General features: G+C 28.0%; 2 protein-coding genes across 2 annotated transcripts; both read right to left on the bottom strand.

Moving 5' to 3' along the window:
- Positions 1 to 18,089: 18,089 nt before the first annotated feature.
- LOC142328589 (mite allergen Lep d 7-like) lies at positions 18,090 to 26,137 on the bottom strand. The gene is made up of 2 exons (XM_075372363.1): positions 25,941 to 26,137; positions 18,090 to 19,121 (listed from the first exon to the last, which is right to left on the bottom strand). The coding sequence occupies exons 1-2, from the start codon at positions 26,046 to 26,048 to the stop codon at positions 18,501 to 18,503; spliced, it is 729 nt and encodes a 242-aa protein (XP_075228478.1). The 5' UTR covers positions 26,049 to 26,137; the 3' UTR covers positions 18,090 to 18,500.
- Positions 26,138 to 45,000: 18,863 nt separating this feature from the next.
- LOC142328591 (uncharacterized) lies at positions 45,001 to 57,441 on the bottom strand. Its single transcript, XM_075372364.1, has 2 exons — positions 56,476 to 57,441; positions 45,001 to 45,342 (listed from the first exon to the last, which is right to left on the bottom strand). The coding sequence occupies exon 1, from the start codon at positions 57,163 to 57,165 to the stop codon at positions 56,479 to 56,481; it is 687 nt and encodes a 228-aa protein (XP_075228479.1). The 5' UTR covers positions 57,166 to 57,441; the 3' UTR covers positions 45,001 to 45,342; positions 56,476 to 56,478.
- Positions 57,442 to 72,089: the final 14,648 nt, after the last annotated feature.

Genomic DNA, 72,089 nt, shown 5'->3' with positions numbered 1-72,089 from the left:
CAACCACAAGAACTTATTTAATTCTTATGGAACAGCATAAAAAAATGTTACAACAGTCTTGGTTTCAAATTAAACTCTTAAGTTTACATGAAAAGAATTTTATTTGATGAATCTTTCATTCTCTTTTTTTGAACCTGATAAAAACTAGGTTTATGGCTAGAATCTATAGATGTGTTCTAAGATTTTAATTTATGTATCCTGTGTGTGTGCGCATGTGTGTGTATATATATATATATGTGTGTGTGTGTGTGCATATATGTGTTTTTATATTCATTTGTGTGTGTATGTGTGTTTTAAAAAATGTGTCCTGTTCTCATCTTTTTGCAATTTCTTTTCTTATGTTGGATTATCTGTAATCAAAGAAGTCTAAAAATAAAAGGAAAATAAAATACAAGCGAGTATCCCTTTAAATTTTAGAGCACTATATTTCAAAAGGATATTCAAGTGCATTCATTCGACGCGATGTTCCAAGGCCTCTGAGGAGCTTTGTTTCATGTTTTATGAGATGATGCTGGTAAAGGGAATAGCAAGAGAACAGAAGAGGGGAAGAGTATCTTGCACGATCATTAGGAATATCCATTTACTAACTATGTAGGGGGTGTTTTAGAATGAGAGGAGGGGAAGAATATAGTTCTACATCTCTTTCACTTTACATCACTCGTCTAAATTTATCTCTATCTTTTTTCTGTTCATTCTGTATTGTGAAGTATCACAATTTAGTACACGACGCCATCATCAGTTCTATTTATTCACAACTGTTTCCTTTTGGGAGTTTTTTTAAGAATTTACAAATCAGCTCTGTCTATATTTATTACAGTTTCATCTTAAAAACAAAATCAATCTAAATTATCAAATTTAATATAAATAAAATATATAGAACTCACTTTTATATGATTTGATAAAACTAGAAATGTAACAAAAGTTAACCAATTACAGTTTTTCACTACATTGTTAATTTTAATTAACAGTATATAATATTAACACATTAAATTTTATTAGTATTAACATATTACCTCATAAATGAAAACATAAATATTGAATATATTTGCAGCAGAATAATAAGCATTAGATAAGGGATTGACTTAAGAATATAGTGTATGACTAAATGTCTGCCCCGAAGTAAATAAAAATACTGCAGCATTTTAAAGATATCTGTTTTTTCTGTGGGATTAAATTATAGGGTTATGCTGTAGCCTTTAGTACAGAATATTTTACTACTCTAGAAGACGGTAAAGAAGTTTATTTTTTATTATTAAAATAAAAGATATGATTCTTATTCAAACTTCATGGGATTACATTAGGGGATTTGTTGGAGCTTTCTACACAGTATATTGTTGTACTCCTTACTCTCTTTTAAAACAAACAGCAGGTTTATTTTTAATCTAACAGAAAATATCTTCTACAATAAAACTTACCGAAAATGCATGCAAGTATAACTATCTATGTCTAATCACTTATTCTGCTCTCACACATGGTGAGGCTCTTATTAATAAAACACTTCCATTCTTTTTTCTCCCTGGGGCAATTCATTCCCAGCAATTGCTTCTTCTTCATCTACTTCTCTCCACTCTATTTCTTCTTTCACTGCCTACTGCAATGACTATTTATTGCTTGACTGACTACATTACTTGCTCATCTATATTTTACTTCTCTAAGTTTCAGTAACATAATTATAATTTGATTAATTATCTATCCATTTTTTACTCTCTTCTTCAGTATAATTCCATGCATTTCATTCAGTTTTTTTTCTTTTGCACCACTCTTAATATGTACTTATGCATTCCAATAAACAATGTCTTGCATCAAAAGACATTACAAGAAGTATACATCGATTGCAACATTTTAATTTTAGCAGATTCTTTATATTAAATGAGAAGAAAAAATTATGAATTTATAATAATTTCATTTTTATTGGCTAACTGTATTACTGATTTTGTCTCACATTTACTTTGATTTCTTTCCCAAGATATATCTAACTTTTTACCTCTTCACATTTCTTACTCGCCTAATTTTAATCTAAATTAACTGCATAATTATATTTTATAAAGTTTAGCTAGATTTATTTCAAAATTCTTGATATATCTGTATTTAGTTCATATTATTTAGTAATTCTCAATCTTTTTAACTCCATGATCCCAAAAGAGTAAAAAAAATATATAATGAATATTTTGCGATCCCCAACCAAAACCCAATGAAATCTAGTTAAAACTATTTAGCTGCGTTGATAGTGATGGGTATGTACATGCAGACATGAAGTGTACAAACATGAGCAATTTACAACTTACAACTTGATGTGTACATGCTCCTTGTAATGTGGTCTGCTTGCATAATATTTACTGTGAATGCCATCTTCAAACTTGCATCTGATACATTTGAACACATCATGTTCTCAGCAGTATAAAAGAGGCGTAAGGGATAATATGATTTTCTGTCATTTTTTGTCTGTTTTGCTTCAGTAAAAAACCGATTTTAAAAAGGTTTTTTAATTTATTGTCTGTATTTACATTAACTTTTTCATAATTAAATTCTCAATGAGTTTTGTTACTAAATATTCTGCATTTATTAGTCATTTAACAAAGCTATTGTACTACAAACCTAAAATAAAAATTGTTTTTTGTCACCGAATTTTGTGTTTTACATTGGCTGTCAGAAAATTACTTGAATTACACTTCTGGGACCTATTTTATCCTATTGTTTAGCTTAAATTACATAAGAAACTACCAACTTTAGTCCTTAATTTATTTCCCAAAAATTAGAGTAGGGCTTCTTTCTCTTAGAATAGCTGAATGCCGGGCGAAATCTTGCATTACCCGTAACTCAAAAACAAAGCATTTCTAGACCTAGGTTAATATTATGATACTACAATTAAGTGTAGTCGTAATGTTACGTGTTAATAAAAACCTTTTTTCCTTATTTTCACTGGTAGAACATGTCCTGAAATTTTCTCTGTTATTTCATGGGATACCTCTCTCACTCTCTCTCTCTCACACACACACACTCTCTCTCTTTCTCTCTCACTTTCTCTCTCTCTCTCTCTCCCTCTGTGTGTTCATGCACACACACACACACACACACATATATAGACACACATACACTATACATATGATGCAATATATTGATTTGTAATTAGAAAAATTACATTTTGTTATATTGTTAACTATTAAAATAATATAATATATTATTATATTAAAACTTTTAACAACTATTTTTTTTTTAAGCTATTAGATTATTGTATATATTATGTTATAATGGTGATTCTAAATCTTTTTTGTACAGCACCAACACATTTTTTTTTTTTTACTTAAAAAAAAATAACCATTTGGTTCCTAATAAAGTTCTTAAGAGAACTGTGATATAGTTCATTTACCAGTGGTATTTCAGGTAGCATTGTTAATGGTAATTTTCTGAAGAGATCCCCTTTTAGTATATGGTCAAGAAATACATTCATCTGTATTTCTTTTTTTTTGTGAAAACTAAGACCATATGTAAATTTAATACTATCCTTCCAAATAACATCTAAATTTTTAATTGTATATATAAAATGTACAATTTATAATAAATATCTTTTCTATCCATGTACATTTTTTACGGGGTAAATAGCAAGATTATTGTTTTATGAGATGATTAATTCACCACACTAGCTTACAGCATTTGTGAATGGATTATGTAAAATATTCGTAGCATATGAAAAATACCAAACCTGACTGAGATTTGAACCCAGAATTTTCCAGATGTAAGACAAAACTGTTACTATTCCACCATAGAGATTGACAAATTCATTGATTTTATGACAAGTATGTGATGAGTTTTCTTTGATTCACATTGGCCACCAATAAAGTTATTTTAACTTAATTTATATAAACCTAAATTACTGTCTTTTTATAGTTAGAATTTCTTTATTTGTTTTTGTTTTTTTGAAAAAGATAGTCTTACCTGATAATTTTGAATATTTTTTACCTGTTTATTGAAGAGTGTTCATGTTAGATATACTTTGTTATTAGTTCTTTTTTTATTTTATGCTGTATTTTATATAAATTTCTGTATATAATCTTTGTAAGGGTGGCCCACCCTTACAAAAATTATTAACCTAGTCTCTCTATTTAAATTTTGTAACAATTGAGTTATTTATTTTAACAATCATTTGAGAAGAGTGTACTAGAGAAAATGTAACGTGCAAAAAGCTGCTGATTTTACTGTAAGGGTTGTAAGGTGTTAATAAGTGTGTCAGTTCCGGTGAGTTTTCTGTAAAATTTGGAAGTATAATTGTTGTTAACTTTGAATGTGGTGAGGTTTAGGAAGTTGAGTGCTTTGTTGTGTTCAGTGTTCACAAGTTGGAATGTAGTTTGTTGACAAGTTTAAAGAAAGTATACTGTTACCTTGTGTTGCCTTTATACAGAATTGTGATATCATACACGTATAGTAATGTCAATATAACACATATTTGCTTGTTATACATAATCTGTTTGTTTAATAAACATAACATCTATTCTTCTATTCTATCTATTCTTCTACATTTACTAATTATTTTTTTATCAATCACCTGACTGTTTTCATGCAGTTCTCCATTTCTTTCTAATCTGCCCTAATTTTTTCATCCACACTGTCCTACACCTTATACTCTTAAATGAATAATTTGTTTTAGTAATCTGTTTTTATTTTACGCTCAACACCATGTTACGCTCAACACATCTTTCCACAACCAATTAAATAATACTTGGCTTAATCATAAGCCATTTAAAATAAACATTTAAAACTGAACAAGTAAAATTATAAAGTAAAAAAATATTTGAAATTCCTATTAATTTAGGAAAAAACAAAATAGAGAAGTGAAAAAAAAACCAAGCAAATAACAATAAAAAAAACCTGTAAATTATGAAATTATGTTATACATTTTTTTTTAATACACTTGCGTAGCTGTTACATCAGTTGTTCAAATTTATACTAATCATATGAAATGGAACAGGAACAGAACCACACTTCATGATTCTAAACAAAGGCCTAAGATTCTTTATTGGAGCTACCTAGGATTTGTATAACAATTTAAATATGTAAATAACACATGTAAAATCCTTTCTTGAGGTTAAACTCAATATTGTAAATTCTTTTTTTTTAAAACAAATAAAGTAAATTTAGATTAAACCCAAACCATAGGAGAGTTACAGTAATTTATTTTTGTACAATTAAAGCATAATTTTTTAAGGATAATCTCTTTAAATGGTTAATTTTTTAATGGTTCGTGAGCTAAGTAAAACACTTTCCTGTTGAATTTTTTCAAGCTTTAAAATATTAATATGATTCTTAATTAATGAGGTATTTTAGAAAATATTCTAGGATTTTGATTGTCAATATTATGAATATAAATTTTCATCTATTACTGACTAGATTTTTCTAATAGTATTTTAAAAGAAATTAGAAGTCCAGTTTTTCCATAGGATTGTGGTCATTATATTTGTTCTGTAATCAATGAACAAGAAACAGAATCTCCAGTTAATCCCTGAGGAGAGCTGCCTCCCATCAAGTCACAAGCATGCAATGATGTTTCAGTTCACACCATCCTTTGCAAAGACCATGCAGGATCTGGCCTAGACCCACAGAATTGAATGTGGAGGATAAAGGAATCAAGGATAAGGAAAAGAGTGGATGGTGAGAAAGTGTGACTTCATTATAAAAGCCCATCTTTACCCAATAAGCTCCTTATCTTAATTTCGACATTTAATATACTACAACATAGGAAATAAAATCTGTGAATATATTCACAAGCAGAGCTAACCTTTCCAAAACACATAAATAAAACAATACAGAAAATATTACAGTGATCTATGATTTTTTGGCATTGCAAATGTGCACTACTATAAAAAATTATTTTTCCTCCAGATTCTATCAATGCCACATAATAGAAGGATCAAGTTTATTTAATCCTTAATCACTAACCTAGAGTGCATTTTCAACAAAAAATATTTTCCTCAAAATTCATTCAAAAAAAGAAACTCATTCAAAACTTGACACTAAAATTAAAATGAGTTTGAAAGAAACTGTAACAGAGCATGAATTAAATGAAAGTTTGGTAATTTATTTAAAGATACTAATCACATTATAGAAAAAATTTGGTTTGTAAATATCATCAGATACACATTTGAAGAATAATCCATCAATACTTTTTTTTTGTCTTCAATGATTTGACTGGTTTGATGCAGCTATGCAAGATTCCCTATCTAGTGCCAGTCGTTTCAATTCGGTATACCCCCTACATCCTACATCCCTAACAATTTGTTTTTAATATTCCAAACATTGCCTGCCTGCACAATTTCTCCCTTCTAACTGTCCCTCCAATGTTAAAGTGACTATTCCAGGATGCCTTAATATGTGGCCTATAAGTTTGTCTCTTCTTTTAACTGTATTTTACCAAATGCTTCTTTCTTCATTAATTTGCCATAACACCTCCATTTGTCATTTTATTCACCCATCTGATTTTTAACATTCTCCTATAGCACCACATTTCAAAAGCTTCTAATCTTTTCTTCTCAGGTACTCTGATCGTCCAAATTTCACTTCGATATAAAGCTACACTCCAAATAAATACTTTCAAAAATCTTTTCCTGATGTTTAAATTAATTTTTGATGAAAAAAATTATATTTCTGACTGAAGCTTCGTTTTGCCTGTGCTATTCGACTTTTTACATTGCTCCCTCTTCATCCATCTTTAGTAATTCTACTTCCTAAATAACAAAATTCTTTTACCTCCGTAATCTTTTCTCTTATTATTTTTACATTCAATGGTCCATCTTCATTATTTCTACTATATTTCATTACTTTCATTTTGTTCTTGTTTATTTTCATGCAGTAGTTCTTGCGTAGGACTTCATCCATGCCATTCATGATTTCTTCTAAATCTTTTTTACTCTTAGCTAGAATTATTATATCATCATAAAATTGTAGCATCTTTATCTTTTCACTTTGTGCTGCTACTCTGGATCTAAATTGTTCTTTAACATCATTAACTGCTAGTTCTATGTAAAGATTAAAAAGTAATGGGGATAGGCAACATCCTTGTCGGACTACCTTCTTTATTACGGCAATTATTACTCAATTATTACTGTTGATGTTTGGTTCCTGTAAATGTTAGCAATTGTTCTTCTATTTTTGTATTTGAACCCTAATTTTTTTAAAATGCTGAACATTTTATTCCAGTTTACGTTATTGAATGCCTTTTGTAGGCCTATATATGCCAATTATGTTAGTTTGCTTTTCTTTAATCTTCCTTCTACTATTAATCTGAGCACTAAAATTGCTTCCTTTGTCCCTATACTTTTCTTGAAACCAAATTGGTTTTCTCCTAACACTTCTTCCACTCTCTTCTCAATTCTTCTGTACAGAATTCTAGTTAAGATTTTTGATGCATGACCATTTAAGCTAACTGCTCTGTATTCTTCACATTCGTCTATTCCTGCTTTCTTTGGTATCATGAATATAACACTCTTTTAGAAGTCTGACAGAACTTCCCCTTTTTCATAAATATTACACATCAGTTTGTATAATCTATCGTTTCCTCACCACCACTGCACAATAACGTTGCAGGTGACCTGTCTATTCCAGGAGCCTTTCTGCCTTTCCAATCTTTTAATGCTCTCTTAAATTCAGATCTCAGTATTGTTTTTTCCCTTTCATCCTCCTCGACTTCCTCTGTAATACCATTTTCTAATTCATTTCCTCCATATAACTCTTCAAAATATTCTACCCACCTATCAACCTTTTCTTTCATATTAAAAATCGGTGTACTATATTTGTTTAACACATTATTAAATTATAATTTATATACCACAAAATTTTCCTTAACTTTCCTGTGTGATCCATCAATTTCACCAATGTTCATTTGCTTTTCCACTTTTGAACACTTTTCTTTAAGCCACTCTTCTTTTGCTAGTTTGCACTTCCTGTTTATAGTATCTCTTAATTGTTGATAGTTTGTTTTACTTTCTTCATCACTAACATTTTTATATTTTCTATGTTCATCCATCAGCTGCAATATATACTCTGACTTCCAAGGTTTTCTACCAGTTCTCTTTGTTTTGACTAAGTTCACTCTGGCTGATTTAAGAATTTCCATTTTAACATTCTCCCACTCTTCTTCTATATTTTTTACTTTATATTTTTTACTCAGACCTTTTGCGATGTCCTCCTCAAAAATCTTCTTTACCTCCTCCTCTTCCACAAGCTTCTCTAAATTCCACCAATTCATCTGATACCTTTTCTTCAGGTTTTTAAACCCCAATCTACATTTCATTATCACTAAATTATATTTTGTGCAAAACTCTATAAGTCGGTCCCCTCTTTCATTCCTTTTGCCCAGCCCATATTCATCCACAATATTTCCTTCCTTTCTTTTTCCAATACTTGCATTCCAATCTCCAACCATTGTTAAATTTTCATCCCCTTTTATGTGTTTAATTGTTTCGTCAATTTCTTTGTGTACACACTCTACCTCATCATCATCATCATGGGCACTTGTAGGCACTTGTTAACAATCATTGTCAGCTTAGGTTTTGATTTAATCCTTATTACAATGATTCTGTCGCTAAGAAATTTTGAAATACTCTACTCTCTTCCCTATCTTATTATTCATTACAAAACCTACTCCTACCTGCCCTTTATTTGAAGCTGTGTTAATTATTCTAAAATTACCTGACCAAAAGTTATTTTCCTCTTCCCATTGAACCTTGCTAATTCAAATGGCCATTTAAGTTCTCCTGACCCCTACGCCCTTAACTACTACTGAAACAGCTGCTGCTCTCTTTCAGGAATAATTCCTTAGTCTGACTCTCAACAGATACCTCTCCAATATGTTTGCACCTTTTGCCTAGCTGCTCTGTATCAGTGAGCACTCAAGCTCCCTCACCATCCGCAAGGTCTCATGATTCATACAGGGAGCTATCAATACTAAAACTTCCAAAAAACACATACCGAGTATCAATGCACACTTAACCATCTATTTACACACCATGTTATTATGTTGTATTTACTTAATAATATTATTTTACACTAACCATGTAGCCTATATATGTGCATTTCAACTATTATATAAATATTTACCAATTCCAACAATTACTTTTGAATTACAATTACTGTCTGTTGTGTAACAATATCCTTCTGAATTATTAACTATTTAACTGGAACTCAAGTTTTTTGTTAATAATTCTTTCTTACAAATCACATCAATAATCTTGAAAATGATTACAGTAAATAAATTTCACATCTTCACTTCAAAAGTATTGTCTATGATAGCTTAAATTAAAGTTCAAATCCTTTTTTTTATGGTAAATGATATACTAATATTTGAAATCCATCAAATGTTTTTGTGTTTACAACAATATTTTTAGCTACTTACACATATCTTTTATAAGCACTAGGATTATTGTTAGTTTTGATGGATTTGATAGGTTGTTATTTAAGATAAAAGTAGGATCTTGATCTTTCATCCAGAATTACCAGGTTTGAATACTGGTTTGGCATGGCATTTTTTATATATTACAAAATTCAATTTCCATATTCTAGTGTACAGTTCAAGCTTCTCTTTAGGACTTCTGTAGTTAATTAATTCATAAAGCAAAATGTACATTCTTTAACATCATAAAATCACATTCAACAAATAATGTAAAATTTCCAACTTACCAAAAAAGTGATCACATCTTTTTTAGGCCTATGGAATTTACATACTTGTAAACAAAAAAAATAGATTAACAACAACCTACTGAATGGATAGGGCAGTTAGATGGATTACATGTTTTTATAGATATTATCTAGGTTACTCCTTCTTTGGAGTTTTATGTTGTATCTGTTTTCATGTGATTTAGAAACCCCTCTAATTTGTGATTGACTAATATATTTGATGTTGTTTTGTCAAATTAACTACAACTGCAATTTCACATTGTTGGAGGTTACTGAATATAAGGCTCTTATATTCTGTTCTCAGTCATGATAAAATTTCCCTCTCTGTCTTTCTTTGATTGTGTGTGTTTTTTGTTTTTTAAGTTATATAAAGTTTGATTATCTACATGTGTAATGCTTGCATGTGCTCTTTATACCCATGGTTGAATTTGCTTTTGTTCTGCTAGTGAAATATTTGATTCAGTCACACCTTCATCCATATCCTTCTGGGCTTATCCGTTTTATGTTTTTTTAAACCATCATATGAAACATCATTAATGAAATATCTGCATCTTGGCTACAAACAAATTTTTTGATAATACATACTCGTTCATTAGGACAGAGTCATTTTTATTTATGATTAACTCACCTCAACTCACTCAATGGATGAGTATGGAAATGTGGTATGAAATAAAAATTGCTAAATCTAATTGGAAATTGAAATAGAGTTCTTAAATTATATTTTTAATAAGTAAAACAATGTTAACATCACTGAACTAAGAATATAACTTACATCTTTTCTATTTAAAAAAAATTGTCAGTATCTCCTTTTCTAAATTATAATCCAACAACAGTAAAATACTAACCACTTAAGAAATAATACTTGTTCATTTTTTTAATTCTCTTGATATGGTACTTTTATACATTACTAATTCCATAAAAAAAAGCACCAAAGATGTATCATACAATTAATATCTCAATGGGTGAAATTAGTCATTAAAAATGTAAAATATTTTTCGTAAGAAATCATTTTAATAAATAAGAATACAAATTTACTGCAATAACAATAAAAGTAATAAAGAACACTATAAAATCAATAATTTAATTAAAATTTCACTGTTATATATGGAACTTTTTTATGTTTATAAACAAAAATTCTATGAAAATGCTGAGCACAACCACAAGGTCATGTGTGTACGCACATATAAATGTACACCCGTAATTAAAACATTTTAATCTCATTTCAGGATTGAATAATGCTGATCAATAAGATGTTTGCTTATGTAACTTTAATTTATTCCTCTTTTGTTTTACTGCCCTGTTTCCATTATACTAATACATCTATTACATTACTGTGAAAATTGATTAATTTTAGTGGAAAATCAGGTTACTCATTCACTTGTTTAAATATTGATGTTTATGTCTATATAGGCACATATGTAAAACAAATTCCAATGAAATTCACCATTTTTGCTGATTTTACAACTTTAGATATTTTTAATGGCATCAGTTTTGACTGTACATTCACTTATCATGTAAAATTTATAAATATCTTAAATTAAGTTTTTTATTATATAAATATATTTTGTTTTTTATTTTTTTGCCTTCACTCATTTGATTGGTATGATGCAGCTCTCCAAGATTCCCTATCTAGTGCCAGTTGTTTCATGTCGGTATATCCCCTACATCCTACATCCCTAATATATATATACATCAGTCAGTAGTGCGCTTATATAAAACGTGTACCTGTCTCTTACACAAGCAAAACACATACATTTACACAAGTTGTTAAATGTATAAGCACTTTATCTTTGTTGCTATTATATTATTTAATATTATATTATATTTGCTATATTATATAGTTGTTATTATATTACATACATGCAATCACTAGATTCATTTATGTTTTATTAACTGACTTCAGAAAAGGAGGAGGTTTTCAATTCGATTAAATTTTTTTTTTATGTGTTACGCACTAGTAACGACGGTAGAAAACCGATTTTTATAATGTTTTTTTAATCGAAAGAGTATATTTTCGGAATGGTCCCATATAAATTTTAACCAAACTAAATTTCGACGATAGTCTTAGGAAAAATACCAAAAAAACTGAAGTGCTCGACACCCTTAGCCGCTGACTACTGGTGCCAGTACCATGTTGCTCGTTTCCCTGCATGACTAGAATATTAAAAACAGTCTATATTATCATTGTTTAATCTTCGTGAAAATATTCATGGCATTTCTTTTTGTACTTTTCTTCCTTAAACAGTCATTTCTTATTACTTCTTTGTATGAAGTAAAGGAAGTATGTGATCGCGGAAAAATTCGGTTTAAGATTTCAACGGAAATATGCACTTTCACCATCCCTGAATCCACTTTGACTAGTTTCAGCGTGACATCTGTACTTACGTACATATGTAACTCGCATAACTCAAAAACTATTAGCCGTAGGATGTTGAAATTTTGGATTTAGAACTGATCTAATATGTAGTTATGCACCGTCGTTTTGATTGCAATCGATAGAAGCGAAAGTGTCCAAGAAAATCCCAAAATGCATAAAAATTTGGATTTTGGATTTTCTCATAACTGCAGTAATAACCCCTTATTAACAGCTTTTCAACGATATATCATAAGTGGTACTTATTTTCATTGGTTCCAGTTACAGGCAAATAAAATTATACTTAATGAAATATTTGGATCTTAGGAGAATACACATCGATTCGAATCAGATCTCTTCTTTTTTTTTTAACATATTGATTTATTTTCTTAACCACACATTGTACAAAAAAATTTACGATTAATAGTAATTCAATAACAAAAAAAAAGGAAAAAATATGAGATGTTATTGAAATAAAATTTTATGTACTTTTCATTTAAAAAAAAAAAAATCGTATATGTAATTTAATAGGCGTAGAAGTCATGTGGTTTCCACATCAGATCATTTTTCTTGGCTACATTCCTCTATATTCCATATCATGGAGTTCGTTAGAACTTTGTCGAAAAGAGGCGACGAAGTCAACCAACAATATTTACAGTTCTACACATGACCTAACCTAACAGTGAAATGAAAGTGTAGAAAAAATAAGCTTATAAACATTATATTTCAGTACAATTAGATTAGTAATAAAGAATACTTTAAAGATTCCTAAAATTTTGTTAGAACACGTTTTTTTTTTTTTTATTTGATGAACTACAGGACTCGAATATATCATTTTAATCATTTTTTTAATGTTTACGAATTGCACCACTAGATAGCAGTACTTGATAGTACTAAGTAACGTACAAAAACTTTATAATGTACTTAAAATAATAAAATTTAAAAGAAAATTTACTAGTTTGTTTTAATAATAAATGCTGTTGTGTAAATGAAAGTACTGAAGATGAAACAATTTTTTTTAATTCCCATCACTTCTTTAAAAAAAATAAAAGTATTAGTTTAAAAGAGATTATACTAGTTTTATTAAAAAAGGAATAAATAGAAATAAATTCGATTGGTAAAATAATTCGATTTTACCGAAACGATAAAAATAATTCAGTGCAATAAAACATAAAATAGTGATAAAATAATGCAATATTACATCACGGATTTTCGATTCGTAAACGTCATTATACCAGTTTTATTAAAAAGGGGAAATATTTTATGAATTGAATGATATGATTATCAACAAAAAAGATTGGCCGTCGTAAAATTCAATTTGTTTTAAGGCAATAAATTTTATAATAAATCCGTAAGATAACAATCAATAATTAAAAAAAAATAAAAGAATAATTTAACAAAACGCAGTGATATCGAAAAAATTACAATGGAATTGTAACCCGTACGGTGAGAGTCTCAGATATAATTTCTTCCGCTCAAAAATCAAAATTTCTGTAATATAAATAAAACTGTTTTTAAAAAAACGATACTGATATAAAAAACGGTCACACCCTACATTTCTATTTTCAAAATGTGTTATTAATTTAGAATTTTGGTTAAAAAAAATACATGTTAAATATAAGTAATAGACAATAGATATACAATAATAGATAATAAACAATGTTTAAATGTTCCATATAATAAGAAAAAAATAAATAACATTTTAACAGATACATTTACAAAAAAAAATACAATTTTTATGATTATTCGTTGTTTAATAAATGAAATCGAGCCGGTAAGAGTTTTTAACAATTTTGTTTATTTTTTGCTTATTATATGGAACGCTTAAACATTGTTTATTATCTATTATATTTCTAATGTCTAATACATACATTAAAATATACTTTTTTAAAGAAATTAAATATTAAACCTACATTTAATATTTATATAAAATGGTAAAAAAGTGTATTATACCTAACTGCAAAATTATGATATAAATATTTATATTTACATTATGCAATAATAAGTTCCAATTTTGCAATTTTAAATAAATTGTCTACAACAAGCTCCCAACCGACAACAATGTGTATGAAGCGAGTCATTTATTATAATTTTGAAATAAATAATATACTTTAGTTATTATAAACACTTTTATAACCGGGTACACTCTTAATCCTTGTCCAAATGCCTACTTCCAATAATGAAACCTATAAATTGGATAGATTACGCAACCTCATCTTTCTGTCACAGCTTTCTCATCACGTGGTCTATATAATATTTCATTTGAGTCCAGATCAGATATAGCGATACCCTGTAGAATTTTAATTCGACTAAGAACAACATAAATCTACCCCTTGGTAAAATTTTTCTTGCCGAGGTCTATCTCTGCCCTGTCAAGAGTTGTACACTGCAGTTTGTGAATAATTACAGCCCAGCTTAATATTAGAATTCTGTGCTCGACATCAACGTAGTCCTTTGTCGCTTGGAATGTTGCACAAACTGGTGAAATGGCTATGCAACTATCAATATCTTTCATTCTAAGACCAATAGTCTTGTCATCAAATTTTATGAGTAAACCATCCGGTAACTCTCCTTCCTCACATATGAAGCTGAGGCGGTGAGAACATTGCTCTTGCGTTTCATTTGACAAACGTTTGTCTATTAGAATGATACTATCAGCAACTCTCTAGACTTTTATTCCGTAAGAATCGACTGTTGTGATTATTGTTGTGTCTTATTTGTGAGAGCCTACAATCTCGTTGTTGAGAAGTCTCTGCGAAAATATTCATGGCATTTTATTCTCTATCTTTCCTTAAACGATGATTTTTATAATAATAATAATTAATAATATATTCATATTAATTATTATTGAAAATTAAATCCTTTCTTCATAGGAACAAACAAACATAAACAAGTTTGCCCGTTCACGTACATGTACATGCGCATACACAAAAATAAGTTTTCTGTTTTGCTAAGGCAAGATTCTCCAATATAAATATTTGAGAGAAATTATGTAACTGCTGTACTAATATTAATGAAGAAAAATTACTGTCCTACTAGATATATTTTAAGAGCTATCCAGGAAATCGATAAAAATCCTGTTAATAGTTATTCATTTATTTTATCTGAGCAAGATATGGATAATTTACCAACCATAATCATCATCAGTAGTGAACATATATTTGCCCATTTAATTGTAACTATGTAGAATATAGTTTACTTTTATAGTTTCAATATATTTAATGTAATTAACAGTGAAAAAATTTACAAAAGAATTTGAGACTATGCAACATCAGTAATTTGAGATTATATAACTACTGTAACATCTTCAGGTAGCTGTTGTTCATTCTGATTCTGATTTACAGGTTATGAAAGTTTCCATAAGTAATCTTCTTCAGAGAAATATTCCATGTTTAAAAATAAATAAGAAATACAATATTTATATTTTATCTGGCCTTAATAAACTCAAACTTATAGTTCGTTGTATGTTTTTATCAATTACAATATATCAACTAACAATTTTAGCATAGACTAAAAACTGTGATTTCAAAAAAAATGATTTTAATTTTTTAAATCAACTCAATATCCTAACAATAATAATAAATCAAGAATTAATAATAAATAAATATGCTACCCTAAAACATTTCAGTTGATCCATAACTATCAAGTTGTAATGATAATATTTTACCTTCTTATCCTGGCCCAATTAATTTTAAATAATATTAAGATCTCTTATAACAAAAATAATACCAGGATAAGTTACAACAATGTTCTGGTAAATAACATGAAATTGGTTTGAAATATTTACTTTATTTAAAGTTTTATTTATATTTTTACTTAGCAGTATTTATATTAGGACATATATTTAAATCTATATCATTTGAAGATCAGACTTAAAAAATTATTGTAATGTAATAGATAAAAGGCATTAAAAGAGACTCATTTGTCATTAAAGATTACATTATTTATTAAAAGAAAATAATCTGATTTTATAACTTTTTTCCTAATATATATAATTAACTTATTTCACAAATTCTATATAAAGCTTACTTATATATTATTAATTGTAAAATTAATTGTTTATTAAAACATATAAAAATATAAATAAAATAAACCAATATCTTTAGAATTATTTATTAAAAGTACGGAAAAAAATGTCTTAATTACTTTCCTTCAAAAATAAAAGTTTATGAGTTTGTAATTAATTTTTTCTCTTATCATATATTTTTGGTTCAGTTACCATATTTACTTACTATTTATTGGGAAATTGGGAATATGGAAATTGCAAAATAGATTAAACCACCAAAAATACTGAAAATAAATTTAAGTAAAACACTAAATAGTATTTCGTTTTAAGTCTTTTCTGCTTCTTGTTGATCAGTAAAAAAAAAAGTTTAAGTTTTCTCTAAATACATTTATTCATAATTATCACTGTAATTTTTATCCAATAAGAAATGAACTTACCTAATCTTTCTATTATTAAATAAGTTCTTTTCCGAACAACGTAGTAATGTATTTTTTCAAAATAAAATTTGATTTCTCCAAGCTTTTCTTTGTTTTATTCAACTTATCTTAACTATTTGTTCAGAATTAAATTTTCTACAAGATTTGTTTAATATCTTTATCCAATTTACACCCATTTAACATAGTTATTATACCTCAAACATAAAAAAATATGTTTTTTACAGGGTAAAAAATGTATAGTCAGGTATTTAATTTTGTTCAATTTTTCAGTTAAAAAACATATTAAATCACTAAATTCGCTCCTTTATTAGAGTTCTAAAAATACCTCATTTCACCGGTGTAGCTAAAATCCAAGCAAAATATTTCACTAGCCGTAACTTGTAAACGAAGCATTTTAGAATATATGTTTATATGAACTTTTTCCATTATTTTCACGAGTAGATTAGATTACGAACGTCCCAGGAGAATTTCTTGTACACTCTTTGTAATTATTATATTCTAAACATCTATTTTAAATAAATTATATTTTTACTATCAGTTGGTTGCTTTTTATAACTATTATTAATTAATACATTAATTATAATTATTATTCAAAATTAAACCTTCTTCATAGCAACACACAAAATTAGTTTTTTTTGGTTTATTACGGGAAAATTCACCAATAACAATTATGTAACTACTGTAATAATTATAAATGAAGGAAAATTACGCTTTTATTACATATTTTTAAACTACCCAGGAAAACTATAAAAATAATGTTAACAGTTACTCATTTATTTTTTCTGCTCAAAATATGGATAATTTACCAACCACAATAATCATCAGCAGTGAACTTATACTGTCTCATTTAATTGTAACTGTGTAGAACCTAGCTTACTGTTACAATTTCAATACATTCATTGTAATTAACAATAAAAATTTTTACAAAAGAATTTGAGACTATGCAATAGCAATAATTTGAGATTAACAATAATTACTATCATCTTCAGGTAGATAACTGTTGTTAATTCTGATTCCCATTTACAGGTTATGACAATTTTCTCAAATAATCTTCAGAAACAAGGCAATATTCCATGTTTAAAAATAAATAGAATATATAATATTTATACATGATCTGGCCATAATAAACTGGAAACAACTCTTTGTTGTACATTTTTATTAATTACAATACATCATAGATTTCAGCATAGACTAAAAAATTGTGATTTTAAAAATATTTTCAGTTCAAAAAAAAATTATATTAATTTTTAAAATCAGTTTAATTTTCAGTCAATTAAATTTTAGTTTTAAAAAAATTAGGGATTAGCATATGTTACTCATATAACATATGTAAAATGCTACTCATAAGAGATTTCAGTTGTCGCAAACCATCAGATTGTAAAGATTATATTTTATCTTCTTATCCTGGCCCAATTAATTTTAAATAATATTAAGATCTCTTTCTACAATAATAATAAATAAAAAAATATTAAACTAACAAGATAAGATATAACAATCTTCTAGTAAATCACCTGAATTTTGTTTGAAGTATATTACCTTTATTAGAACTTTATTTATATTTTTACTTACCTGTATGTATGTTAAAAGGACACATATTAAAATTAATATTTTTTAAAAATTAGACATAAAAAATTTTTGTAAGGTAATGGATTTATTTCATTAAAAAATACTTGTAGTATTTAAATTAAAGTTTATGTTTACAATTCATTTTTTTCTCTTCTCATACATTTTTGATTCAGTTACCATATTTCTTCACTATTTATTTTAAATTGGAAATAGATTAAACCACCAAAAATACTGAAATCAATATAAGTAGAATACTAAGTTGTATTTCACTTAAGTCCTTTCTTGCTTCTAAATCAGTAAAAAAACACTTTAAGTTTTCACTAAATACATTTATTCATAAATATCACACTGCAAATTTTACCTGCTATGATATTTTTTTATTATTCAATAAGTCACATGTACCTTATTAGGTTTATAAACAGTAATGAAGTTTGTTATTTTATTTACATAAGCAGTACATCATTATTTTCTTTTTTTAATGTAAATTTGATTCTTCACCGAAAGGCAAATGAGGTAAGAATTTGCATACATTATATGTAACTAATGCTGTTTTAATTGCTTGTCTAAGAGTATTTTCAATAAGATATTTTATATTATCATGAAAATCTTTTGCAACCCATGTTGCAATGTCATCTAATAACCAATTTAATGGATCCAACCCAGTAAGCTTGACATTTATGTCATCAAATTGATCCATTACTAATAAACCAAGCTCTTCTGAACAATTACGAATATTGTAATATAAAAATATTGATAAATAAACTGAATTTTGTCCAATAGTAGCTCGCATTTTACCAGTTGGACCAATATCTAAAAACTTTGCTTTGTAATTATTATAATCAACCACTAAATTTTTTAATCCAAGGTCCAGACTTAATGTTGTCACCATTTTACCATATTTTACTGTAGCATCACCTGTTCTATATACAGTGCTTAAATAGGCTACAGATCCATTACTTGCATTAAATTCACCACTTATTCCAAAAGGTCCAGTGAATACTTCTTTTAAATCTGGTACTGCCAATCTATCAACATTCAAGTCTTTTATTGCTGTTCTAACATATTTCAACAATTCATCTACAACTTTATTTATAACCTGAAACAAAAATCATATTCATTATACATAATATAATACATTATAAAAATACAAAAGGTTTCTGCATAAAACAATATTTTATCAATTTTTTTTTATTCTGGTAAATCAGAACTTATATTCTATTCATCCATGATTTGAATCATATTGTATAAAGGAATGCAAACCAACCACTTGTTTCTTATCAAGAATTCTAATCAGTTATTCAAGTAGTTAGTCATTCATGTAAAAAAAAAAAGTGTTTATATTAAAAGTGTTTAAGTCATTTATGCTGAAAGTTTCAATATTTCTTTTGATTTTATTTAAGTTAAAACTTATTTCGAGATTTTACTTCTACCACAACAGGCTATAGACCGAATTAGAATTTAAAAGTTTGTTACTGCCTAAGCATAAATACAATGCTATAAATAACCAAAGTAATCCCCATGATTGGTCAAGAATAAGGTAGTAAAATAATGTAATGAAAGCCAAATCTTCCAGTTATCTAATCCCTTCCTTTATTCTTCAATTTTCTTATTCTTTATCCCTTCTTCTTTGGTTAAATACTATTGCATGTAACGAAGAAGTGTAAATTGTTATCGTGGCTCTACATTTGTCATCCAGGTTAAAACTTTCTAACAGGAGATGAGGCAGCTGTTTTATTATTTAGGCTAAGTAGAGTATGTGGTTGTGATTTCATATAGTAAGGTACTCTGTTTCCTGTTTAAAGAATATAAAACTAACAGCGTATGAAAAATAATAGCAAAGATATGGTATCGGGTAGATCGTGATCATAAAAAAATCACTTCAGTTCTTATCTTTCAAATATACTTGGCATAGGATGCTAATTATTTTGCATAATGGCTTCATATTTTCTAAAGTCATTTGTCCTGATGACTTTATCTACAAACAGTCACTATAGCCGTATAAGCAGTTAAAGGCAATTCTATAATGTACAAGGAATTTATGAGATCACCCACCACCATTTGTTTGTTTTTTATGTAGTAAAAACAAACTTTTACATACTTTTATTATTTTTAATAACTTTTATTATTTTTTACATATAATATTAAAACTATTTATATCACTGTATTTATTAACTGCCTCTATGAGGTGGTTTAAATATGTAAAGTTTGTTTTAAGGCATGAGTATAGTAATTTTATGAATTAACTATATTATGCTAGAACCTGCATCCTGCTTGCAGATTAAAACTTTTTAATGAATTAAGAATAGTATAAGTTGTATCTAAGCCATTGTGTTTGTTTGAAGAATCTGTTGTGTATATGATAGTTTTTTTTTTCACTTTTTTGTTATAAAATCTGTTTTGTGTCCGGATTTTTTTTTTCTGGATTTTTTAATTATAATTTATATCAATATTATTCATTAATGTCTTAGTTTTTAATTTATTTTACTTTCTGCATTATTAAAATAAATTTTTCATCATTATTTCTTTTTTAAATCGCTCAATAAAAATGTTACTACAATTTATTGTTAGTTTTAAAGATGTACATATATTTCCTGTCTCCAGATCTCATGAATATTCTTTCAAGAAGTAAAACTCCTTAAAATCATGAAATTTGGGGGATTATTTTTTATCAAATTTAATTTTTTAAGTCTACAATATTTTTGAATAGTTTTCCTGAGAAGATTGTCAAGTATTGAATTAAATAGCTACTCAGATTAATGAATAGAACAAACTTTGATAAATGTCCATAGAACATTGGTCCATTTCCAACAAGTTTTCATTTTATTTAATTGTTCTTGTAATGTGAATATATTTAATTTTGCTCATTTACCATCATTGCCTCACGAATGAGTCAACCTAGGACTGAACAAGAAAGTATTATACGCAAACTTTCAGGTATAATAAACAAAGAAAAAAAAAATGTTTTTCTATATTATGTATTTCTGAAAAAAATTGTAAAAATTTTAATAATGATTCTTGTTATGTATTTTTGTTTTAAGTTATCATAAAAAGTAGTATTTTTACTTGAAAGAAAAACATAAAAATATTTCTTGTTTTTTTTTTTTTTTTAAATAATTCAAACGGAAATCATTTGAAGAAAAAGTATGGAACTCTCATATTCCAATAAAACATTCATAAGACTAAAATTCTGAACAAGTTTTGAAAGATCCTCGAGTTGAAAAATAAAAATCAAATACTTCAAGTTGTTGGTAGATATAAGAGTGTTTTTCTAAACATCACTGTATAAAACTTTTACTTCATAAACTTTAATAGTTACAACTCAGATAAAAATAATAATAAATAAAAAATTTTAAAAGAAAAGAATAAAAAGTAACTAATTAACCCTGACAGAATTACTGCAACAATATTTTAATAATAATAAAAATATACTTTTACTTTAGAGGTTTAACGATCATTAAAACAATGCCACAATTAATTGCATTGAAAAAAAAATGGTTTAGAAAACATTGAGGATACTGTTGTATTTATAAATTTCATATAAAAATAAGATTGTAAAATTAAATTAAGTAATAAAACAGATCAATTTTCCTTTTTTCCACATACCTCAACAAATATCTACTTCTGATTTTTAGGAGAAAGTAGCATTATTTAATTTCATGTAATATGCAATATTCCACTAAATTTATCAGTTAGTAGTCAGTACTACCTGTTTATAATTCAGTGATTATTCTCTTTAATATTTATCATAATCGTAAGTCCAAAATTAATACTCTTATCAATTCAATGAACTGATCAGTGTGTTTTGGGGGGGGTTGTGGGTGCGCACATGCATGCTTGTGTGTGTTGGTGTAGATAAATCCCAAAAATAAAACTGCATATTTATTTATTAGAATAGCAATACAATTTTTTTCAATTAAAAATGTCTAAAATAATAAATATATGTTTTATCTTTTTAAGAAAAAAATCGGTGATAAACTTAAATGCATATGAATTTAAAAAAAAAACTCATGAAAAATTTCAACTCTAGAATTCTTTTTAACAGATATGTAACAGTCAATTGTAAAATCCAGACCATTATTAATAAATAAATTGAAAATTAGTCAGATACTTGAAATTTTAGCTACTGAAATTATTTTGTTGTATCAGTTTTAGTTGTAAATTTTTTATGTTAAATATTAATTGTTACTAGGTAATAGAATAAATTCATTATTTTACAACTTGAAGGTACAGCAATACCTGGAATCTCTCACAGGAAGAAGTATCTAAAAATTTAATGGTGTAATTAAATGTAAAAATGAAAATAATCCAATTAACACTAGTCGATCATTGAACTTATTGTATTGATATTGGACTTTATTTCACTGTATGCTGCTACCATTTATATAATCAAGTAACATCAGCATTTCATTAAAAAAAATAATAATAATTAATTTTTATAAATTAATGTAAAAAATATATTTTTAATTAACTACAGTAGAAATTATTTTGTGGAAAAACTGCAAAAAAATTACTTATGTATGAGCTAACATTTGCTCTATCATAAGCACTTCAGTGACAATTACTATTAGTGCTATTTCTTCATAGTTCACACAATATAAAAACATAATTTTTAATAAAATTTAAATGTCAAAAATCATATAATTTCCATAAGCTGACCAATAGAAGATAGAAGATGAGTAGTGTTCAAAGATTCCCTCATTTTCCTGAAGAAATATCCAAATTGAATGCTTGGTTCCAAAAGGAGGTCTTAAAGCTCGCCTTTGGGTTGGCGGTTGATCTCATATTTCCCTTCCTTTGTTAGTTGAATCCTCCCTATCTACCTATTTATTTTCTTTCATTCAAATCTATTTTTCCCACTTTCAGTTCCACAGGTATAGGTCAGTCCCTGCTAGATCTACACTGGTGATACAGAAACCTATTCAGAGGAATTCTAGAATAATTTTTTTTTTTTTTTTTTGTGGTTCAGTGCGTGTTAGTATTCTCTTGACTTAATTATTACACAGGAAGTCTAAAGGCTAAGTAAAACTGTCCTGTTAAGTAAAACTGGACTGGACCACTTGCACCTTCATAAAATGCAAATGAGTCTTATGAAGGTTTATAAAATTCTGGTTTATTTGTATTAATTATTTTAAAATTTATCATTTGATGAATAACATATCTGTTAAAATATATGTTAATTTAATGATATAAATTGGTTGAACCATCTTTTACGTGGTTGGGTAATTTGTTAAGAACAAGTACTGAATCCAAATAAAAGCTCCTTATCATAAGCTAAATTGTTATGATGTGTAATGAGGAGAGAGGTTGTGTTGTTTAATTTGTTGAAAGTAGTGGTTTCATATACCTTATAACAGATATTTTACAACTGCTGTAGCACATACTCTGCTGACAGTTCTGAGCAGATCTGATCAACTTACCTATAATTGATGGGGTTTAATTCAGTAATATTTAAAAAAAAAAACAATTATTTCTATTATAGTATAACCCTTTGAGGTAAAGATATATTCATATTAATAAATAAATAGATATCATTTTTCAGATCTGTTCATAATAAAAACTGTATAGAACCTATTTTAAAAAGTAGATATCCATGGATAATAAAACTATTGTTCTAGGATTTATCAGAAAATCAAGAAAAATTATTGGAAACATTTAAACAAATTTTAGAATATCCTTGGTCAAGATAAACCATGCTCAGTTATCATTAGTTAACAAACATTTATTTTTGGTAATGAGGTTTTAAATTAAAAAAAAAAAAAATCATAATTACTTTTAACTGGTTCTGAGAATACCCATGTTACTGATATATTTTTGGTAGTACAGTGTTCACTTAATACCAGTCTGAGATATTTTTATGAATCTTACTACAAAATTATTTTGGTTGAACAAAGTTGTACCAAAATATTTACAGATTGTTAACATTCTACCAAACTATTTAATTATTTTTTATAATACTGAATTAATATCAATTATTAATGGGCCACACGCAAAACATAGCTGCAAACTACTGCCCAATAATTTAAATATAAGTACATCAATAACAATGGTATTTAAAACTAGGTAAACATAACTATCTCATCATAAAGCAACTGAATGACTTGATTGAAATAGGTAATAAGCCAATATGCAACTATTAAAAATATTAACATTAATTAAATGTTACTTTAATGAAAATAACAGTAAAACACGCCCACAAAAATATGATTGTCCATATTACAGACATGAGATATACACACACGCACACAATAAATATATATATATATATATAAAATAATCACCAAATACAGTAATAGAAAACCTAAAAATCTAATACCAAAAGTCCACTTTGCAGGATCCCGCATCATCAGTCGATACAAAATTCTACAATTACATCAAACAAAATCAAAAAATAAAAACTTAAACCACAACCACAAAACTTGAACAACACAACTCACTGCCAACTGGAACCAAAAAAAAAAAAAAAAAATAACAAACAACCAGATTATACTAACAAACTTTTTTTGAACTAGCACAAAAAGTAATAGTCACTGAACAGCTTATAATACAACAAAAGTTATCTCATATATAAAGTTTTTACAACTTTTACTAAAAAATAATGTGTACTGTAGTTAGTTAAAAATAAATATTCTTTTTAAAAAACACAGTAGTCCTATATCATTCATAAAAATTCATTATTTTTGTTTTGAATGAAATGCTGCTGCGGCATTCATATACACTGAAAAATGCTAAGAGCATACAGTAAAATAAAATCCAATAACTTTTAAATTTAGTGATAAAATGGAGCTAGTTGGACTATTTGCATTTTACATTTTATTATATCATTAAATTTTCAAAATACCTCTTGTTGAGAGATTCCAGGTATTGTTGTACTTTCAGGTTGTAGAGAATCTATTTATATACCTACTATTTTTATAACATAAAAAATATATAATTAAAACTTATACATTAAACTAATTTCAGTAACTATAACTTTTAATCACCTGACTAGTTTTCAATTTATTTATTAAATATGGTTTAAATTTTATAGTTGACTGCTAGATATCCATTAAAAAAATTTTTTAATGTGTTTTGTATTAAAATTCATATTAAGTTTATCATATTATTTAAATTTTTTCTGAATAAGATAAAACGTATTTTAATTTTTCTTAGATTTTTAAATGAAAAAAAATTGTATTATTATTTTAATAAAAAAATAAAAAGCAGTTGGCTGATAATTCAAAGTTCATTGTACTTAACAGTTTATATTAATTCGATTTAATTACAAATATATTTTAAAATAATGATAACGACAACAATAAATAAAATATCTTTTTAGAATAACGATTTCTTAAATCAGTTTTGAACTAGTGCAGAAGAATATATCATTTAAAAAAAAAAACATCAGACTATTCTTCAGAATACTCTTAATTTATTAAGGATCAATATAATTGAAGAAAGATGACCGACGAATGACGTAATTTAGTGGAGACGTAGACTTTATATTTCATATTTATAACATTTATTGTGGTTTCTGTGTGTAAAATAACTTAGATGGATTTTTTTTAAACCTAATTTTTTATTTTATTAATTTTATCATCTTCTTTTGCACATTGTATTATTGTCCAGAAAAATCATCTCGAAAATGTTTTGAAATGTTTTTATTCGTTACAGAATATTTATTTCTCTAACATTATGAATTTGTTTTAACTAAAACATTAATTAATTAGATAAATGTATTAACGAATTTTCAAATGTGAATGGCTTTTGCAAATTTTGTCTCTCTTATTTCGTTGTGCATACGTTCATGTACCTGGTTTTGATATAGGTTTACGTATATGTGTTTATTTACTTTTTCTTTTAGTTTAGAGATTATAAACGATTGAATAATTATATATTATATATTTTATTATATGTAAATTTAAAAATCTTAACTTACCAGTTCATCTGTAACAGAATTACTTAAAACATCTTGTGAATTCGTTTGATAACTATATGTAATTACTAAAAGCATTAGCAAAACCCATCGAGACATCTTGTAGCACATAACTAACGACGTAAATGTAGCTGTATAACTAGAAAGACCCTAATACCCATCAGTCATAGTCGTCCAAGCTGTTGTATTCCAGATGTAGAGACTCTAAGTGGTGGGGAGAAATAAGTTTTGACCTATAGACCTTGTTACTGATAAAACGACTTGTTATTATCCATTCGATTCGTTTAAGGGGAATATTATTTAATAATTAATCTATAAACTTCTGATAATAGTAAAATTACAACCTAACTATATAAATTTACATACTTACGTAGTGTGGATGTGATTTGTTAATCTATTGTTTATTTTTCAATTAAATAATAAGTACGTAGAAATCAAAACAATACTAATGAAATAATTTAAACATTCATTTCTTAGAAATAGACTTTACTGATTTCTAAAAAACATGGGAAATAAACGGAAGCAAAATTAACAGAACGATAATTTACGATTTTAGTATCAAATTATTTCTTAATCATGCAATTAATTTGCATGAGATTGTTTTATCATTTGATAAGTAATACTCTTTCGCTGCTTTAACCGAGTAAAGAACACATACTGTGATTTTAAAAAGTTTATTTTTTATGTTTTAACCACAGATAATGAAATGAAATATTTTCCTTAAACTCACCTTATTTCTTCAAGGGAAACATGATTTATTTAAGGCCGTAATGTTATAAAAAATCATTTCTTACATAACTGTTATTGTGTAGGCCAGTATAATATTTTAAATTATTTTTTAGTAAGAGTATTTGTTTACGCCATTCTGGCATAAAGTTTTCCGTTATTTTCTACGAATTCCAAGCTAGGGTGGGTCCCGTTGTTTTGTTACAAGGAATGTTTAAATCTCACTTTGTTTCGTATTTCTGGGTCTGTAAAGTCCACCTGTTTCTATTATTGTTCTTGTGTTCGACCCTCCCACCGTCATCCTTAGCGTCCATTCTTCTATCGAGTTATTTCTGACTACCCTTTTCATACACCCGTTATTTTTTCGTCCACTTACTAATACATACACACACTCTCCTGTCCACTACCTGAATCTGGTTACCCCCGTTTTCTTTCGCCGTCTTTTCGGCAGAGTAAATCCAACATCTCACCAGTGCAGTCGCCTAGGGCAATACTCTCCTGCAAACTTTGTGGTAACATTCCTCACTCAAGCAGAATCTCAAACTCATCACTACACATCTGAGATTCTACGCATCATGCCACCACCAAACCACATCACACCTCTGTATTCCTGATACACCGTGCGGACTACGCCCAGGATTACATAGGTATTCATCTATACTGGCTGTTCATCTCTGGTTAATATTTGTGTGCTACAGGAAAGTTCAGTTTTTCATTACTTATTACGTTAAACCACTATGTTATCTATCAAATTTGTGGAACATTCAGTTCATCATACCTATGCCGTTTAAGTTTCAATTTCACTTTAGTACAGTCACGACAGGTTACTTACAGAAGGCTGTCATTGTTCAGCTGCAACCTATTTCATGTGCTCAATTAAGTTCAGTGTGATTATATTGTAATTAACTCTTTTGTACGGTAATATTATTGTGTCCTTTTCTACGTCAAACTAGAATTACATTTTTACATTATTTAATGTTAAGTTTGTGGTTCATAAATCAGGAAAGGCCAGTGCCAATTAAGATTTACTGTAATTGATTTTTCTAAGTTAATGACATTTGTTCGTTCCTAATTTTTCAATATTACAGCATTTGTCAGCAATGCAATATGTATGTATAATGTTTTTCAGACATACTATGTTTCTTGATGTTATATTTTTCTAAAGTTATAATTAAAATTAAGGCGTTTCATGTTCTCTTTCAGGCTTCGTCAAAAATGTATATGGTCAAAATCTGTATTTAGAAGCGTATATTCATGTATTTTTTCATTTAACTATCATTGTTCAGACGCTGATTTCAGCTGATATATTAAGTAGTTTTTAAGGTTATGATAATTATAACATATATTAATCTGTTTTCATTAAAGTCCAATTTCTTTTGGCAAATACTAGCTGTGTGTTTTGTTTTTTTTAACTTTACCCAACAGTATTTTAATTGTTGTCTTTGATTAAAAATGAAAAAGTTTAGGCAATGGATGCAGAATAAGTAGATGTTTTAAAACAGTTATGTGGTGACGAGATATTCATTTAAGTAGATTTCATCAGAAAGCTACCTATTGTAATCGGTACCATGATTCGACATCCGAAAAATCTAGACATCTTCGCGTTTCACATCCCGCAGACGCAAAACCCACCGTCAGTTCAAACGTTTATACTGTATATACATTTTTCTCTCTCTCTCTCCCTATATATATATATTTCACTTTCCTTTGGACACGATAACTGCCGTGTTTTTTCGCCAATCACTTTTCAAATTGATACATAAAATATAACGACCCAAAATCTCTTTCGAAAATCTTTTTCGAAAAAACAAAATATCGCTATAACTTTCTTATTAAGTAAAATATTGAATTCGTTTAAAGTTCCTATTATTCTTCGGAAAAGCGCTTAAAACTTATATCAGTAAAGTTTTTTGATAACACCACCCATTGGCTCATGGAGCGGAAAAAATCCGGTTTCAAAAAAAAAATCATACCTCCCTTAATAGGCACAGTATCTAATCGGTTTAAAAGTGGTCGTTAGACCTCTAAACATAAAATAACACTTTTTTTTTAAACAATTTTTGATATGACCAACCCTTAGAGCAAGGGATGACCAAAATACGGCTGGAATTTTAAGAAGATGAAGCTTATCGTATGCTAAACATGTGAAACGTTTTTTCACATGCAACCATTGTCGTATTGAGTAAATTTGAAGTTTTTCTTAACTTTAAGGTGGAAATCTTTTTTATCCCCTACTTAGCAGGGGTGAAATCTTTCTCCGCCTTCCGGCGTGCCAAAAGGGATTTTTTATTATTAAATAGTAATTTATGACAAAAAAATTGTCATCCCTTCATCCTTCCTGTAATTAATTAAGTTAAATTCTGTTCCATAATTTATTTAAAATTTTATTTATCCCTTGTTTAATGGAGTAATTTTCATAATTTATTAATGAAGATAATTTACCAGGTAAACCATACTAGGGGTATTAATAACAACCATACTAACGTATATTGTATCTAATATTATGCCCTAAAAGGTAATTTATAGAATTTAAATTTATAATATCTAAACAATTTAATATTTAAATTTAATGATATTCGTATCACAGAGTATATATATATACAAAAATACATCAACCGTAAGAAAGTACTGTTAATTTGCAATGAAATTTAAACATTAAAAAATATTTTTAAACGGACACTTTGTATATAATAAATCTTTATTATATAAATTTACCTAAATAAAGTAGGATAAATCGAAGGGACTTAAACTAAAACGGCAATTAGGTAAGAAAATGTATACACAGGGTGTATCGTGAAGTTCTTAAGGACCTTTCATATTCTATTTGACTCGTGAAAATAATGGAAACAGTTCATATATTCATAGGCCCTAAAAATATTTTTGTTTGAAAGTTACGGCTAATGACAAATTTCGCTCGGATTTCAGCTACCCCGTTAAAATGAGGTCGGATGAAAATTTTAGAACGTTAATTAAGAAACAAAATTAGTGATGTAGGTCTCAGCCCAAATTACTCACCATAACGTCACTTTTTATGGATGCATGGAATGCGTGTGTACTACTCTTGGATTTTCATTGACACAAATTCAACAATTTTATTTATTCACGAAGCCGTTAAGGTGAAAATGAGCCATGTTACTAAATATTATTTTCTGTTGAAATTGATCATCCACTTCCTTATATTTCAACACCCAATTGACGAAGACTCTTTTTTGTTGTTGTTGTTGTTGGTGCCATGGAAGCAGATCTTGCGTCAGTTGAATTTTATTTACACGAAGGAGAATGTATTTTTTAAATTAAAAATTCGTTTTACTTTACCCCGTGAAATGTTAAATTGTGCTGTTTGATGGCGCATTGATATTTTAGGATTAATTGTTACCCTTCCGCGCATTACAGCGATGGTTTTGTATTGAGCATGTTTTTTTTTTAATAATCAAACGATTTATCGTAATGGAAGTTATCTAGTTAAACACTATGGAAATCAACGGTGAAAACAAATGAAACTTTTATACGAGAGATTGTCTCTAAAGTAAAAACAGTTTCATTGTAAAAATATTTATTCTGAAAAATTTATAAATATTTTTTATTTCTGTTAAATTACATACCTTATAATACTACTTTATAAAATCGCCACGTGAATTAAGACGTTTATCGTAGCGATACACTCATTAGCTTTAATATACCCTCGTCCTATTCTTCTGCCACCAGTCCATTTAGCCACTGATTAACAGCAATTTTAAGTTCATCGTCACCCGCGAATCGCTTACCACCCAAAAATTCTTTCAATTTTCCAAACAAATGGTAATCTGGAGTTAAGTCCGGACTATATGGTGGGTGATCGTAAATTTTCTATCCAAATATTCTCAGTAAATCACGTGTAGGACCCGCATAATGTGGACATGCATTATCGTGCAGCAGGACGACGCCGTCGGTCAGCCGCCCACGTCGCCGAATTTGAGTTGCGCTTTCTAACTTACACAGAGTTTCGCATTAGGCATTTGCATTTACAGTCGTTCCAGGAGGATGACTGAGGATGACGCCATTCACTTGACCGCCGTTTTCTTTCTGGCGTGTAATATGAAATCCATGCTTCATCGCCGGTAACAATTGAATTAAGGAACTCATCACCTTTTTCTGTGCAGAACATAAATAATTCCATTGAATTAAGGAACCCTTTACCAAGGTAAATTTTTTTCTAAAATGCCTCTGAAGAAAATCAAAATTGTTTTTTTTTCGCGATATTCCCCCACCCACAGAACAAATTTAAAAATAAAATATGATCAGTACCTCATATATAGAAATATTTGAAAAATTCCTTTCGATACGCCGGAAGGCGAAGAAAGATTTCACCACTGCTAAGTAGGGGATGAAAAAGACCTTAAAGTTAAGAAAAATTTCATATTTACTCAATACAACAATGGCTGCATGTGAAAAAAAAAAAACAGTTTCACATGTTTATCATACGACAAGCCCCATCTTCTTGCCGGCCTCCGTGGTCCGAGTGGTAGCGTCTCGGCCTTTCATCCGGAGGTTCCGGGTTCGAATCCCGGTCAGGCATTGCATTTTCACACATTACTTGTCATTCATCTCATTCTCTGACGAAATACATACCGGTGGTTTCAGAGGTAAAACAGTAGTAAGAAAAAATACCATTTTGTCAATCCTTGCCATAAGGGTTGGTCATATCAAAAATTATTTCAGACAAAAGTTTTATGTGGTTGTTTAGAGGACAAACTACCACTTTAAACCGATTCGATATTGTGCCTATTAAGGGAGGTATAATTCTTTTTTGTCTTCAAAACTTAATTTTTGAAGACCCCCTGGGCCAATGATTGGTGATATAAAAAACTTTACTTAGATAAGTTTTAGGCCCTTATCCAAAGAATAGTGGGAACTTTAAACAAATTCGTTATTTTAATTAATAAGAAAGTTTTGGCGATCTTTTTTATCGAAAAAGCCCCATTTCCACCCCCATGTCCGATTTTGCCCGTTAACGAACTCGACCGAGATTTTTGGACGAATTATTTTTAAGGAACAATTTGAAAATGAAACTGATTGACGCAAAATTACGGCAGTTATAGTGTCCACACAAGAAAGTGAAATATATATATATATAAACTTTTGAGTTGACGGTGGTTTTGGGGTCTGGGAGATGTGAAACGTGAAGATATGTCGATATTTTCTGGAAGTCGAATCATGTTACCCATTACAATAGGTAGCTTTCTTATGAAATCTACCTAATAGTTCGGTCAATCCTGAGATATAAGGCCAAAAGCAGCTATATATAGCTATTCTAGCTACACTACCCGGGAAAGTAAATTTATTTAAGTAATTTTAAAACACAAGGTTTTTTTTTAAATTGTTTGATTATTGGACAGTATTAAAGTTAAAAGTTGGGTCCTATTTTTATTTTTTTTTATTAAAGTCAAATTACATTTGAAATCTAAAATTCCTCCCTTTTAAATTAATATTTGCAGAAATAGGGTTCCATAATAATTCGTATTTTTAATAGAATTGTTATACTACAAAATGCTTCCTGAACTGTGTTTATAGATTTTTTGTCTGATGAATCTATTTGTAAAATATGTGTGATCTTTTCATGGATAATCTGTATTTAATCACGCGGAGGTCCCGGGTTCAAATCCCGGTCAGGCATGGCATTTTTCACACACGCTACAAATTATTCATCTCATCCTCTGTACTGTAATGCTACTGTACAGTAACTGCGGCCCCGGAGGTTAAACAAAAAAAAAACAAAAAAAAAAAATCTGTATTTAATGTACAACAAACTGTAATATTTTAAAGCCATAACGGTTATTTTATTCTACTTCAATAAAATAAAGCGATTTAAAATTAAAAAAAAAAAAATTATGATAATATTAAAATAATTAAGATATTGCACTGATCAAATTATTGCAATTATTTATTATATTGAGCTGATAAGAAAAGAAATAAAATTTTATTTTTATTATAAATAATCTTTTTGTTTTTTTTTAATCTGTATTATTATCAGTTTTGTAATAAATTCAACTCTAACAGCATACAGCTTTAAACTTTTAATCATGTGTAAATTATTATTTTTGTTTATTTTTATCGAAATTTACATGTTACAACTTATCGATTCCGAAAAATTAAAATTAAATGAGGCAGTGGATTATTTATTAAAAGACTTCAAACCGATATTAGTACGTGATGCGTTGAATATTGTGCCAATTCAAGATATTGAACGTAGATTTACATTAAAAGTATGGAGATTCAAATTTAAATCCAAATTTTCAGCTACCGATGGGAATTGTTTAAATTTACAAAATCTAAATAGAATCAGTGACGTTACTTTTAAACCTATTGATCCAAATAGTGGTTTTTATCGTTTCCATGTAAGTGTAGAAAACTTAACGTGTATTTATAATAGTTACAAACCGCGGATATTAGGGTTTTTAGGGGGACCAAATTTAGAACTTGAAGTTGATATACCAAGTAATATTATTTCTCTTCAGTTTTCAATCCATTTTTTTGATGATAATAGATGTTTTTTGAAACCAAATGTTTCATATTTTCAAATAGATCAACAACAGCTTGTATTTAAAACTAAAGAATCATGCTGGTCGATACAAAATAAAATTCTTAAAAACAGAGCAACAACTCGTATTGCTGAGTCGTTAGAAGATCTTATTTCATCAAGAATTATTTTTTATATCCAATCAGGCTTAATACAAACATCAAAAATGTTTTCACATTGTGCAAGTATGTTTGAAGCTGCAAATATTTATTCATAAATGATGTGTTACACTATTTTGTGATCAGTGACTTATATTTTAAACGAAATGTGTTTTAATTTATATAAAATATAAACTTTATTTTGATAATAATGTTTAATTAAAATGTTAATATTTCCGTTTATGATTTTATTAAATTTTTTCTCGAAATAGTTACTATTATTATTTATGAACAGTTATTTAGGTTAATTTAATATTATTTTTTTTATGTTATTATTATTCTTATTATACGGCCTTAAAGCTAGTACGATTTCGGTAACTTATAGTATTTGGTATCTAAATTATTTTCGACTTGACTACTTTCATTTCTATTCGTTAAGGTCGACATCAAGACAAAGCGCTTGAATTTATAACATACTGTATTTGATTTTATAGTTTTTTTAATTTAACTTTTTCTTTTATTGTATTCATTTAAAGTAAATCAATATACTAGTATTATTAGAATTTATATCAATTTTCTTTTAATTTAAACGTAATATAACTGTTAAACTACGAAAGTAAGAGTAAGCAATTTATTTTTATTTAAATTTTAACAGTTTTAATATTTATAGAGTTATATATTTTATTTTATTATATTATTTTTTATTGATATATCTCGCTGTCAAACTGTATGTCAGTTTTGTAAAGCTATAAAACGTGATTTAACTAAAAAAAAATATAGCAATTCAGCTTAAATACTAAACGAATTGTTATTAATTAAAAATTTCTTGAAGACATTTGATTATTACCTGTATTTTTAATTTTATTTTTAAATATAATTTTTTTTAAATTGATTATTATTATATTATGAAAAAATGAATTTTCAAACTCTTAACAATTTTTATTTATTACTAGCTGATCATGGCTTTGCCCCCCTGGACTCCCACTTTGTTCATTATTCTCATGCTTGTGAGAGTAATAGTGATAAATAACAATTAAAGTCTATTCAATTTATAAAAGCTATTAGTGTATAATAAATATTTCATAGCAACGGTTTGGCCAACACAGGATTCCAAATTTTAAGTAATCTAAGTATGCGGATTTCAGAATTGTCAACTCCCATTTTAAAAAATAGTAGTTATAGCGGTTACAAAACCCAAAGTATTTTGGATGGATTTTAGAGTTTCTCAACAAACATCTCGACGAGGTGACCGTTCTTTGTTTCTTTTATTTTTTATTTTTGTTGTTTAGTTAAGTAACCGAAGGCAGATGCAACCAGTCGCGTCGCACACACAGTGAAAGTAGCAGTGATTGTGTTGGTTGAACCGCCGTGTCGAACATTGTTGGAACTTCAAAGCTACTTTTATCGATAACCAGATAAGATATTGAAAAAGACATAGACTTTTCTGGTTGGAAATTTAATTTCAACTGCAAGTGGTCTCCGAATTCATACTGACCAACGATTTTACCATAATAAAGTAACATAATCCGCTTGTTTCCGCAATTGATTATTACAATTGTCACCATATTGAAACGGTGAAATATTTCGTAACGGCCATAATCGTATGTCCTTTCCAGTTATAAAAGTTATCCCTGCAAAATTTCACCTCAATCGGTTGAATAGTTTTTGCGTGAAAGACTAACAGATTCACAGACATCTTCTCTTTTTTCTGTTTAGTCTCCGGAACCACCGTAAGTTATTACGTTAGAGGATGAATAAGTATGATATGTAAATGAAGTGTAGTCTTGTACAGTCTCAGGTCGACCAATCCTGAGAGTGTGGTTAATTGAAATCCAACCACCAAAGAATATCGGTATCCACGATCTAGTATTTAAATTTATACAAACGTAACTATCTTTACTAGGATTTGAACCTTAGAACTCTCGACTCAGAAATCAGTTGATTTGCGATGACGAGTTAACCACTAGAGTAGCCCGGTGGGCTACTCACAGACATCACTAGATTTATTTATGTATATATATATCATTAATATACATTTATATCATTTACACGTCATCATCATTTCAGCCGTTATCGATCCGCTGAGAGATGAGGGCCTCTTCAACATGTTTCCTACTAATTCAGTCTTGTACGATCTTCAGCCAATTCGGTCCAGTGTATTTGATAATATCATCAATTTAATGATCTTTTGGTTTTTCATGGATGTTTAATATTAGTGGTATCCATTTAAGTGTTAGTTTAGTCCATCTGCCATCAGTTCTTCTTGCTACATGGTCTGCCCACCGCCATTTTAATTCTGTAACTTTCATGATGATGTCGTGTACTTCTGTCTGTTACGAAAGACCATAACATTTGATCATATATATGATCAAATAGATTATTTATAGATTATTTGATCATATATATGATCAAATAATCTAATATATATATATATATATATTTAATTTTTTTTAAGGAATCTTTTTCCCGTTAAAATTTATTTGAATCTGTCTAAATTACCATTGTTCTGTTATTGTTATATATTTTAAATCGCTCTTGTCTGTAAAAGCATAATTAATGAAATGCCATTATGATATTTTCTATTACGATGTTTTCATGATTAAAAGAGAGTATATATTAAAATTATTCCGAATAGGGTTATTAATTCAAGGTTTATTGTTATCCTAATATTGTGCAGAAGCACTAAACAAAAAGTTATACATGTACTTATTATAAATTTATTGTAAAATCTTGGTTTTTTTCTATTATGCGCCCAGTACTCTTTTTTTAATGCATTGTTTATGAATTTTTTTCTCTCTACGTACTGGCTGAGTTAAGAACCCATGACCATCTGAACATAAGCACGTTACCGCTCGGACACTGCTAGTTTTGTAATAAAAGGACAACTTTTGGTCATCTTAACTTCATAAAGAACCATATAGTAGTCAAATATTAACAAAATTCAAACTATTACTTGCCATTTTGTAATTAGATCATCTAAAAAACAGACGCCATACGAAGAAAAGTAACTAATAAAATACTTTTAAAATTATTCTACATGCGTACCTATACATTTAATATACTCTATACACTAAACTAACTAACCTAATGAATACTTCGATAACGGAGCTCTATTTTCCAGGCACATACATTTTTATGCACAGAACAAAATCCTAATGTTGAGTACAAAAATAGATAATAATACCTCATCTGTGTAGCCTTACAGGCAACACAAGTAACTTTTTTCAAGATTATTTATCTAAGATATTAATTAATCATTTAATTTGATGATGTAAACGATATAATATCATAATTTTATTTAAATACCTGAGAAATAATAAAAACAGGATGTGGGGCGCATAACAGAAAGGACCTAATACATCTATTTGCTATAATTTTTAAAACTATTAATTTTTATATATATTTTTACACTTTTTTTATCCCTTATATGAGTTAGAAGAATGTCGTTGTATTTAGCAGAATAGAAGAAAAAATTTTTGTTCTCAAATTGTCTAGTTTTTAATTAAATTTCAAAAAATAAAATATTATTGAGATTATTTGATTTTCAACATAATCTTCATGCTTTATATTATGATTAATTAATCTTAACGTCCATCAAAATGTACGTAAACATCTGATAGTATCAGGTATTTCTATAGAAACAGATATTAATCAATCTTATTTCATGATTTCGTATCCTTCTAACCCATAAAATCATCTACGTTATATTGTAACAAACAAAAACTCGATTGAAATTGTAAAAAAAAAAATCTTTTTGAAGATAAAATCATGAAATATATATTAATTTAAAGTTAAAATACTATTGTTTAAATTATATTGCATCCTTAAATCAATTTAATTGATGATTATTTGGAGCTTTGTTGTTCGAACAATTCATACATTCATTCTGAAAAAAGGAAATTGACAACTTATGAATTTTCTGATATTTATTTGTTGGACATAATCTTGATAATTAAACGGAAAAAGATTTTTTATTTGTTATTTTTAAAATGGTAGGAAATTAGAATGGATGGTTTATAATGCATTTGAATTTTTCCACACGCTGTAACAATTCTGGTAATAGATGTCGATTTTCCTTAAGAAAGCCTAAAATTGATCTCAGGAAGCTTTTTTCATATACGGAGGAAACTAGTTTCTTTCATTATATATTTGAGTGGATCAAAGAAAAATTATTAATCAATAATCTAATCACAGATAAAGGTACATAAATACACTAAAAAAGTGTTAGAGAGATCGAAATATACACGAAATAAAATATAATCGAGATATTGTTTTATTTAAAGTTATATTCTATAACTTGTAAACTGATCACGCTAAAATCGAAATGCATTTTAAAAATTATTGAATGAGCAGTACGCAGGATTTGTACTAAAAACATTATAAAAAATTAAATTATATTTTTTTTAAATATATAGTATGAAATTTAAGTTAGCATTCTATGACGTAATGCGAGAATGACTAATGTAAGATTTGATGTCAGTTCGTTCACCCTTGGTATCCGTTGTTTTGCATTTCATAACGTATCAGTATTATTCGAGTATATATATATATATATATATATATATATATATATATATATATATATATATATATATATATATATATATATATGATAGTATAGGAGCGTTTATCTTCTCTCATAATATCCCACCTGTGGAATTTGGGAATTCTCAAAGTTCTCCTTTTCTTAATTTTGCCACCCAACTATATCCTTACCCTTTAACTATATATTTACGTTCATTTTCTGGTCTGAGGTTACATCCATCCAATATAATCTTCAACTGTTTATGAGTGTATATCTTTTAACTCTCTAATTTTACTTGTGTGTGTGTGTGGGGGGGGGGGGGGGGTATGTGTGTGTGTGTGTATGTGTGTATGTATATATATATATATGTGTATGTGTGTGTGTGTGTGTGTGTGTGTGTGTGTGATATATTAATTATAATAATTTACCGTTACTAACAATTTATCTACAAAAAAAATCTTTATAAAAGTACATGAACTAAACTATTTTTTAGTAATCGTTGGCAGTATCACGGCATAAAACCGTTAGAGATAGTTGATTATTATAAATTGCAATAATATACAATTCATAATAAACCATAGCAATTAAATAATTCAAATCGTAGATTACATACAAAACTTTTTTATCTATACTTCTACAACGTTGACAATACAACGTTAAATCATTTCAACTTTTGCCATATAAGATGGATTTTAATTCACTTAGGTTGAAGATACCTTTGTGAAAAAACCTTTTTTATAATTTCTGTTTTAGAATGAGGCACCTTGGTATAAAATTAAAAACGATCTCTTTACAGAGATCTGACTTATTGTCTAACAAGTCAGAACTTATTAGACAATGATTAAATGAATGTTACTTTAAATATATTAACTTTGTTCTTGCTTTCCACACCCATTTAACTAATTGCAATTTATTTCAATATTTATATAATCATTTTTTATCTTAAATTTTTTTGTAGTTGGGGACTTCGGTAATTCATTACCGTTCCTTCCAACCTCCTCTTTACGTCTGACTAGAATATCGTATGTACCTTTTATCACCGCAGGTTTAAAATAGTCAAAAGCACGTCAAAATAATTACTAATAGGAAAACATTCCTGATACATATACAATATTTTATCTTTTATTTCATCCAAGAAAAGTTTTGATACCGGTTAAAAATGGTAACCCAAAACACAGTCCGTATATACGACAGATCAAGTTTCAAAGTAAAAAAGTAAATCAAGAGCAATTCAATCTAGTTTATTCTTTGGTCGATAAAAAATTCCTTTAATAAAAAAATTTAATACAGATTCATATTTAACTTTGTCATATTTTGAATATTCCCAGCCTTGCGCACTGTAACATAATTTTTTTTAGTTACACTATTAAATAAATGTAAATAATCCAAAAAATACTTTATATTTTCGTTAAAAATGTTATTTAAAAGAATCCAGTATGAGTTTGTTTATACGCGCTGGGTCGGTAAAATGATCTATAAATGAAAGTGTTGATACCGGTCAAATGGCCAGCTAAAATTCTTCTGTATGTTAGATCAAATTTCAAAGTAAATAAAAAAATCAGGAACAATCCAATATAATTAACATTATAATAATTAATCATAAATTAACATTAACCGTAATAATTAACATCATATTAGCAAATATTTGTGAGTTCTGATTTTACCTAATATGATCACTATACCAGAAGTTTTCATTATTTCACACTGTTTGTTCACTATTCCTAAACACTACTTCTAACTTTGTTATATTTACTTTTAGGTCGCACTTATCCACAATGCTCTTTAAAAGCGGATACAACCTTTTTTGCGTAGTCAGTTCATCCGATGCTACAGTCATCTGTACCAGCTAAAAGTTTCATTATTAACTCATACTTGCTAACATTTCCATCCAAATATATAATATTAACAAATAATTAAAATAGAACAAGATTGTAGAGACAGCTTGTTTGAATTGAAAAATTTCTTACACAATCTAATCTTAAAATTTTATAAATTGTAAATTAGTTAAGTAATTTTATACAATTTATTCTCATGTGATAAATGTACTTGGGGAACGGAACGCAAGAATGGCGGGAATTTCAATATTTCTCCCTACAGATCACAGAGCCTGGACAATGTCCCTTACTGCTGTATCTTTCTATTATCGGGCGGATTTCATCGGTTATTTAGTGGCGATTATAAATTTTAAGTTTTATTTATGGACGAATTTGGTAATTTGCGTTCCTATCCGTATGGACCAGCGTGAAATTTATTTACTGGTTCTGACCGTGAGAGACTAAACTTTTGAGCCTAGTAATCCCGGCATGATTCCTCTTCAGTCCATCCGCTGAAGTCCATTCGGTACCAGCACCTATGGGCTACCAGAAGTGTCCCTAACGGAGTCCTAGTTATTTGAGGGGAGAAATGCGCCCCGTTCTCCGGAAGGAGTCGCACATGCTGACTAAATTAAATTGTGGTCTCTTTGTGGGGACGGTGTTGGGGTGTTGACTAACTTTTTATAGTTTTAACAAAATTTAATTGCGTAAACGGTCACTTTCGCGGCCGGAATTTTCGCGCGGTTTCCATTTATAGGTTACGCGATATAGAGGCTCCTAAGGCTGGTTTGTCATTTTTTGACTCTCGTACCTCCTCTTCACGGTGGTTTCTTTTAATACGGCATTAGGCCGTTTTCTTATACCCTGTGGAGTACGGTCCTCTCTGCAGATATCCCGGAGATGGCCGTGTTCGGACATGGCCGCTCTCCCGAACAGTCTGCGTGCCTGCGCCACCCCAACCTCGGATACGGTGTGTAGTCCCGCATCGTAGCGAAGAGTGACGTTTCTGACGAAATAAATGTACTTACAGCAAATCTACTAGTGATTTCACAATCTATTGATTTTTCACAATTTCAAATATTTTTATAGATATTATAAAAAACACTTGAGTCAAAAAGTAATAGTGAATCAATTTTTCATAGTTTTTATACGTATAATAAATTTAAAATTAATTTAAAAAACTTGTTAATTTTTTTATTTAATAACAAGTAACAGCAACATTGAAGTTATTCAGCGATTCCAGAGCGAATTAGAGAGAAGCATAACGGAGGCGCCGTGATTTGTGAGGAACAGCGAGATCCACGACCATCTGGGGTTACCGTTCGTTTGCGAAGAAATTCGGTTCTAAATACAAAATAAGGCTAAACAACGATGTGAACTTTCTGACTGTGGACCTTCTAGACGATATCCAGGATGTTAGGTGGCTGAAACGTTTCTGTGTGTTTGACTTTTCTTTTTCCTGTTTAGCCTCCGATAATTAACTTTCGGATAATACTTCAAAGGATGAATGAGGATGATATGTATGAGTGTCTTGTACAGTGTCAGTTCAACCACTCCTGAGATGCATGGTTAATTGAAATCCAACCACCAAAGAACACCGGTATCCACGATCTAGTATTAAACTCCGTGTAAAAATAACTAACTTTACTAGGTTTTAAATGCTGGAACTCTCGACTTCCAAATCAGCTGACTTGGGAAGACGCGTTCACCACTAGACCAACCCGGTGGGTTATGTGTTGGACCAGGGAAATTCTGTGTGACACTTTGCAATTTTATCTCTTGAGTGTTTTGTATCATCTCAAAATATTTTTTGGGAAGTAGCTGATTATATTTGTTTTAGTGTTTCTTCGTTTCATTTCTTATTTCTTGGGTAATTTGTAATACTATTTTTTACCTTTGTTTATTTTTACATTCTGATTGTGTTATTAGTAGTATTGTTCTTTAAAGTTAATTAATCTAAGTGCTTTACTTACGTCTACTGTGTATGACCTCTGTTTTTATTCCTTTGAAAGAGCTTCGGTGGAAACCACCCTTCATGTGATTGTAACGATGCATTTACCTATGATTTCTGTGAAAGTGAAACCGATTTTAAATAAAATGTTTGGAAAAAACGAATTTAATGATAAGGAATTTGATTTAATTATTATATTTACAAAGGAATTTATTGGTTTATTAACGAAAAGAATTTTTTTGTTTTTGTTAAAAGTAATGCATTCTTTAAATTTTTTTATCAAATATGAAGAGAATTTTATATATAAAAGTTTTCATGAACAGTCTATAGCATTTTAATTAAGTTTTATTTTATATACCTAATAAAGCCAGCGACGTAATTGGTTTATGTTCGTCCAGCTGTTGCGTTGGTAGCAGTATTTCAATCACGTTTTAGTTGATTTGACTGATTAATTTATTTCTTCCTTTTTTTTGTTAAATTTAATCGTTTTATAGGAATATATATATATTTTTTTTAAATTGTTCACTGTACTGCTCGATTGAAATTTTTTCATAAATTTTTTAAATTATTCTAAAAAAAAGCAAAGTTTGAATGAATTTCCCGGCTACACCGGTCAATTATTATTTGCTCAAAGTATAATGTTTTTATAAATTAAAGAGTATAACTTTACTGAAGTAATAAAAGACTTGGTTCTCATTTTAGGTCCGCAATATAAGTGTCAAAGCTACTTTAATTTTAATAGCCCTTTAAGTGATAAAGAAAAATACAAAATAAGTTGTTTAATAATAAAAATTAAAAAAGAGTTAGAGACGAAAAACAGAATTAATTTTTTTTGGTGGGGAATAAATTTTAAGAAAAATTCTGAAAATAAATATTCATATATGGGATTATATTTAAGCTTAACAAATTTGCTTCAGTAAAGTTTTCTCTAAATCCCCTTCAATAAAGGATACAATAGAAAAAAAAGTGTTCTGCATTTTACGTCAAGGGTCTATAGTTAAAAATAATTAAGACACTTCTTTATAACACTGTATATGAGGTATAAACTTTCAAAAAAAATTGAAAAATATTTAAAGGGAGATACAGTAAAAGAACAAAAAAACATTAATTTTAATTTTAAAGGATGAGGTTGATTTAAAAAAAAAATGTTTTTATATTGATTAATGTTTTTATTTTTGTATTTATAAATGCATTGTAAGTAACAAATTTGCTTTAAAAAAGTTTTCTCTACGATACCTCAAAGAAAATCAAAATTGATTTTTTGATACACCCCTTGTATCAATTTTGAAAAAAATATGATTAATGCCCTATATATAAAAATACTTGAGCCAAATTTGATGTTCAATCCTGGTGTATAAAGCCAAAACCAGTGCGATACACGTACGTACGCACATACATATTTTCGTACATAAAATACCATTAATTCAAGATTTTTTATTGGTGATAAACAATAGGAATTTCCCACACTTAATAGTATGGGAAATTTCTTTATTATTAACCAAAACCGAAATTGTTAAACGCATCGCAAAAATTATCTAAGAAATTAGGAACAAAGATATTTTGTCATCTTTGTTACAAAGTGATAAGAAAAATAATATTGTTTGCAATTAAAACCTACTATCTAAGAAATTATTTTTTCCTAGTGTGTAAAATACGCCTAGTAAACAAAAATTGTAGAATTAAATAAAATAATTTATTCATGTGTAATAGGCGTAGAGATGCGGCGACTCTATCACCCAGTGTTTTTAACACTGCAACTAGCCATGTGACTCACGGGATAAGGTGATCTCCCCTACTAAGTATCAACGGCCTCGTGTGAAGGGTGGATGAGTCATTTGATAAGAATTTCAAAAAATCCAATACTCCGTTTTTGACATGATCAGCATACTTTCCCCTTATAGTAACATAGCTATTCTAGGTATATTCGCTGGGAAAATCTGTTCTAAGGGCACATTCTATTACCCTTAGATAAGAAATAGTTGCTAAAGATATAAGATCCAAATAATAAACGACATTAGGATGCAGAAATCATCAAAAACGGTGCATTAAATAACCTCCTGAATATTAAAGCCACTGCATTAAAGAGAACTAGAGATACTCAGCAAACATTCTTATATGTTATGGCTTTGTTCGATGTAAAATCATCGACAGTTTTTATTTTCCAATTTGGATCACTTTCTACCAAAAATCGTTAATAATATTAAGTTTGAAACAGTTCGATTCACTTAACTCTATCAGTAAAACAAAATATAATATTGAGAGATTCGGAAACTTAAATTGAAATTTATTAAATTGAGATTGTTCTGTAACTTAATAAATTTATATATATATATTGTTTTTTTCCTACACCCCTGAACCGGATTTGCAGTCAAGTATGGCTCAGTCCTTGTGACTCTAACGGGCTTTCCCGCCTGACGGCCGTAGGTCCGGCATGGCAGGTCGGCCCGCCGGTTCTGGATCTTCTTATCTTAATTTGGCTGCGTATAACTAAAGAGGCGGGGGTAACCGCGCCTGGCTCTGCCGTTCCCAGGACCCCGCCCAATCCTCCGGGACTCGGTCTTTTCTCCAATTTTTTGTTTTTTTTTGACCCGGGGATCAGGAGTCCCCATTCCTCCTCACTGCCACACACCCCTGCAAGCACGGATGAACGGCAGCTCAGCAGGGGTCTGTGCTTCCTCCCCACGTCTTTCACCCGGGCTTTAGTCTCTTCCCATTCTCTATAATCTTTTTTTTTTTTCTCTTAGGATGTCTGCAATCAGGTTCTCCATTTAGAAATTTATATTTCTAAATAATTTTAATCGTCGACCATCATGCACAAAAACGTAGAAAATATAAAGTTAAAAAAACAGCTTTTAAAATTAATTTCTCGTTTTTTATTACTATTGTTATAGTTAACATTTTAATTAGATATATACCTTTTAGAAAATAAGGAAAATAAGTAAACTTTTTTAATAAAAAATAACAGTTTATTTAAATATAATTAATTACAAATAAGAAGCTTAGTATTATTAACTAATAATTATACTCTAAGAATTATGGATGAAAACATAAAATAATAATCTATTTATGCAGTATATTTTTTATTATATACTCTAATGGTTATTTAGTAGACTACTTCATATTTTTGTTTATAGTTACGTACGTAAAGGTACATTATATAGGTACGTACATCAATATGATTATAATAATAAAATATGAAAAGATTTATGAAGACTTCACTTTCAAAAGAACACGTAATTCTTGAAAAAAATAAATTCAATATTTTCATTTAAATAACATATTATTCATCGACGAATTACCACTAAAATTATTTAGTTGATACCCTGTAATTTATTGTACACAGAAAATAAATTTGTTATAATACAAATTACAAATAAGTTGTTTTATAAAACATAACTTTAATCCTTTTATATTTGTTTATCTTGTAACAAATGAAATAAATTTACAATATTATTTATTTATAATAATAATATGTAATGTATTTTTCTTTTTTTAATACAAATGAATACTAGATACTAATTTAGTATTGCGTTAAATTCGAATTTAGTTAAACAAATTAACATTATTCAATATTAATACTAATTACTAAATGCAGGTATGTAAAAACTATTATGTGAAAGTTTTGTTCAAAATTCAAACTGATACCATTACGCAACATCTAAAAGGTGCTAGTGACTTAGGACCACTGGGTAGGATAACCATTTTCTTTCCACCTCTGATACATACTGATGGATTCTGTAATATGAAAAAAGTATGCACAACAAAATTAATTTGTATTCATCATATTATATAATCAGTTTGAATTAATATGGCAAAATGTATTTTGTAAGTTTATACGATTACCTAATATTAAATAAAGTAGAACAATTTAATAAAAAGTCATTTAAATATAATTATTTGAGTTTATATATATATATATATATATATTCACATCACCAGGAAAAGCTACATGGACTGAGATAAAAAACAGACTTTGTATGCACTAGAGTAGTGCGTAGTAACACTACGCAGAATGTTTATTAACCTAATAATAAACATTCTTCTAACACCATTTTACATGAGGGTACGTGAAATGTTGCCTTAAGCCAATATTTTTTTTTTAAAAAAAGGTATAGTTCATGTTTGACATACAAATTTTTCACTATTTTATTCCCATTTATTAGAACCATGTAACAGTTCTAATAACTAACTGCCATTGTAATAAATATTTAAAAAATACACAATTCTTATCAACATCATACAAAAGTTAAATTATGTGATTGTGACAGTAAATTTAGTGAATAATTTTCAAAAGTAAAAAATTAATTTATATTATTATATTCAATTTCAATGTTTTTAATTTATTTTTAAATATTTTATTATTGTAACAAGTAAAGAATATATTTTTTTTGATTAGATCTTTAAATCGGCTGTTTCTTAAATTTACATGTTATATCATGAATAAAAAAGAAAATATTGTGCTAATATCACTTTGAGAGGTACCTTTGTCTTTCTAATTAAAGAAAACAGTTTGCAATTTTGTGACATCAGAATCGTAAAAAAGCATTATTAGCTTGCGAGGTGGCTGTAAAATTAGATTAAAACTTTATCAAATGTTTTTTTTTTTTTTTATAAAAATCTATTTGTTTCGGTTTGCCAACAAAAATTAATTGGATAATTTTTTATGAACATTTTTATTTGCTTTACAATTGTTCTCCAAACATGGAGAAAAAGAAAAAAAAGTAAAACTAATATAAATAAAAAATAAACGGTGTAGTTTATAAATCTCTGATGAGCGGTACTTGTTAATTCCTACAGGATTATCTACGCATTCCAACTAAAGAATCGTAAAAAAGCTGATTATTCGAGTACAGTGTTTTTGAAAATCAAGTACTGTTTGCAAAAGTGGAATTTCGTGATGATTTGTGTTGATTTTGTACTCAACGGTCGACGTTAATAAATAATTATTATGTAAATCTCTTTTTTCGCCGAAATTTAAAAAAGAAGATTTATGAATGTTAAAGAATTTTATGAACATTTAAAAATCTAGGACAGTGTTTATTTTATTCCTTACTAGAATTTCTATTTATTTGTGCAGTTCAATTCTTTATTATACAAAAATTTTTTATTTAAAAAACTGAGAAAATTAAAATTTCCTTTCTTATTACTTTTTTTTTTGGACTGGGTAGAAACGCTTAAATAAATTCTAAAAGTATTCTGTTTAATAAATAGAATTGTATGGTTAGTCTTGGACATTTTTTGACTAACAACGGCACAATTATATAGATTTGTTTGGATTTAAATAGCTCGGCTATATAACAATTCAAAATTATAAATACTGGGTATTTATCAAAGAAAATTTTATGATGAATATAATTCCTTTTACGTTTAATAAATTCAAAGTTTAAATACCTCTTTTACGAAAAACTTTTACTCGAATTATCAGCTTTTTCTCAATTTTTAGTTGGAATACGTAGATAATCATATAGGAATGATAAATACTGCTGATTAAGGGGTTAGAAACTAAAGTCTGTAATTACTATTAAATAATACTATTATTTTCAATATGAAAATTAAAAATAAGACATAATTATTTGCTTTTACTTTCCAGTAGAATATAGCTAGAATAGCTAAATTAAATGGGAAAGTATGATCGTGTCAAAAATGGGTATCAGTTTTTTTTTTTTACAAAGCTTTACATTTTCACGGTCTAACTAATTCAAGTAGACCAAAAAACATATGTGTGAATGTATGTGTGTCCCACTGCTTTTGACCTTTTTATCAGAATTAACCGAACCGATTTTTTTTTTTAAATTTGGCTCAAATATTTCCACGTATGGTAGATTAATCTTATTAATTTTTTTTTCAAAATTCTTTAAGGTGGGTGGGGGAATATTGCGAAAATATCAATTTTCATTTTCTTCAGCATTTTAGAGAACGTTTTCAAATCAAATTTACCTACAATGCGAATATAAATAATCAATTTGTTTTAAATGAACACCCACGTCTTAAAATTGAAATTATGTTTATCTCCCTTTAAATACTTTATAACTTTTTTTGAAATTTTATACTTTATATATACAGCTATCAAGGAATGTTTGTTGTTTAGATTATAGACCCCGGACCTAAAATGCAGAAAATTTTTTTTCGTTATATTTTTCTCTATTGAGAGGGATGTTATATTTATAAAAAAACTTTACTGAAAGGAATTTGTAAAATTTTCTTGAAATTTATTTCCAATCGTTAAAAAAATTATATTGATATATTTTGTTTTATTGATTTTTGGCTGTAACTCTTTTAATTTTTATTATTACATTTTTTTATTTGGATTTTTTTTTTATCTTTAAAAGGACTATTAAAACTAAAATAGCTTTGGGAGCTAGCTATATTATATTCTGGACCCAAAATGAGAAGCAATTTTTTTATTACTTTCATAAAGGTTATACTTATTTTTTCAAATTTTTATAACAAATTTTCTTTAAAGTTCTTTTTTTAAGGATCAGGTCTTTATAAATAATTTTTTGCTAAATTTTCAACTCAGAGTAAAAACCCCCTAAAATAAAAGATGTTTTTATTCAAAATTTGCAACTTTTGATGCTTAAAGTTTATTTTGATAATCATTTCTTGATTGGTGTAGCCAGGAAAGTCATGCAATAATTTGAATGCTTTGTTATTTTCTTATTGTGAAAATACACGTATAATATTTTAATTAATTTAAAAAGAATACTTCATGAAAGTTATACTATGTGCACAATAACAAAATCTAATGCATTTATAATTCGATTTTATGATATTACCCAGAGTTAGTGGTAACGTAAACAGAATTTCTTTTTAACTTGTTTCAGTTTCTTAAGATATATAAATAAAATTAAAAAAATATTATTATTATATAAGCAAAAGGTTGATTTGACAAACGTAATCAAAACTGTAATTTCTACTTTCCTGAAAGATATAATATAAAGTATAATATATAACAAGGGGAAAATACAGTAATTTTACTGAAGATCACCTTTCGTTTCTTTTGGTTGACTGGATTAAAAGAATCATGGAACGTCTAGAAATGCAAAAAAACAGGTTTGTTCTTATGATGAATGTGAACGTCTATTTAGGTTAATAAATTATGATTCACCGAGTAGACATGAAAATTGAACGGAAAATTGATTCTATTAAAGTTAGAAATCCCAGTTGTATGGTGAGATTGATTAGCAAGAAGGTGGTCATAATCTTGGTTGGGCTAGGTTTAATGAACATTTTTCTTTTACATGTTTTGAACTCTTTTAAAAAGGTAAAAATTTCTTCTTATAAAAAACTTTTTTCCCACGAAAAGTTACAGCTGAAATTTTTATCTGATTTCTTTTCAGATGAAATTTTTTTTTTGTGTTTTTACTTCCTTGTACTAAGTAAAGGAAGAATTGTGGTCGCGAAAAATTTCGGTTTTCAGATTTCAACGGAAATATCCATTTTGACGATCCCTGAATCAATTTTGACTAGTTTTGGCGTGACGTTTGTACGTACGAATGTATCTCGTATAACATAAAAACGATTAGCCGTAGGATGTTGAAATTTTGGATATAGGACTGTTGTAACGTCTAGTTGTGCACCTCCCTTTCTGATTGCAAACGACTGAACCAAAAGTGTCCAGAAAAGCCCAAAATCAAAAAGAAACTGGGTTTTGGACTTTTTCTTAACTGCAGTAATAAGCCTTATTTAGATCTTTTAAACGATATACATAAGTGGTACTTATTTTCGTTGTTTCCAGAACTATAGCCAAATAAAATTTTAATTATGAAATATTTGGATTTTACAGGGGAAGGCACATCGTTTCGAATCAGACTTCATCTTCTTTTTTTTTTAGCTAATTTTAATTAAAATATATTGACTTATTAATAATTATTAACCTCTGATCGTAAAAAAAAGGTTACGATAAATAATAATTACATAATAACAATTAAATAAAGAAAAATATAAATGGTAAAATCTTAGAAGTTATTAATGAAATAAAATTTTATGTACTTTTCATTTAAAAAAAAATATGTATATGTAACTTAATAGGCGTACAAAGAAGTCATGTGGTGTCCCAATAATTTTTTTTTTTTAGTTTTATTTGATACAGATATTTGTTCGTATTAGTTATTTTTGACAGTAAGTCTTTGAGTTTGGGTCTCAAAATAGGTAAATAGTAAATGAATTAAAAATGTATATCAAATTTGTGTTTATTTTTATGTATATAGATAGATATATTTCTAAACTTAATAGTCCACATTGCATTATATATTGAATAAAAAATGATTTACGTAATTACTTTTCACATTAACAGGAAATTGATGGAAATGTCAATACCACAAAACCATTGTATTCAAGGACAGCAATTATTTCTTAAGATTTGATAAAATTTTAAATAATTAATATTATTACGTTTTGTCGTTAAATTCAATGACCAAAACCAAAAGAGATAAATTATTGTTTATAATTAATAGATTATCAAATATATTGTTACTGATTTATTAGATGGTCTCATGGTCCGTTGGTTTTCTGATAGTCATAGGATTATATTTTATTAATTTAGAAATATGTGCTTATGTCAATGACGATGTTGATAAAATTTTTTAAAAATATAAACTTTGGAACATCTGACCAATCAAATTTTATAGATAATTTGTTTTTTTTAATACTTAACTTATAAAAGATAATTTACTTATACATATTTACAATCGTCCTTGAGACAATTTTCCACGACTGGTGCTTCTGTTCTCATTTATGTAGTTAACTAATGTTTTTGCGGACAGTTTTTTTTTCTTTAGTTAGGCAAACACTCAGAATTGTTTAAAAAGTATGCTATATTTTGAATTGTATCTGTTCATAATTCGTTTCTTATTAAAAGGGTTTTTTTTTTTTTATTTAAAAGATTTTGTTTGATTAAACGTTATATTTTAAGTAAAATTCTAAAATGCTCCGTTTTTTGTCTGAATCAGAGATCCCCTACACAATTTAACATCAAATACAATTTAAAATACCTTTTCTTTGACGCTAGCGTTGTTTTTGGTTTATAATTTATAAAAAAAATAATTTAAATAAATTAAAAAAAATATTAACTAAAAGCTTACCGGTTTTACGTCAAGTACATTTAAAATGATTCTAATATACTTTTATTTTTTAGTTAAATTACAAATTAGAATTTTCTTAACATTGACGATAGCTTATTGTTATTTTATATTAACTTACGTTTTGTAAAGGTTTTGGCTGTATACAGATGTTATTTTTATTGTTACACTTTTTTATAAATTATATTTTAATTATTAATGAAAACAATATGAGTGTAATTGTTGTTGCGACTGTACATAAAAGTATTAATATATATATATATATATATATACTTAATGACCAATCGATTGAGAAAGCAGAACGTTACCTATTATTATAATAAGAAATCCTCGGCATCAATCTGCTGGGTTTTAATTATCAACGTACCCTGATATGGAATTTTATTGTTGTTAGAAGCTACACATAACAATCATTGTACAAACAAGGGACGCAACTGCGTATGAACCTTGAATTATAAAAAATTTACTGATTACCTACAGCCTTTTAGGTATAAAAAATGTGTAGCATATAAACTATTATTTTAAGAATCAATTTTCACCATTGGATTACTTTTAATTCAATTTCTGAATATTTTATCCTATTTCCTCACGTAAATCTTACTAGTCTCTCATCGATCATCTAACCATCGTTATTAAAAAAAGAAACTTCATCGAATAAAAGAGGTAAAAAGATATTATGGTACTGTTTACAGAATATAATTATAATGATATAAATTACACCTTAAATGTTTCTAAGCTTTTTATAACAAACTACGATTCTGATCTTGTTATTTTATGGTTAAAAAAATTATTTATTTTCATTTTCAATTCGCATCGAATACGAAATTATTTACCAACTATGTCATGTAACGAATGGTTACAAATTGAACCAGGGACCTTTGATGTAACAGGAAATTGCGTTACTAACTGCTCACCTAGATGGTATAAAAGTTATTTATTCTGTAAATACAATACATAGAATTCAAAACAATTGTTAGCACATATTTATTAAAAAAATATTAAAAAGTATTAATAGTTTTATTTATTTCACAAAAAGTAATAAAAAAGTAAGATATATAAATTTTATATTAAACTATAAAAAATTTACATTGCTCTGTAATGTATGAACATAAACTGTTTACTTTTGTAGTTTTTAATCTTTATTCATAAAGATTGCACACGTAGGTTAAACAATACGGCTATTATAATATTATTTTAATGTAAACAACGTGTACGCCGTCTACAAGCTTATATAGTAGATAAGGAGTGGTATTTCATAGGTATTAATAAATGTTTTTTTACGGGGTAATCTTTTTATTTATCTTTTCCGATGAGTGAGGTGAGTCGAGAGTGAGTTTAATTTGTATACCAATCAGATTTCATTAACCTGTGTTATTTTATTATTTAAACTTATCTTCAAAAGCAGCTGAACTTTGAGTAGAAATATAACCAGAGCGAACAGAACCGTAAACATCATGATTTCCTAAAATTTTCATATTGGATTGGTTTATATAAATATTTTATCTGTTACAAATTTACTGCAATTATTATGTAAGTGTTGTTACATTTTAATGTTTTGAGTTCGTGAAACGGGTTATTATTGCAATTAGGAAATTCAAAATAATATTGACAATGAAATTGTAAGAGAAAAAAAGGTTTGGAAGGGAGGAAAATCTTATTTTTTCTTTGAAAAATATATTTTTTTAGTGTATTACAATGGTGGGTTACAACAAACTGAATCAATAATATACCAATAATAAACTTCTAGAACTATGTAAAATTACCATGAAAAATCAAAAGAAAAATAACATTTTTTCAACTCTTGTTTAACTTAATCGACTTTATAAATACGTGAAACCCAAGAAATTATACTCGCCTTTTATTAACTTCCTAATAACTAACATTTCTCAATCTCATTAATAATCGTGTGTTTTTAGACTAAAGGTTTCCGATTGTAAGAAATATTCAAAATAATTGCTGTTTTAGTCAGTAGTTATTACTTTTACCATTAATATAAATAAAAATGATTACGTTCGATTTCATCGTAATCTGTTTATTTATTTTTTCTCTGACTACAACAATTCAAGAGCAACAAGTTCTCAAATATGAAAATTAAATTTGCAAATATATTTTCTACAAAAAATTTCTTCAGGGTAAATTTACATTGAGACCAGAACAGATTGATTAACTACAATAACTCATTAACAGTTGCATTTGGAGAAAAGTACCGGAGAATAAAAAAGGCTTAAATGTCTTTTATTAGAAAATTAATTACATAAAAAAATGAGATGTGGTGAGAAAAATTACTAAATAATTTATTAATTATTTTTTAACCAAATATCATTAGAAAAGTATAATTTATCGTATAATTGTACTATATACTCGTAATTTTATTATTGAGGGACTTTTATAAAATAAAATAAATTAACTCAAAGAATATAATAATAAAAATTATATATTATTAATAGAATGTTAGTAATAAATCAATAACATTATATTGGACTCCTCCTCTATGAATCATGAGACCTTGCCGTTGGTGAGGGGGCTTGAGTGCTCAGGGATACAGAGTAGCTGGACCGAAGGTGCAACCATATCGGAGAGGTATCTGTTGAGAGCCAGACTAAGGAATGATTCCTGAAAGAGGGCAGCAGCTCTTTCAGTAGTTGTTAGGGGCGTGAGTCAGGACGACTTAAACGGCCGTATCAACATCACTCAGTCCTCTGAGTACTGCGCAGCTGAAAGCAATGGAAAACTACAGCTGCTTTTTTTTCCAAGAAAATGTGGCTCTCTGCATTTTCACATAGCAATAATGGAGGCGCCTTCCTTGGTAAAATATTCCGGAGGTAAAATAGTCCCCCGTTCGGATCTCCGGGTGGGGACTACTAAGGAAGGGGTCACCAGAAAATTAAAAAATAACATTCTACGAGTCGGAGCGTGGAATGTTAGAAGCTTGAAAAAGGTTGGTAGGCTAGAAAATTTAAAAAGGGAAATGGGTAGGACAAATGTGGATGTAGTAGGAATTAGTGAGGTTCGGTGGGAAGAGGAAGGCGACTTTTGGTCAGGTGATTTTAGAGTAATTAACTCAGCGTCAAATAATGGGCAGGCAGGAGTAGGTTTCGTGATGAACAAGAAGATAGGGAGGAGAGTGGAGTATTTCAAAACGCATAGCGATAGAATCATTGTAATAAGGATAAAATCAAAACCTAAACCGACAACGATTGTTAACGTCTATATGCCTACAAGCGCCCATGATGATGATGATGAGGTAGAGTGTGTATACGAAGAGATTGATGAAGCAATTAAACACGTAAAAGGAGATGAAAATTTAATAATAGTTGGAGATTGGAATGCAAGCATTGGAAAAGGCAAGGAAGGAAATATAGTGGGTGAATACGGGCTGGGCAAAAGGAATGAAAGAGGGGACCGACTTATAGAATTTTGCACGAAGTATAATTTAGTAATTGCCAACACCCAATTTAAAAATCATAATAGAAGAATATACACTTGGAAAAAGCCAAGCGATACTGGAAGGTATCAGATAGATTATATCATGGTTAAGCAAAGATTTAGAAATCAACTCGTTGACTGCAAAACTTACCCTGGAGCAGACATTGATAGCGACCATAATTTGGTGATAATGAAATGTAGATTGGGGTTTAAAAACCTGAAGAAAAGGTGTCAGATGAATCGGTGGAATTTAGAGAAGCTTGAGGAAGAGGAGGTAAAGAAGATTTTTGAGGAGGACATCACAAGAGGTCTGAGTAAAAAAGATAAGATAGAAAATGTAGAAGAAGAATAGGAGAATGTTAAAAAGGGAATTCTTAAATCAGCAGAAGCAAACTTAGGCGGAATAAAGAGAACTGGTAGAAAACCTTGGGTTTCAGACGATATATTGCAGCTGATTGATGAACGTAGAAAATATAAGAATGCTAGTGATGAAGAAAGTAAAAGGAACTATCGGCAATTAAGAAATGCTATAAACAGGAAGTGCAAACTGGCGAAAGAAGAGTGGATTAAAGAAAAGTGTTCAGAAGTGGAAAGAGAAATGAACATTGGTAAAATAGACGGAGCATACAGGAAAGTTAAGGAAAATTTTGGGGTGTATAAATTAAAATCTAATAATGCGTTAAACAAAGATGGTACACCAATATATAATACGAAAGGTAAAGTCGATAGATGGGTGGAATATATTGAAGAGTTATACGGAGGAAATGAATTAGAAAATGGTGTTATAGAGGAAGAAGAGGAAGTTGAGGAGGATGAAATGGGAGAAACAATACTGAGATCTGAATTTAAGAGAGTATTAAAAGATTTAAATGGCAGAAGGGCTCCTGGAATAGACGGAATACCTGTAGAATTACTGCGCAGTGCAGGTGAGGAAGCGATTGATAGATTATACAAACTGGTGTGTAATATTTATGAAAAAGGGGAATTTCCGAGTGTGCTCAAAATTAAAAATACTTAGTGTTCCGATAATTCACAAAATTTAATTTTCTTTTTTTCATTTTTTTAAAAGTAAGTACATCATTATTTTTGACATTTAAAATAGTTCTCATTACAATAGTCTTTTTGATTATAATAGTTTTTTTTTTTTTTAATTCTAATTACAAACTGATTTAAAAAGCTGAATCTTAACTTAAATTTAGAAAACCTATTTAGCTAATTATTTTAATAGTTATAAATAAAACTTATGTCATGCACAGGATGTTGAAAAAATAATTTAAAGAAATATATAATTGTCAAAAAAAAATTTTCAATATTTCTAGCAGTCATGGAGTTTGCTTAAAATGCCCTTTTTATGCACACTAATTCAGGTCGAAAATTTACGGTTTCAACTTTACGGAGCTGCACCTTAGTATCATGATATTTACATAATTAATTGAATGAAGTTTTTCTCAAAAAGTGTGCTAGAATAAGAGGCTTTTTTTGAATGTTTATCTCGTTCCCTTGATTTAAATCCTTTGGGTTGTTTTATCCAAAAGACATTTGAAAATAAAATTATATGCGGATAGATCTCAAACCGGAAACATCTTAAAAGAAAAAAATCCGCCAAGATGTACAGAAAATCAGTAACGCAAGTTAAAAGCAATTCTACAAATGCATTTTACGAACGTCTGAAGCTTTGCCAAATAGTCCAATATAGATTGTGTGAATAAACATATATATATTTTTTTTTTAATTGATGAATTAATTCACAGTAAAAGCTTATAAGTAACCTTGTAAATGGGAATATGAGTAAGGAAATTTATAGCATATGAAAAACCCCTAACTTAAATTTGAACCCGGGACCTCCGGATGAAAGGCCGTGTCCCTATCACTCACCACAGAGTGAAAGTTAAATATTACTATTTAATTAATAATCTACCGATCTTTGCGGCATAATGGTATCGTCTCGGCCTTTAATCGGGAGGTTCTGGGTTCGAATCCTCCGATAGGTATTTTTCATACGCTACCCTTTAATTAACATCCCAAAAATTTCAGTACGATCTCATTTCACCGGAGTCGTTGAAATCCGCGCGAAATCTTTCACTACCCGTTAACTCGCAAACGAAGCATTTTAGAATATATGTTAGTATGCACTTTTTCTATTATTTTCACGAGTGGAATAGGCTCTGAAAGTACCGGGAGAAGTTTGTGATACACTCTGTATATATATACACACACACACACACACATTTTTCCCAATCTTGTATATATGTGTATATACACCTCTATATACAACATGAAAATAAGAATGTATAACCAAATCATATTCTGTGGATTAAATGGAATAAATAATTAAATACTATGATAAATAAATAGTACTTACATTTTACGAAGCAAAACAACTTTTAGTTTCTTCAATTGTTGATACAAACACTTTCAACAATTCTTGTTCCGCTTCCTTTTCGATAGATTTTTTAAACTTTTTTACCAACCATCTTGCAATTTTGCTTACGTAATTATTTAAAAAACTAAACCCTGTAATGTTGAATTTTATACCATCAAGATGTTCAACATGAAGATAACCAATTTTAAAAAAACAATGTTTATTTTCATGAAGAATTGTGACTTCCAGCGCGACGTCAATTTCATCAACTTCAGCTAATAGTTTACCAGAGAATTTTATCATTGGTAATTTTATATAATACTGATCACAAATGAACTGAAAAATATCTAACCCAAGCTTCAAACGTACCGTTAATCCAACGTCATCATTTTGAACTAATACAACATCATTTATGCGGTGAACCGTTGATATATCACGAATTGAACAATTTTTACCTTGAATTGTCAAATAATCTCTTTTTTTACCGAATAATGAAACAGATGAAGTCTTTATGAAGTCATTAACAGGCACCACACTTTTTTCACTCGATTTTATTTTAGTACGAAACGTTTCTAATAAAGGATCAACTAAATCATTAACAATTAATGTGCTTCTTGTACTTCTATGACTTTCCATGTCTGCTAATAAATTTAAAACTACAACACAATGAAAGAGAATTTTAATTTCCATTTACATATATATCGAAACATTAGTAAACAATCGTCAATGATAAAATATTAACTTGTTGATACGTGAATGAAAGTACACAGTTAACTGTACAAATTTAGATTATATTAAGTAACTTACTGACGGCGGACAATCGTACAAATGATAACCTCTTTAGTCATATTGGTTTGTATAAATACTGATATTTTCTTATCTTACCGCAACTAATTATGCTAATAAAAACAAAATAAGTCCCTACTCTATATGTTTACCACTGTTATTTTTAGTGCGCGTTCTAATTCCTACACTGGCTAGTACTGAGGTTAATTTTAAATAATAATTTATTTAAAAGAAAGGAAAAACTTTGATCAGGTTTAAACAATTTCGTTTACTTTAACTAATTAACCGTTTTTCTGAATGGAAAAAAGTAAAATGAAACATTTTTTTAGTTGAAATATACATTTATTTTAACATTCCAATTTTCATAATATTGTAAAAAAAAATATAATTCTATACGATTACAAAATTTCCATTACATCAAATTACCATAAATATTTTTGTACTTTATCATTCGTATACATTATGAGAAAAACATACCCTTAAAATTTGGATTGATACGTTTTATTTTTTTTGTATACATTCCAAGTTATTTGGACTAATATATGGGATTTAATAGATGACCTTGAAATTTAATTTTTAAAATCCTTAAAAAAAAGCAATATATATATCCTGTAATAATTATATTACAAAAATAATATTTCATTTAATGATTTCTTTGTGAAATATTAAACGATTTTTTTTTTAATAAGTATAAATTTATCATAAACCACATTACTCACACAGATAACTGGAAAATTAAGATTTTAACAAAAGTAAACACTAAACAAACAATATACAGAATTTTTCATATTTTAAAATATTTTACTACTGGATTCCTCAGCAGCTATGTAGATACTAAACAGAAAAAAATAAGTTACGCTTTAATAAAAGTCACTAAGATGTAATAAATATACTGGTACCAGTATGTGCTAGATGACGTAATCATGTTACGCAACGGAAACAAACTGGTATCAGAAGGCTTCCATTTTTATTATTTATTAACATTAACTTTTCAATCTTGTATTAACCGTAATAGGAATAAAATATCTTTACTTCGTTAATGTTGCTACGAAAAATAATGATCATAAAATTAAAATTATAAATAAAACTAATTATAAAATAAATATGAAAACTTTAAAATAAACAAGGTATTTATAACTTTCATTGACTTTAAAAAGGCATATGTTTGTATTAATAGACCAACATTGTTAGAGATCCTACGAAATTATAGGTTCCATCCAAAATTGGTGAAAAAGACAGAATTAACATTAACAAACACGCACTCAAAGGTTAAATTTAGAGGGATGTATCTGAACCCTTTCCGATAAAGACCGGATTGAGACAAGGAGATGGACTTTCTCCACTGCTATTCAATATTACACTGGACTACATAATTAAAATTCGACAAAAGGAAAAACCCATTAAAACAATAATAGGAACAGGTAAAAATTCAATAAAAATTAATATATTAGGATTTACCGATGATTTAGTCCTACTAGATCTAAGTATGGAAGAGGTTAAAAAATAAATCACCAGCCTAGAAAAAAATTCCCTAAGGATTGGCTTGAAAATGTCTTATGAAAAGACGGAAATAATGGCCTTGGAATCCCTCTATATAAGCAAAATCAAGGTTAACGATAAAGAAATAAAAATAATTGAACAGTTTAAATATTTAGGTGAAATCATTCACTGCAGATTGAAGAAAAAACAATCATATCAAAACAGAATAACTAAAATTAAAAGAGCACAAAGTCTAACTTAGTAAACATACAATAAAAAATGTCTCTCAATAGAATCCAAAATTCACCATTATAACACAGTAGTTCTTCCGATGGCGCTTTATGCTTGTGAGACTATCATTCAGATTAAGAGTAATCTAAAACGGACTAGTTACTTAAAACAAAAAGGCGAATTATAAGAACTTGTTTAAATAAGTTATCAAAAGAATGGAGTCTGGCGAATTGCCAAAAATGAAACAGTCTACAAACAAGTCGACCCGATTCTCAGTACGATGAAAAAACGAAGGATTTCCCATTTTTTTCACGTTAAGAATCCCTTAGAACCGAATTCTAAAACAACTAGTCAGAAGGAATATTAACAAAAAACCTGTGGAAAATATGTTGGAGAAATCTAAGAGATCTTCAAGAAATTAGCTAGAGGGTTAAGAACGCCTTTGATAAAATGAAAATTTACTACGCACTTCAAAACAATAAATTCAACGTTAAAAAATTAGAAAGACATAACAAAGTGGAGGTCACAGATGAGGTCAACAACCAACGATCTGATAGAATGAAGAAATACTGGGAAAATCGAAAGACCTGACTAAAACAAAAATTCAAGAGAAACTGAAACATGGATGACTAAAGTGGTCCAAATTGGCCTTAAAAATAAAAATAAATAAATATGTAAATAAAACTCTATAGATTTTTTCAATTTTTTTTTATAAAACTAATCTTCAAACGATCTTTTGAAATCTGATTCATCGGTTCATGGAAGGTGATTATCACAAGAATTGGTGAAAGTATGGATTAACCCAAATGTCTCTCAAGAAAAAAAACCTCTCGAAAAACATAGGTAAAAATTAAAACCCTCTCTCAAGACATGATCTGTCTTTAAATAAAAAACCTACCTTGCCTTCAAAGGGAATTTCTACTTGTACACCTCAAAAACAGACAATTAAAAAAAAAATATTAGAAAACTATTAAAACCAGATATATTAAAATTTTGTGTATTTAATAATACATACTCGTATTTACGGCGTAAAAAAACAAAGAAAAGTGACAAAGTTTTGTAACCAATCCAAAGGTAAGGAGAACCAAAGGTAATCCAAAGGTAATTGGGAAATGATAATCATTAAAGGAATCTGAGATTAAAAAAAAAAATCTATCAATTTTATGATTCATTAATATGAACTCATAAAGTAAACAAGAATAAAATTAAAAAAAAAATATTTGGCTGAGTTACGACTACTTAAAAATATTGTTTTTCTTCAAAATATTTGATTTTTTAATATCTTTGTATTAATCTAATCTATAATATGTGGACGAAGTTTCTAACTAATTTAAGCCCAGAATTATGCCAATTGAAGAATTGGCATAATTGGTGAGGACTTTATTGGATTTATTGGCATAACTGGAAAATGCTAAGGAGTTACTAGTTATAAAAAAGCGATTTCAAGAAGAACGCGAGTGATGTTCATTACTTCACGATCATAAATAACATTGTTTTTGAATCCAAAACTTTTTCTACTTTTGCATAAAAATTCATCTTACTGTCACATTTCATTTTAGTAATGAACACATTTCATTTACATTTTAGTAATGTCTTTAATTAAAACAAACATGAATTATATTATCCGATACCATGCGAAATATGCTAGGGAATAATGAAATAATGTTATCTTATGTTATGTTCTACGATTTCTAAGAACCATCTGTTTACAATCAGTTATTTGAATTTTCTGTAATATGTTTCAGCAGTTTATAACAATGTTAATTTTTAAAATATATTTATTTAAAATATAAATATCGTGTCCGGGAGTGATAACGACACTTTGTTCTGCACTCAGGAAAAAAAAGCGTGTGTGTACTTATGTACGCATGTAAGAAGTTATATTTCTGTGGCGTGAATTAAAAAAAATAATTTTTTATTAATAAAAACACTTTTTTTTCTGTTTTAGCCTCCGGTAACTACCGTTCAGATAATACTTCAGAGGATGATATGTATTAGTGTAAATGAACTGTAGTCTTGTACAGTCTCAGTTCGACCATTCCAGAGATGTGTGGTTAATTGAAACCCAACCACCAAAGAACATCGGTATCTACGATCTAGTATTCAAATCCATGTAAAAGTAACTGACTTTCTAGGACTTGAACGTTGGAACTCTCAACTTCCAAATAAGCTGATTTTGGGTAGACGTGTTTACCACTACACCAACCCGGTGGGTTTGAATAAATAACACTTAAATTAAATAATATTTATTTTTACAGTTTAAAAAGTATTGAAGTATTCGTTGTCATATAAAACAAAGTTCATCGAATATATTTCGATTAGTTTAGTTCCATTACTTCTTCGGATGACGATTGAATAGGCACGAGGATTATCATAGAATCTTTTATTGAAGGCAGTTAAAAATAATATAATATATATAAATTTTGCAAAAGTAATATTAAATCCAACGATTCAATTAAAAAAACAAAAAACAAATTTGAATATGCTTCTTTCATTATTTACATTTTCTAATTCAATATCCACAATATTTATTTTCCTTCAATTATATTTATTAAAATTAATTTTGTAAATTTATAAATTAACTCAAGATATAATAATAAAATAAATTACCTTATTTATAAATGAGCAACCCCTTACAAATAGTACAATTGGATAACTCGGATAACTTCAGAGCGAAAAGAAAATAATAATCATAATAAAAAAGATAAAATCTCACTAAAAACTAACTTCATGGTGTGTTACATCGGCGCGCGCAACTTCCGTAACTTGCTGAAAATACACTCTGATCAGTTTCTCCTAACGCGCCAAAAGAAGTATAACTTCAAAAAAACCAATGCATGTTGTCAATATCGACCTCGAAATCTATTACATTTTTTTGTCAAAGTATCCGAATACGACAATTTTACTTCTTTCGTATGTCGATTTCCGTAAAATTATGTTTGTTTTTTATTTTTATCTGCCGGACCTGAATTACTTATTTCTCCTTTTCCACTATAAAAAATGATTAAATATCCTCCTTAACATTGAAAATAAATAAATACTCTAACAAGTGCTCTTCGCTTCTAACGTTTTGAAACGTACTAAAAATAAAAACTTCGAAATTATGTCTCAAACCATGGTAATACCTTTACTACATTCTCGTATATATTCATAAAAGAAAAATACTTTTAAAAAATAGAACAGCTACAAACCGGAATAACAGAGGAAAGAAACTTGAGACTGCAGGTCACTCTCCAAAATTTTACCTGATTCTCTACTGATTTAACTCGTAACCAGTCAAAAAAATTAGGAATTTCAACATAAAAATGTATCAAGATATTTTTGAAAGTATATTACTTTCAGAAAATATAAAAAAAAATTGACCTGACAAGGTCAAAAGAACACCTCTTAATGAACAGATGTAAATCATGTTGTTTCGTAAATTTATCCCTTCTCAATTGACAATAAGTGAAATATCATGATATTTTTACAGTTTCTTTAAACATTCTGTTAAAAGACCTGCGTGTTTTTATTTAATGCAACATGAAATATTGTGATACTTGAGTTGGATTTTATATAAAAAAAGATTCAAATCAAGAAAAACGTGTCTAAGAGATTCAGGATTCCATGCCACGCTAGAATATTTATCCTTTTTAAAATATTTATATATTGTAATTATTAAGAAAAAATTGTTCTTTTTTTTAAGAATTTGTAAAACTCAATCATTCCTAGCAGGTTTGATTATCCTTTCTCATACAGTATTAGGGATCTGAAAAAAATAATTTGGACCTCGATTTCTTCAGCCCTTCCAAAAAAGAACTTTTTTTACTGACAGTTGCTTTTATTAACATTTTAAAATTTTGGAAGATTTAAATAATTTTTTCCTTTTTGATTCATCGATTAGTTGACTAATTTGATACTATTCTTTATACCTTTCTGTTCTATACTTATTATTTAATACCTTTTACATGTTATAGTGTTCTGTTTCATATACTTCTGTTTCAAGATTCTGCTACAAATTTCTTTCCTGTTGTAATCATCTTAATACCTGCTTCTTGATTTTGAATGTTGTCGACCAATGTAATTTCCAATATCCTTTTCTTTAAAAAAAGGCACTATTCTTTTCCTTTTGGTTTTTTTTTTGTATTTTCGGTATTTCGTTACTTCACAGAGACGGTTTAAAGAATACTTACGTAATTTGTTTTAATAATAAAAATACAAAAACCAAAGTAATATAAAATATAGAATGAAAGACACAAAATTAAAAAGGAAGTAACTTTTAACTTCTTCAAAACAAATGAAAATTTCTGAAGAAGAAAACAGCTTCAGAAGATACGTGAAACACTTCACAAGTAGTTTATTATTATTTTATTTTTTTTTTAAATTTAAATTCATGATGAAACATCCAACTAAAGGCAGGTGTAGCGAGTCGCGTTAACAGTAATTGTGGTAGTAGCTATATTGGTTGAGCCGCCGTGCCAAACACCGTTGCACCCTTAAAAAATAAAATTCAGAAAAACCCGAAAATAGTTTTTAGATATTTATCTGAAGAATATTTGCAATCTTAAATCTACTGAATATCTCGTTTAGTACAATCGAAAACGGGAAAAATTTGCGATCATTGTCTTAAAAATCTTTTTACTTTTTTTTATCCCTTTTCAGGTCAAATTTCGAAAAATTAAAAAAAATATTTAAAAAGTTTTGAAATATTCACATGAAGATTATCACACCAAAAAACGAATTGATATTGTCATTTTTTACAAAGAAATTATAAAGGAAAAAAGAAAATAGTAAATTTCATTGAGACTCCATTCAACCCTTTACACTAGGCATTTCAAAAAATCCTTTCTTAGTATGCTCTTACACTTTAAGATAAATATGTATACAGATTTTTCTTATAAATGTATATGTATGTGTGTGTGTCTGTGTATGTTTCAGAGGAGTGCTATGAGGGTGTGTTGTGAGATCAAACAATAAAAATATTTGTGTTGGTTTATTTATAAATTACCAATAAAATAATTTCATGATAAGATTTATATATATATCTTTCTTTCTTGTTTTTTTTTTTAGAAAATGCAAATTATCATCAATATATTGATAAATATAGGCTACTAGTATAGATTATTAAGACAGATAAATCAGTTTCTTTCTACTATTGTGTTAAAATGATTTTCTATTTACAATATTTTTCATATGTCATGTTTTCTTTTATTTTACTTTCTAAATGTAATGATTATTTTGATTATACTCATACAATGAACGAAATTGTTGATAATCTAATAGATCTATCTGTGAAAAATGTAGTTAAAGATGGTATTGATATAGTACCGATAGAAGATTTAACAAAACAAGAATATTCACAAATTTTTGGTTTAAATTTCTCGTGTAGAGCATATACAGCGCAATGTGGTAAATGTAAAAATCTAACAGGTATTGTAAGAAGTGATGATGTAAAAATTTTGTTTTATCCTGGCGAAGATTCTCATGTCAAAACTCTACTAGTACCTATAAAAATAAACGGTTTGGAGTGTATTTATGAAAAATATAAACCTATGTTTATTGGTATTGGACCAACATTAGCATTAATTACTAAAATGCCGGATAATGAATTCGCATTAGTATTTCAAATACATGTAATAAAAAATGATTGTTTTATTAGAGTATTAGATTATCTAGTTTATAATTTAAATCTAAAACCTGAAAATATTTACACTGAAGGTTGGTGGTTTCTTCATTACTTATTTGATAATGAAGCTACTCAGTTAATTATGAAGCATCTTGAAAGTAAAATGAGGAATCGTCTTGAAAGGTTCTTAAATATTGCTATGGAAAGAACTGTAAATGATTTATTATGTAAAAAATTATCAGATACTTTTGACTTTTTGCTTTTTATATAATAACATTTTATTTTTAAAAAAATCATATACTTATTTCATTTATTAATGTTTTTTTTAATTTTTTCACTTTGTTTTATGATGTTTCATATTAATTTACCGGGTTTTTTTTATTTGGCTTTTTAAGTTTTATTTTAAATTTATAATATAATTTATAAAATGAAATAATAATAATCACTATTAAATAAATCAGGTAACTAGGTGTTATCATTTAAAAACACTTTCATTAATTCATTTAATAATATTAAATAACGATATTCTATATATGATAAATACAATAGTTTATACAGTGTATGGAAGATGGTTAAATTTTTTCGATGTTAATAAAAGTTCAACAATTTTAATTTTTTTTAAATTTTTTGATATAGTACACAATAAAACAGGTATATAATGCAATATCTATATTTTACAATACTGTTGATATTAATGTGTGTTTGGAGGGACGAATATAACCAATAATGAGTATAACCAAAAAAATTATGTTTTGTGTTCAACAGGACTGATTTTTAATGATTTCTGTATTAATAAAAATCTTTAATCATGTCTATTTGAAGAAGAAACAAATAAGAGACTGTTGTTTTTTGGCATTAATTTTATTTTGCAAATAATATTTCTCTAAAGAAATGAAATGTATTATGATGCAGAATAACTAAAACTCTGAAATAGTTCTTATAATGTTTGGCAGTTTTTCATTATAATTTTACTCATTTATTACGTAGTTATATAATTATGGAGATTTTTTTTATGGTGAATTAATTCGCTCTAGTTGTTTTGCTGGTATTGATCGTAACCATGAGTTACGTTCTTCCAAACACAAATTTACTGAATAATAACATTATGCATTTTTGCATTTCGTACGACAATACAATTTTCGATTTCCATCTAATGCTAATTCAAAGGAAATTTGATAACAATCAAATGTTTTTCTCTAAAGTTTGCTAATAAATCCAATATTTTTCTCGAAATATTTTCGAAAAAACTTTCAAAAATGCGTCTTTCGTCTTTTTACTTCCTTATGTACTTATGTACTTCCTTTGTATGTACGAAGTAAAGGAAGTATGTGATCGCAAAAAATCTCAATTTACAGATTTAAACGGAAATATCCTTTTTGACTAAAATGACTTCTGTACGTACTTATGTATTATGTGTGTATGTACGTATGTGTCTCTCATAACTCGAAAATGATTAGCCGTAAGATCTCCCCACCGAGTTTGTCTAGTGATGAACTCATCTTCCCAAATCAGCTGATTTGGAAGTCGAGAATTCCAGCGTTCAAATCCTAGTAAAGTCAGTTTATTCTATACGGATTTGAATACTAGATCGTGGATACCAGTGTTCTTTGGTGGTTAGGTTTCAATTAACCGCATATCTCAGAAATGGTCGACCTGAGGCTGTAGAAGACTACACTTCATTTACACTCATACATATCATCCTCTGAAGTAATACCTGACGGTAATTCCCAGAGGCTAAACAAGAAAAAGGAAGACGTATGCTGAAATTTTGGATTTAGAACTGTTGTAACATCTAGTTGTGCACCTCCCATTTTGATTGTAATCGACTGAACCAAAAGTGTCCAAAACAGCCAAAAATTAAAAAAAAATTGAAATTTGGACTTTTTCATAACTGCGGTAATACGTCTTCATTGAGAGTTTTTCAACAATGTAAGTGATACTTATTTTCATTGGTTCCAGAGTTATAGAAAAATTAAATTTTAATTAATAAAATATTTGGAAGGTACATCGGTTCGAATCAGACTTATTCTCCTTTCTTTTAACATTTTTTTTTTTTTAATTCTAATATACTGATTTATTAATAATTATTAACCTGTGATTGTAAAAATTTTTAAATTATTAATAAGTCAATCAAAACAATAAAAAAAAAAAAAATATGAAAAAAATCAGAAGTAAATAGTGAAATAAAATTTTATGTACTTTTAAAAAGTGTATTCATCTAATTTAAGAGGCACTATTACATAAGTGTGTATGTAATAGATTTGGTGAAATATCGGATTATTTAATATTAATTGAAAAATATAATTTAGAATCGTATTATTTTAGATTTTCTAGTTTAATTTCTGTTTAATTTTATCTACATTAAAGTTAACTACAGAGTGACTGAAAAATAGACCCTCACAAGAACAACATATACACTTAGCCATACATGCCCGATTTTTAATAAATTGCAAAAAATTCTTGTATTTTAGTTCCTTACTCATTATATTGTCGGACAATACTCTCCCTAAGTCGGAGTTGATCTTCATTTCGTTTATTTGTAAGTGTTTATCCATATGCCAAATTTTTTTGGAGGATTATCCTGAATTCTCCGACCAGAGAGCAGTACGGCTATGTTCTCTCTTTTCTTTTTAGCCGTGACAACGACTTGCTTCGTCTTTTGTGGTACTACATGGAGGCCGGCCTTTTCCATCCAGAGTTTTACCCTGCGGCATTATCAATAAGTTTTACCAGTTCTCCCAGCTTCTCTGAGACCACCAGCATGGCTAGGCGATCGGCGAATCCTACAAGGGTAACACCTTCAGGTTGGGAAATCCTTAATACCCCGTCGTACATGAGATTCCACTCAGTGGATCTCAGCATGAAACCGCTGCTGGACGCTTCTGGATAGGGCTCCTATGAGTCCTTATACCGTTGTCCGCCATCTCTTTCAGGTAGGAGGGAATATCAAAATCCTGTACCGTCTGCATTATCCTCCTTCCTCTTGCACTATTAAAGGCATTCTTGACGTCTACTGTGACGAGGGCACAGTATTTGGTCTTATGATCTGCTCGTTTGGTTTGCATGGCTTCTCTAGCAGTAGTACAAACTTTGGCCATTGCATCTAACGTAGATCTACCTTTCCTAAAACCGTAACGTAGATCTGCCTTTCCCTCCTGCGCTCTCGACCGCTGCGGGAAGCCTCAGACGGATCAACTTGCCCAGCGTTCTAGCAGACATAACAGTTTGTAGGATTAGGGGTTCACAAGATTCAAGCTATGGATTATTAAACTTTAAACAATACAGGAGTGTAATTAGTTATATATTATGATTGATTATTTCATATTGTAAATCTATTTAAAATAAACGTAATGATAAACTGAAGAAAAAAACGGTTAAAAACGTTTGTGTGGAATGTATTTTTGTATGAAAGCATGACATGGACTCTTGAAGTGATAGAAGAAATGAGATTTAAGACTTTTTCGACCACAGAATGAAAACATTCGATGGGTAGACAAAGTAATAAATGAAGAGGTATTATCGATCGTTAGCACTGATAAATCATGACTCTTGATCAAGTTAAAACAAAGCAGGGAATGATGGGTTGACTAAAATGATATTAGAAGGTATAGTAAAAGAAAAAAGATCAAGAGGAAGACTGAGGTCAAATATAGTGAAAAGATTATGAAAGACATAGTATGTGGTACCGATAGGAAGTCAAAGAGACTTGCTGAAATATATGGATTGTCAACAAAGAAAAAATTTGAAATCTTTCAAATTTATTAAAAAACGCTTGTTGGTATTCAAATAAAAAAAAGAAATTATAAAAATGAGAATTTTCAATACCATTAGAAATTATTTTTACTGTAAAAAATGGTTCCATGTGGTGAAATTTTTGTACTTATTCAATTAATATATGGCTGTTCTGTAATAAATTATTTGTGTATGTGTGTGTGTGTGTGTCTGTGCACGTGTAATATATTATCAGTGAAATAATCCATGATAAGAATTTTTTTTATTATTATTAATAATGTTGTTAACTGTAACATTAATATATTTCTGCTTAAAAGGAAATGCAAATAATTTTGATTAAACTGATAAATAAAAAATGATTTAGTTAGATTAGATAAACTGATTCTTAGATCAGTTTCAATAATTCATGTGCGTGATAAATAAAAATAAAAATGTTCTATTCAAAATATTTTTCTGCTATTATATTATTTTTCAATTTATTTTTTTATTATGGATATTGTGGTGAGTCTACTGTGGAAATCAATAAAGTTATGGATGATTTACTAACTAAAAGTGCACAAATATTAGTAGAGGATGGTTTAGATGTTGTACCCGTTGACGGTATGTTGCTAGAGGAATATAAACTAATTTTTGGTGTACAGTTATACAGAGAGATAAGGGCGCAAGATGGTTCTTGTAATAATTTAAGCACTCTTATCAGAAAAGGTGATGTAAAACGCATAAATCCAGAAAACGTAAATGTGAGCTCAATATCGGTACCTATTAAAATACAATATTTAGAATGTATTTATAAAAAATATACACCTAAGTTTATAGGTTTTGGACCGAAATTGAAACTAATTGCTAACGTGCCAGATAATGAAATGTTAGTAACATTTGAAATTTTTTTAAGTAATAATTATTGCTTTTTAAAAGTTTTAAATTTTGATGTTTATAAATTTAATTTAAAACCAGAAAATATTTATACAAAAGGATTTTGGTTATTACATTATATATTTGATAAAAAAGCTACTGAATTAGCTTTACAACAGCTTGAAACTAAAACTAAGCATCGTGTTGAACGTTACTTAAGTATTGCGGTAGAACGAGCTTCAGCAGAAAATAAATTTTGTCATTCACTGTCAAAGTTATCGAAATCGAATTAATTATCAGAAAAAAATACTTCATGTTGCATAATAATATTTATTAAAAACATTTTAGTTATTTTTTTATATTTAACCTAAATTTTAAAGTGTTTTTTTACTTTACTTTTTTCAAACATTATTTATGGTTTAACAGTTAGTTATTTATTATTAATTTATTTTTAAACAGCTAATAATGTTTGCAGTGAAAAGAAAAGGATAAATAATTTATTGTAATGATCGTAATAAATTTTTTTTTTAATTTTTTAATATGTTTATATTTAAACTAAACACAAACGATTAAAATAAGTATATATTTAACTGTTAAAAAAATATTCATAATGATGTTAAAATAACGTATTATTATAATTTAATTTTTTTTTTTATTCTGAAAAGCATTTATTTTTCTTTTGTTTTAAATTTATTAATTTATCTTTCTAATTTAGTATCTTTTCGGATTTATTATTTTTCTAAAATCATTTTTATGTATTCTCAATTCCATTTTTTTTTTTTTTTTTGATTTTTTTAGTTTGTAATTTAGTGAGAAATATTGTTTTACAACAGAAAAAAAAATAAAATGAAAAAAAAAATTGAATCATTTCTAAAGACGACAAATTTGTTTCTTTAAATAATTTTAGATTTTTTGATTTTCCATTCTTTAACAATTTTTATTTACTATGAAATTATTGTTTCTAATATGATTCTGTGAATTAAAAATTAATATGGGTTAGGGAACAGCGATTCCCTAATCCTAAGACCAATTTTATGTAATATTTATTTTTAAATTTCCAATACAGAATTTTTTAATTCAGAAATGTGCGTATTTTTTCTTCTTTTTAATCCTTTTCTCTTATTAATATATCAATAAATTTGATTTTAAAGAATATTGAATTATTTTTTGAAACCCGAATAAAAAGCTACAGAAATTTTCATTGTTGAGATTGAGAAGAACTGTTTTATTTGCTGGAAGAACTAATAATACCTCGATATTGTCATGTACTAGTATGACAATAGTTTACCTAGATGATTAATTTTGATATTCGGAACTTAGTGGTTGTAATTTAAAATTTTATTTACATAAGTCACGAGTTATATCCAATAATATACTTATGACAAGGAAATAATTAACAAAACATCCGTAATGACGGTTACCTCTTTTTTATTTAGTTCTGCTATGATTAAGAATCTTCTCAAGTATAAAAAACATTACTTAGAATTAAAAAAATTAAACTCTTCTTTGTGGTAAACCAACTTTCTAAAAACATAATAATTTTATTTTGATAAAATTACTTCAGCCGCATTACTATGGTTAATACACATTAGTTTTTTTAGTATATAATACAAATAAATTTTTCGATATTAATTATCTGATTGATTGATTAATTCAATGCAGAAATGTCTAAGAGTTTCCTGATTTTTTTTTGTTTGTAAAGAAAATTATTACTCTTTTTTTAATTTCTCAAAATAATAATTTAATTTTATTATTAAAATATATATAATGTATTAATTTTACGTAATTTCATATTTAGATATATATTCTGTTGTATATTGTAAAGTAACTGGTCGAAATGAAATAAAAATTTATTATTACAATGTAAAATTATTAGTATCAGGTACTTTATTGTTTTATTAAAATATAAGTGCAGGATTCTTCATCTATGACTATGCTTCGTTCGAAAGTAGGTCATAAGAATATTATTAAATTTTCTGATGAAAATAAAAGAAAACTAACGAAAGATTACTTCCGCAGCTGCTGTGATGACATACAACCGCTTCACTTATATTTCTCAGCTATTCCTGGGGTCTACCAACTACATCGAATTAATGATCAAAATGAATATTGCTCTTGATGTGTGTTTCTTGATTTGGTTGTCAACCATCAAAATAGTAATGAGTCTATTCATGACTGATTCATCAACGGACAGCTTAAACCAGGTAAAATGTAGGTAGATGAATTTTGGAAGGTGCTTTTATAACGCAGGCATCCAATAAGAAAGAATTTTGGAAAACTTTGTCTATAAGGAGGTAGAAAGGGATGCAAACTAATATTATAAAAAATTAATTTTACAGGATTCAGAAATATTACAGTTATGAAAATTTAAATTTAGACTGTTCTTTAAAAAACAAATTGCCATTTGTTACATCATTTTAAAAAATCCAGTTTGGAAGGGGCAAATGGAGAAAACATTTTTCATAAAAATTTTGATGAAATTGATAAAATCTCAAGAACCAAAGGTAAGGTGTTTCAGTTGTTAAAATTGGTATTTAGACATTTTTATAAGAAAAGGGCTCATGTTTCATCATTTTTCAAATATCCAATTTGAATAGTAACGGAGTGGACCAAAATTTTGAATGAAAATTCTAACTCTCATCAATGTCTAATGAATTATTATTACAGAAAATGACTTCGGTACACTTTCTCCACTATTAGTTTGTAAAAGTACAAGTAGAAAAAGAATTCCCTAAATCTGTATTTTGTTACGGCTATCAACAGATTACAGAAGCAGATTTTGAAGGTGGTGGGAATTGACCCAAGAAGATAGCTTCTCTCACGAACAGTTTTACGTGGCCTGTTTCAGAGTGAGCTCACCTAAATTTTTGACCATTCACGGACATGAAAGAAAAATCCCAAATGTAGCTTACAAAGTAGTCCTCCAATA

This window comes from Lycorma delicatula, chromosome 8 (genome assembly GCF_047948215.1).
Source record: "Lycorma delicatula isolate Av1 chromosome 8, ASM4794821v1, whole genome shotgun sequence".
Taxonomy (NCBI): domain Eukaryota; kingdom Metazoa; phylum Arthropoda; class Insecta; order Hemiptera; family Fulgoridae; genus Lycorma; species Lycorma delicatula.
Note: the sequence above shows the minus strand (reverse complement) of the source record. Positions and strands in the feature narration are given on the sequence as shown.

Bases quoted from the DNA above. Each gene is read 5' to 3' on its own strand.
- LOC142328591 (XM_075372364.1), bottom strand. From the start codon at position 57,165: ATGGAAATTAAAATTCTCTTTCATTGTGTTGTAGTTTTAAATTTATTA.
- LOC142328589 (XM_075372363.1), bottom strand. From the start codon at position 26,048: ATGTGCTACAAGATGTCTCGATGGGTTTTGCTAATGCTTTTAGTAATT. The intron at 19,122-25,940 runs GTAAGTTAAGAT...TTTTTGTTTCAG, and splicing joins ATTCTGTTACAGATGAACTG to GTTATAAATAAAGTTGTAGA.